Source organism: Silene latifolia, chromosome 6, assembly GCF_048544455.1.
Source record: "Silene latifolia isolate original U9 population chromosome 6, ASM4854445v1, whole genome shotgun sequence".
Taxonomy (NCBI): Eukaryota; Viridiplantae; Streptophyta; class Magnoliopsida; order Caryophyllales; family Caryophyllaceae; genus Silene; species Silene latifolia.
Window position 1 is genome coordinate 2,373,864 of NC_133531.1, and position 72,089 is coordinate 2,445,952.

The window sequence follows — 72,089 nt, forward strand, 5'->3', positions numbered from 1 at the left end:
CTTTATCTAACCCGAGGAACTTTCTATGTGATTTCCGGATAATTTTGTCCCGGGACCCCGGAATCCCGAAAAACCGTGTATTATACACTTCAATTTCAGCCGTTCGGAAGGTCGTACCGGACCCTGTTTCTTTTTCTCCCTCCTTTTCAATCACGCGTTCGAACTCATTTCAGGAATCAACCTGTTCGATTTCAGCCTTAAATAAGAAGCTTTAACACATTTTTCACGATAAACCGAGTTTCGGCGAATGCTGGTTTGTTGCACACCGGCACCCCCTAATGTCTTCCGCTGGTGCTCAAACTTTGCGTGGCCGCTTTATAGGATCCGAGGAACTTTCTATGTGATTTCCGGATAATTTTGTTCCGGGTCCCCGGAATCCTGAAAAACCGTGTATTATACACTTCAATTTCAGCCGTACGGAAGGTCGTACCGGACCCTGTTTCTTTTTCTCCCTGTTTTTCAATCACTCGTACGAGCTCATATGAGGAATCAACCTGTTCGATTTCAGCCTCAAATAACGAGCTTTAACACATTTTTCACGATAATACGAGTTTCGGCGAATGCTGGTTTGTGGCACACCGGGACCCTAAAATGTCTTCCGTTGGTGCTCAAACTTTGCGTGGCCGCTTTATCTGATCCGAGGAACTTTCTATGTGATTTCCGGATAATTTTGTTTCGGGACCCCGGAATCCCGAAAATCCGTGTATTATAAACTTCAATTTCAGCCGTTCGGAAGGTCGTACCGGACCCTATTTATTTTTCTCCCTGTTTTTCAATCACGCGTCCGAGCTCATTTCAGGAATCAACCTGTTCGATTTCAGCCTCAAATAACGAGCTTTAACACATTTTTCACGATAATTCGAGTTTCGGCGAATGCTGGTTTGTGGCACACCGGCACCCCCAAATGTCTTCCGTTGGTGCTCAAACTTTGCGTGGCCGCTTTATCTGACCCGAGAAACTTTCTATGTGATTTTCGGAGAATTTTGTTTTGAATCCCGAAAACCGTGTATTATACACTTCTATTTGCCCGTTCGGAAGGTCGTACGGACCACTGTTTCTTTTTCTCCCTGTTTTTCAATCACGCGTTCGAGCTCATTTCAGGAATCAACCTGTCCGATTTCAGCATCAAATAACGAGCTTTAAGACATTTTTCATGATAATCCGAGTTTCGGCGAATGCTGGTTTGTGGCACACCGGCACCCCCAAATGTCTTCCGTTGGTGCTCAAACTTTGCGTGGCCGCTTTATCTGACCCGAGAAACTTTCTATGTGATTTTCAGAGAATTTTGTTTTCGGAACCCGGAATCCCGAAAAACCGTGTATTATACACTTCTATTTCAGCCGTTCGGAAGGTCGTACAGACCCTGTTTCTTTTTCTCCCTGTTTTTCAATCACGCGTCCGAGCTCATTTCAAGAATCAACCTGTTCGATTTCAGCCTCAAATAACGAGCTTTAACACATTTTTCACGATAATCCGAGTTTCGGCAAATGCTGGTTTGTGGCATACCGGCACCCTAAAATGTCTTCCGTTGGTGCTCAAACCTTGCGTGGCCGCTTTATCTGATCCGAGGAACATTCTATCTGATATTCGGACAATTTTCTTTCGGGAGCCCGGAATCCCGAAAAACCGTGTATTATACACTTCAATTTCAGCCGTTCGGAAGGTCGTACCGGACCCTGTTTCTTTTTCACCCTGTTTTTCAATCACGCGTCCGAGCTCATTTCAGGAATCAACCTGTTCGATTTTAGCCTCAAATAACGAGCTTTAACACATTTTTCACGATAATCCGAGTTTCGGCGAATGCTGGTTTGTGGCAAACCGGCACCCCCAAATGTCTTCTATTGGTGCTCAAACTTTGCGTGGCCGCTTTATCTGACCTGAGGAACTTTCTATGTGATTTCCGGAAAATTTTGTTCCGGGACCCCGGAATCCCGAAAAACCGTGTATTATACTTCAATTTCGGCGTTCGGAAGGTCGCAGGACCCTGTTTCTTTTTCTCCCTGTTTTTCAATCACGCGTTCGAGCTCATTTCAGGAATCAACCTGTTCGATTTCAGCCTTAAATAACCAGCTTTAACACATTTTTCACGATAATCCGAGTTTCGGCGAATGCTGGATTGTGGCACACCGGTACCCCTAAATGTCTTCCGTTGGTACTCAAACTTTGCGTGGCCGCTTTATCTCAACCGGGGAACATTCTATGTGATATCCGGATAATTTTCTTTCGGGACCCCGGAATCCCGAAAAACTGTGTATTATACACTTCAATTTCAGCCGTTCGGAAGGTCGTACTGGACCCTGTTTCTTTTTCTCCCTGTTTTTCAATCACGCGTCCGAGCTCATTTCAGGAATCAACCTGTTCGATTTCAGCCTCAAATAACGAGCTTTAACACATTTTTCACGATAATCCGAGTTTCGTCGAATGCTGGTTTGTGGCACACCGGCACCCCCAAATGTCTTCCGTTGGTGCTCGAACTTTGCGTGGCCGCTTTATCTGACCCGAGAAACTTTATATGTGATTTCCGTGGAATTTGTTCCGGGACCCCGAAATCCTGAAAAACCGTCTATTATATACTTCAATTTCAACCGTTCGGAAGGTAAATCGGACCTGTTTCTTTTTTTCCAAGTTTTTCAATCACGCGTCCGAGCTCATTTCAGGAATCAACCTGTTCGATTTTAGCCTCAAATAACGAGGTTTAACACATTTTTCATGATAATCCGGGTTTCGGCGAATGCACGTTTGTGGCACACCGGCACCCCCAAATGTCTTCCGTTGGTACTGAAAATTTGCGTGGCCGCTTTATCTAACCCGAGGAACTTTCTATGTGATTTCCGGATAATTTTGTCCCGGGACCCCGGAATCCCGAAAAACCGTGTATTATACACTTCAATTTGCGCCGTTCGGAAGGTCGTAAATCGGACCCTGTTTCTTTTCTCCCTCCTTTTCAATCACGCGTTCGAACTCATTTCAGGAATCAACCTGTTCGATTTTGCCTTAAATAAGAAGCTTTAACACATTTTCACGATAAACCGAGTTTGGCGAATCTTTGGTTTGTTGCACACAAGCACCCCTAATGTCTTCATTTGGTGCTCAAACTTTGCGTGGCCGCTTTATAGGATCCGAGGAACTTTCTATGTGATTTCCGGATAATTTTGTTCCGGGTCCCGGAATCTGAAAAACCGTGTATTATACACTTCAATTTCGTCCGTACGGAAGGAAGGTCGTCTAGGACCTGTTTCTTTTTCTCCTGTTTTTCAATCACTCGTCCGAGCTCATATGAGGAATCAACCTGTTCGATTTCAGCCTCAAATAACGAGCTTTAACACATTTTTCACGATAATCGAGTTTGGCGAATCTTTGGTTTGTAGCACAGGGACCCTAAAATGTCTTCCGTTGGTGCTCAAACTTTGCGTGGCCGCTTTATACGACCCGAGGAACTTTCTATGTGATTTAGGATAATTTTGTTTTGGGACCGGAATCCGAAAATCCGTGTATTATAAACTTCAATTTCGGCCGTTCGGAAGGTAAACGGACCCTATTTATTTTTCTCCTGTTTTTCAATCACGCGTCGAGCTCATTTCAGGAATCAACCTGTTCGATTTCACCTCAAATAACGAGCTTTAACACATTTTTCACGATAATTCGAGTTTGGCGAATCTTTGGTTTGTGGCACACCGGCACCCCCAAATGTCTTCCGTTGGTGCTCAAACTTTGCGTGGCCGCTTTATCGACCCGAGGAACTTTCTATGTGATTTTGAGAGAATTTTGTTTTGAACCCGGAATCTCGAAAAACCGTGTATTATACACTTCTATTTCAGCCGTTCGGAAGGTCGTACCGGACCATGTTTCTTTTTCTCCTTGTTTTTCAATCACGCGTCCGAGCTCATTTCAGGAATCAACTTTGTCCGATTTGAGCATCAAATAACGAGCTTTAAGACATTTTTCATGATAATCCGAGTTTCGGCGAATGCTGGTTTGTGGCACACCGGCACCCCCAAATGTCTTCCGTTGGTGCTCAAACTTTGCGTGGCCGCTTTATCTGACCCGAGAAACTTTCTATGTGATTTTCGAGAGAATTTTGTTTTCGGACCGGAATCCAAAAACCGTGTATTATACACTTCAATTTGACCCTTCGGAAGGTCGTACGGACCTGTTTCTTTTTCTCCTGTTTTTCAATCACGCGTTAGAGCTCATTTCAGGAATCAACTTTGTCCGATTTCAGCATCAAATAACGAGCTTTAAGACATTTTTCATGATAATCCGAGTTTCGGCGAATTTTGGTTTGTGGCACACCGGCACCCCCAAATGTCTTCCGTTGGTGCTCAAACTTTGCGTGGCCGCTTATATCGACCGAGAAACTTTCTATGTGATTTCCGGAGAATCTTGTTCCGGGACCGGAATCCCGCAAAAAACCGTGTATTATACATTTCAATTTCGGTAGTTCGGAAGGTCGAATAGGACCCTGTTTGTTTTTCTCCTGTTTTTCAATCACGCGTCCGAGCTCATTTCAAGAATCAACCTGTTCGATTTCAGCCTCAAATAACGAGCTTTAACACATTTTTCACGATAATCCGAGTTTCGGCAAATGCTGGTTTGTGGCATACCGGCACCCTAAAATGTCTTCCGTTGGTGCTCAAACCTTGCGTGGCGCTTTATCCGATCCGAGGAACATTCTATCTGATATTCGGATAATTTTCTTTCGGGAGCCCGGAATCCCGAAAAACCGTGTATTATACACTTCAATTTCAGCCGTTCGGAAGGTCGTACCGGACCCTGTTTCTTTTTCACCCTGTTTTTCAATCACGCGTCCGAGCTCATTTCAGGAATCAACCTGTTCGATTTTAGCCTCAAATAACGAGCTTTAACACATTTTCACGATAATCCGAGTTTCGGCGAATCTTTGGTTTGTGGCAAACCGGCACCCCAAATGTCTTCTATTGGTGCTCAAACTTTGCGTGGCCGCTTTATCTGACCTGAGGAACTTTCTATGTGATTTAGGAAAATTTTGTTCGGGACCGGAATCCGAAAAACCGTGTATTATACTTCAATTTCGGCCGTTCGGAAGGTCGTCTAGGACCTGTTTCTTTTTCTCCTGTTTTTCAATCACGCGTTCGAGCTCATTTCAGGAATCAACCTGTTCGATTTCAGCCTTAAATAACCAGCTTTAACACATTTTTCACGATAATCCGAGTTTCGGCGAATGCTGGATTGTGGCACACCGGTACCCCTAAATGTCTTCCGTTGGTACTCAAACTTTGCGTGGCCGCTTTATCTCAACCGGGGAACATTCTATGTGATATCCGGATAATTTTCTTTCGGGACCCCGGAATCCCGAAAAACTGTGTATTATACACTTGATTTCGGCCGTTCGGAAGGGTCTTTGGACCGACTGTTTCTTTTTCTCCTGTTTTTCAATCACGCGTCCGAGCTCATTTCAGGAATCAACCTGTTCGATTTCGGTCTCAAATAACGATCTTTAACACATTTTTCACGATAATCCGAGTTTCGTCGAATCTTTGGTTTGTGGCACACCGGCACCCCAAATGTCTTCCGTTGGTGCTCGAACTTTGCGTGGCGCTTTATCGACCCGAGAAACTTTATATGTGATTTAGTGGAATTTGTTAGGGACCCGAAATCTGAAAAACCGTCTATTATATACTTCAATTTCGGCCGTTCGGAAGGTCGTCAGGACCCTGTTTCTTTTTTCCAAGTTTTTCAATCACGCGTCCGAGCTCATTTCAGGAATCAACTTGTTCGATTTTAGCCTCAAATAACGAGCTTTAACACATTTTTCATGATAATCCGAGTTTCGGCGAATGCACGTTTGTGGCACACCGGCACCCCCAAATGTCTTCCGTTGGTACTGAAAATTTGCGTGGCCGCTTTATCTAACCCGAGGAACTTTCTATGTGATTTTAGGATAATTTTGTCCGGGACCGGAATCCGAAAAAACCGTGTATTATACACTTCAATTTCAGCCGTTCGGAAGGTCGTACAGGACCCTGTTTCTTTTTTCTCCTCCTTTTCAATCACGCGTTCGAACTCATTTCAGAATCAACTGTTCGATTTGACCTTAAATAAGAAGCTTTAACACATTTTCACGATAAACCGAGTTTGGCGAATCTTTGGTTTGTTGCACACCAGCACCCCTAATGTCTTCGCTGGTGCTCAAACTTTGCGTGGCCGCTTTATAGGATCCGAGGAACTTTCTATGTGATTTCCGGATAATTTTGTTCGGGTCCCCGGAATCCCAAAACCGTGTATTATACACTTCAATTTGGTGCGTACGGAAGGTCGTCAGGACCACTGTTTCTTTTTCTCCTGTTTTTCAATCACTAAATGACGAGCTCATATGAGGAATCAACTGTTCGATTTCAGCCTCAAATAACGAGCTTTAACACATTTTCACGATAATACGAGTTTGGCGAATCTTTGGTTTGTGGCACAAGGGACCCTAAAATGTCTTCCGTTGGTGCTCAAACTTTGCGTGGCCGCTTTATCGATCCAGGAACTTTCTATGTGATTTAGGATAATTTTGTTTCGGGACCGGAATCCGAAAATCCGTGTATTATAAACTTCAATTTGCCGTTCGGAAGGTCGTCTAGGACCCTATTTATTTTTCTCCTGTTTTTCAATCACGCGTCCGAGCTCATTTCAGGAATCAACTGTTCGATTTCAGCCTAAATAACGAGCTTTAACACATTTTTCACGATAATCCGAGTTTCGGCGAATCTTGGTTTGTGGCACACCGGCACCCCAAATGTCTTCCGTTGGTGCTCAAACTTTGCGTGGCCGCTTTATCAGACCCGAGGAACTTTCTATGTGATTTTCGGAGAATTTTGTTTTGAACCGGAATCCCGAAAAACCGTGTATTATACACTTCTATTTCGGCCGTTCGGAAGGTCGTACTGCGGACCCTGTTTCTTTTTCTCCTGTTTTTCAATCACGCGTTCGAGCTCATTTCAGGAATCAACTGTCCGATTTGCATCAAATAACGAGCTTTAAGACATTTTTCATGATAATCGAGTTTAGCGAATCTTTGGTTTCAGGCACACCGGCACCCCCAAATGTCTTCCGTTGGTGCTCAAACTTTGCGTGGCCGCTTTATCTGACCCGAGAAACTTTCTATGTGATTTTCAGAGAATTTTGTTTTCGGACCCCGGAATCCCGAAAAACCGTGTATTATACACTTCAATTTCAGCCCTTCGGAAGGTCGTACCAGACCCTGTTTCTTTTTCTCCCTGTTTTTCAATCACGCGTTCGAGCTCATTTCAGGAATCAACCTGTCCGATTTCAGCATCAAATAACGAGTTTTAAGACATTTTTCATGATAATCCGAGTTTCGGCGAATACTGGTTTGTGGCACACCGGCACCCCCAAATGTCTTCCGTTGGTGCTCAAACTTTGCGTGGCCGCTTTATCTGACCCGAGAAACTTTCTATGTGATTTCCGGAGAATCTTGTTCCGGGACCCCGGAATCCCGAAAAACCGTGTATTATACATTTCAATTTCAGCCGTTCGGAAGGTCGAACCGGACCCTGTTTGTTTTTCTCCCTGTTTTTCAATCACGCGTCCGAGCTCATTTCAAGAATCAACCTGTTCGATTTCAGCCTCAAATAACGAGCTTTAACACATTTTTCACGATAATCCGAGTTTCGGCAAATGCTGGTTTGTGGCATACCGGCACCCTAAAATGTCTTCCGTTGGTGCTCAAACCTTGCGTGGCCGCTTTATCTGATCCGAGGAACATTCTATCTGATATTCGGATAATTTTCTTTCGGGAGCCCGGAATCCCGAAAAACCGTGTATTATACACTTCAATTTCAGCCGTTCGGAAGGTCGTACCGGACCCTGTTTCTTTTTCACCCTGTTTTTCAATCACGCGTCGAGCTCATTTCGGGAATCATCTGTTCGATTTCAACCTCAAATAACGAGCTTTAACACATTTTCACGATAATCCGAGTTTCGTCGAATCTTTGGTTTGTGGCACACCGCACCCCCAAATGTCTTCCGTTGGTGCTCAAACTTTGCGTGGCCGCTTTATCGACCCGAGAAACTTTATATGTGATTTCCGTGGAATTTGTTAGGGACCAAATCTGAAAAACCGTCTATTATATACTTCAATTTGTAGTTCGGAAGGTCGCACAGGACCCTGTTTCTTTTTTCCAAGTTTTTCAATCACGCGTCCGAGCTCATTTCAAGAATCAACCTGTTCGATTTTAGCCTCAAATAACGAGCTTTAACACATTTTTCATGATAATCAGGAGTTTCTTTACGAATGCACGTTTGTGGCACACCGGCACCCCCAAATGTCTTCCGTTGTGCGAAAATTTGCGTGGCCGCTTTATCTAACCCGAGGAACTTTCTATGTGATTTCCGGATAATTTTGTCCGGGACCCGGAATCCCGAAAAACCGTGTATTATACACTTCAATTTGGCCGTTCGGAAGGTCGTCACGGACCCTGTTTCTTTTTCTCCCTCCTTTTCAATCACGCGTTCGAACTCATTTCAGGAATCAACCTGTTCGATTTCAGCCTTAAATAAGAAGCTTTAACACATTTTTCACGATAAACCGGAGTTCGGCGAATCTTTGGTTTGTTGCACACCAAGCACCCTAATGTCTTCATTTGGTGCTCAAACTTTGCGTGGCCGCTTTATAGGATCGAGGAACTTTCTATGTGATTTCGGATAATTATGTTCGGGTCCCCGGAATCTGAAAAACCGTGTATTATACACTTCAATTTCGGTAAATGACGGAAGGTCGTCTAGGACCCTGTTTCTTTTTCTCCCTGTTTTTCAATCACTCGTCCGAGCTCATATGAGGAATCAACCTGTTCGATTTCAGCCTCAAATAACGAGCTTTAACACATTTTTCACGATAATACGAGTTTCGGCGAATGCTGGTTTGTGGCACACCGGGACCCTAAAATGTCTTCCGTTGGTGCTCAAACTTTGCGTGGCCGCTTTATCTGATTCGAGGAACTTTCTATGTGATTTAGGATAATTTTGTTTCGGGACCGGAATCCGAAAATCCGTGTATTATAAACTTCAATTTCGGCCCGTTCGGAAGGTAAATAGGACCTATTTATTTTTCTCCTGTTTTTCAATCACGCGTCCGAGCTCATTTCAGGAATCAACTGTTCGATTTCAGCCTAAATAACGAGCTTTAACACATTTTTCACGATAATCCGAGTTTCGGCGAATCTTGGTTTGTGGCACACCGCACCCCAAATGTCTTCCGTTGGTGCTCAAACTTTGCGTGGCCGCTTTATCGACCGAGAAACTTTCTATGTGATTTTTGAGAGAATTTTGTTTTGAACCGGAATCCGAAAAACCGTGTATTATACACTTCTATTTCAGCCGTTCGGAAGGTCGTACCAGACCCTGTTTCTTTTTCTCCCTGTTTTTCAATCACGCGTTCGAGCTCATTTCAGGAATCAACCTGTTCGATTTTAGCCTCAAATAACGAGCTTTAACACATTTTTCACGATAATCCGAGTTTCGGCGAATGCTGGTTTGTGGCAAACCGGCACCCCCAAATGTCTTCCGTTGGTGCTCAAACTTTGCGTGGCCGCTTTATCTGACCCGAGAAACTTTCTATGTGATTTTCGGAGAATTTTGTTCCGGGACCCCGGAATCCCGAAAAACCGTGTATTATACACTTCAATTTCAGCCGTTCGGAAGGTCGTACCGGATCCTAGTTCTTTTTTTTCCAAGTTTTTCAATCACGCGTCCGAGCTCATTTCAGGAATCAACCTATTCGATTTCAGCCTCAAATAATGAGTTTTAACACATTTTTCACGATAATCAGGAGTTTTAATGAATCTTTGGTTTCAGGCACACAGGCACCCCCAAATGTCTTCTATTGGTGCTCAAACTTTGCGTGGCGCTTTATCGACACGAGGAACTTTCTATGTGATTTCTGAAAATTTTGTCCGGACCGGAATCCCGAAAAACCGTGTATTATACACTTCAATTTCGGCCGTTCGGAAGGTAAATGCGGACCCTGCTTCTTTTTCTCCTGTTTTTCAATCACGCGTTCGAGCTCATTCGGGAATCAACCTTTGTTCGATTTCACCTTAAATAACTTGACTTTAACACATTTTTCACGATAATCAGGAGTTTTTCGAATCTTTGGTTGTAGGGCACACGGTACCCCTAAATGTCTTCCGTTGGTTCTCAAACTTTGCGTGGCCGCTTTATCTCGAACCAGGGAACATTCTATGTGATATCCGGATAATTTTCTTTCGGGACCGGAATCCGAAAAAGCGTGTATTATACACTTCAATTTCGGTAGTTCGGAAGGTCGGAGTGGACCCTGTTTCTTTTTCTCCTGTTTTTCAATCACGCGTCGAGCTCATTTGAGAATCAACCTTTGTTCGATTTGACCTCAAATAACGAGCTTTAACACATTTTCACGATAATCCGAGTTTGGCGAATCTTTGGTTTGTGGCACAGGGACCCCCAAATGTCTTCCGTTGGTGCTCAAACTTTGCGTGGCGCTTTATCTGACCCGAGAAACTTTCTATGTGATTTTCGGAGAATTTTCTTCCGGAATCCCGAAAAACCGTGTATTATACACTTCAATTTGACCCGTTCGGAAGGTCGCCGGACCCTGTTTCTTTTTCTCCCTGTTTTTCAATCACGCGTTCGAGCTCATTTCAGGAATCAACCTGTTCGATTTCAGCTCTAAATAACCAGCTTTAACACATTTTTCACGATAATCCGAGTTTCGGCGAATGCTGGTTTGTGGCACACCGGTACCCCCAAATGTCTTCCGTTGGTACTCATACTTTGCGTGACCGCTTTATCTGACCCGAGGAACATTCTATGTGATATCCGGATAATTTTCTTTCGGGACCCCGGAATCCCGAAAAACCGTGTATTATACACTTCAATTTCAGCCGTTCGGAAGGTCGTACCGGACCCTATTTCTTTTTCTCCCTGCTTTTCAATCACGCGTCCGAGCTCATTTCAGGAATCAACCTGTTCGATTTCAACCTCAAATAACGAGCTTTAACACATTTTTCACGATAATACGAGTTTCGGCGAATGCTGGTTTGTGGCACACCGGCACCCCCAAATGTCTTTCGTTGGTGCTCGAACTTTGCGTGGCCGCTTTATCTGATCCGAGGAACTTTCCATGTGATTTCCGGATAATTTTGTTCCGGGACCCCGGATCTTGAAAAACCGTCTATTATACATTTCAATTTCAACCATTCGGAAGGTCGTACCGGACCCTGTTTCGTTTTTTCCAAGTTTTTCAATCACGCGTACGAGCTCATTTCAGGAATCAACCTATTCTATTTCAGCCTCAAATAACGAGCTTTAACACATTTTTCACGATAATCCGAGTTTCTGCGAATGCTGGTTTGTGGCACACCGGCACCCCCAAATGTCTTCCGTTGGTGTTCGACCTTTGCGTGGCCGCTTTATCTGACCCGAGAAACTCTATATGTGATTTCCGGGGAATTTGTTCCGGGATCCGGAATCCCGAAAAACCGTGTATTATACACTTCAATTTCAGCCGTTCGGAAGGTCGTACCGGACCTTGTTTCCTTTTTTCCAAGTTTTTCAATCACGCGTCCGAGCTCATTTCAGGAATCAACCTGTTCGATTTCAGCCTCAAATAACGAGGTTAAACACATTTTTCACGATAATCCGAGTTTCGGCGAATACTGGTTTGTGGCACACCGGCACCCTTAAATGTCTTCCGTTGGTGCTCAAACTTTGCGTGGCCGCTTTATCTGACCTGAGGAACTTTCTATGTGATTTCCGGAGAATTTTGTTCCAGGACCCCGGAATCCCGAAAAACCGTGTATTATATACTTCAATTTCGGCCGTTCGGAAGGTAAATGCAGGACCACTGTTTCTTTTTTCCAAGTTTTTCAATCACGCGTCCGAGCTCATTTCAGGAATCAACTGTTCGATTTGACCTCAAATAAAGAGCTTTAACACATTTTTCACGATAATCAGGGTTTCTGCGAATCTTTGGTTTGGCACACCGGCACCCCCAAATATCTTCCGTTGGTGCTCGAACTTTGCGTGGCCGCTTTATCGACCGAGAAACTCTATATGTGATTCGGGGAATTTGTTCGGGACCGGAATCCGAAAAAACCGTGCATTATACACTTCAATTTCGGTAGTTCGGAAGGTCGTAAATGACAGGACCCTGTTTCTTTTTTCCAAGTTTTTCAATCACGCGTCCGAGCTCATTTCAGGAATCAACTTTGTTCGATTTCGACCTCAAATAACGAGGTTTAACACATTTTCACGATAACGAGTTTGGCGAATCTTGGTTTGTGGCACACCGGCACCCTTAAATGTCTTCCGTTGGTGCTCAAACTTTGCGTGGCCTCTTTATCTGACCTGAGGAACTTTCTATGTGATTTCCGGAGAATTTTGTTCCAGGACCCCGAAAAACCGTGTATTATACACTTCAATTTCAGCCGTTAGGAAGGTCGTCTAGGACCTGTTACTTTTTCTCCCTGTTTTTCAATCACGCGTCCGAGCTCATTTCGGGAATCAACTGTTCGATTTCACCTCAAATATCGAGCTTTAACACATTTTCACGATAATCCGAGTTTGGCGAATCTTTGGTTTGTGGCACACCGGCACCACCAAATGTCTTCGTTGATCTGAAACTTTGCGTGACCACTTTATCGATCAGGAACTTTTATGTGATTTCCGGAGAATTTTGTTCGGGGCCCGAATTCAGAAAAAACCGTGTATTATACACTTTAGTTTACCGTTCGGAAGTCGTCTGGGACCTGTTTCTTTTTCTCCCTGTTTTTCAATCACGCGTCCGAGCTCATTTTCGGAATCAACCTGTTCGATTTCAGCCTCAAATAACGAGCTTTAACACATTTTTCACGATAATCGAGTTTGTGAATCTTTGGTTTTGGTACACCGGCACCCCTAAATGTCTTCCGTTGATGCACGAGCTTTGCGTGGCCGCTTTATCTGCCCGAGAAACTTTATATGTGATTTTCGGAGAATTTTGTTCCGGGACCCCGAAATCCTGAAAAACCGTGTATTATTCAATTCAATTTGTAGTTCGGAAGGTAAATAGGACCTGTTTCTTTTTCTTCCTGTTTTTCAATCACGCGTCCGAGCTCATTTCAGGAATCAACCTGTTCGATTTCAGCCTCAAATAACGAGCTTTAACACATTTTTCACGATAATCCGAGTTTCAGCGAATGTTGGTTTGTGGCACACCGGCACCCCCAAATGTTTTCCGTTGGTGCTCGAACTTTGCGTGGCCGCTTTATCTGCCCGAGAAACTTTATATGTGATTTTCGGAGAATTTTGTTCCGGGACCCCGGAATCCCGAAAAACCGTGTATTATACACTTCAATTTCAGCCGTTCGGAAGGTAAATGCAGGACCTGTTTCTTTTTTCCAAGTTTTTCAATCACGCGTCCGAGCTCATTTCAGGAATCAACTGTTCGATTTGGCCTCAAATAACGAGCTTTAACACATTTTCACGATAATCCGAAGTTTGCGAATCTTTGGTTTTCAGGCACACCGGCACCCCCAAATATCTTCCGTTGGTGCTCGAACTTTGCGTGGCCGCTTTATCTGACCCGAGAAACTCTATATGTGATTTCCGGGGAATTTGTTCCGGGACCCCGGAATCCCGAAAAACCGTGTATTATACACTTCAATTTCAGCCGTTCGGAAGGTCGTACCGGACCCTGTTTCTTTTTTTACAAGTTTTTCAATCACGCGTCCGAGCTCATTTCAGGAATCAACCTGTTCGATTTCAGCCTCAAATAACGAGGTTTAACACATTTTTCACGATAATCTGAGTTTCGGCGAATACTGGTTTGTGGCACACCGGCACCCTTAAATGTCTTCCGTTGGTGCTCAAACTTTGTGTGGCCTCTTTATCTGACCTGAGGAACTTTCTATGTGATTTCCGAAGAATTTTGTTCCAGGACCCCGGAATCCCGAAAAACCGTGTATTATACACTTCAATTTCAGCCGTTCGGAAGGGTCTGGGACCTGTTTCTTTTTCTCCTGTTTTTCAATCACGCGTCCGAGCTCATTTCAGGAATCAACCTGTTCGATTTCAGCCTCAAATATCGAGCTTTAACACATTTTTCACGATAATCCGAGTTTCGGCGAATGCTGGTTTGTGGCACACCGGCACCACCAAATGTCTTCTGTTGATACTGAAACTTTGCGTGACCACTTTATCTGATCCGAGGAACTTTCTATGTGATTTCCGGAGAATTTTGTTCGGGGGGAATCCCGAAACCGCCGTGTATTATACACTTCAATTTCGGTAGTTCGGAAGTCGTCTAGGACCTGTTTCTTTTTCTCCTGTTTTTCAATCACGCGTCCGAGCTCATTTTCGGAATCAACTTTGTTCGATTTCGACCTCAAATAACGAGCTTTAACAAATTTTCACGATAATCGAGTTTCGGCGAATCTTTGGTTTGTGGCACACAGGCACCCCCAAATGTCTTTCGTTGGTGCTCGAACTTTGCGTGGCCGCTTTATCGACCGCGAAACTTTATATGTGATTTCGGGTAATTTGTTCGGGACCGAGTCTGGAAAAACCGTGTATTACACTTCAATTTGTAGTTCGGAAGGTAAATCTAGGACCTGTTTCTTTTTCTCCATGTTTTTTTTCAATCACGCGTCCGAGCTCATTTCAGGAATCAACTTTGTTCGATTTCGACCTCAAATAACGAGTTTTAACACATTTTTCACGATAATCAGGAGTTTCGGCGAATCTTTGGTTTGTGGCACACAAGCAACCCCAAATGTCTTCCGTTGGTGCTCGAACTTTGCGTGGCGCTTTACCCGCCCGAGAAACTTTATATGTGATTTTCGGAGAATTTTGTTAGGGACCGGAATCCGAAAAACCGTGTATTTATACACTTCAATTTCAGCCGTTCGGAAGGTAAATAGGACCGACTGTTTTTTTTTTTCCAAGTTTTTCAATCACGCGTCCGAGCTCATTTGGGAATCAACTGTTCGATTTCAGCCTCAAATAAAGAGCTTTAACACATTTTTCACGATAATCCGAGTTTCTGCGAATGCTGGTTTGTGGCACACCGGCACCCCCAAATATCTTCCGTTGGTGCTCGAACTTTGCGTGGCCGCTTTATCTGACCCGAGAAACTCTATATGTGATTTCCGGGGAATTTGTTCCGGGACCCCGGAATCCCGAAAAACCGTGCATTATACACTTCAATTTGGTAGTTCGGAAGGTCGACGGACCCTGTTTCTTTTTTTCCAAGTTTTTCAATCACGCGTCCGAGCTCATTTCAGGAATCAACTGTTCGATTTTGACCTCAAATAACGAGGTTTAACACATTTTTCACGATAATCTGAGTTTCGGCGAATACTGGTTTGTGGCACACCGGCACCCTTAAATGTCTTCCGTTGGTGCTCAAACTTTGCGTGGCCTCTTTATCTGACCTGAGGAACTTTCTATGTGATTTCCGGAGAATTTTGTTCCAGGACCCCGGAATCCCGAAAAACCGTGTATTATACACTTCAATTTCAGCCGTTCAGAAGGTCGTACCGGACCCTGTTACTTTTTCTCCCTGTTTTTCAATCACGCGTCCGAGCTCATTTCAGGAATCAACCTGTTCGATTTCAGCCTCAAATATCGAGCTTTAACACATTTTTCACGATAATCCGAGTTTCGGCGAATGCTGGTTTGTGGCACACCGGCACCACCAAATGTCTTCTGTTGATACTGAAACTTTGCGTGACCACTTTATCTGATCCGAGGAACTTTTTATGTGATTTCCGGAGAATTTTGTTCCGGGGCCCCGGAATTCCGAAAAACCGTGTATTATACACTTTAGTTTCAGCCGTTCGGAAGTCGTACCGGACCCTGTTTCTTTTTCTCCCTGTTTTTCAATCACGCGTCCGAGCTCATTTTCGGAATCAACCTGTTCGATTTCAACCTCAAATAACGAGCTTTAACACATTTTCACGATAATCCGAGTTTATGAATCTTTGGTTTTGTACACCAAGCACCCCTAAATGTCTTCCGTTGATGCACGAACTTTGCGTGGCCGCTTTATCTGCCCGAGAAACTTTATATGTGATTTTCGGAGAATTTTGTTCCGGGACCCCGAAATCCTGAAAAACCGTGTATTACAATTCAATTTTCGGTAGTTCGGAAGGTAAATGGGACCCTGTTTCTTTTTCTTCTGTTTTTCAATCACGCGTCCGAGCTCATTTCAGGAATCAACTTTGTTCGATTTCAGGATCAAATAACGAGTTTTAACACATTTTTCACGATAATCCGAGTTTAGTGAATGTTGGTTTGTGGCACACCAAGCACCCCAAATGTTTTCCGTTGGTGCTCGAACTTTGCGTGGCCGCTTTATCTGCCCGAGAAACTTTATATGTGATTTTCGGAGAATTTTGTTCGGGACCGGAATCCCGGAAAAACCGTGTATTATACACTTCAATTTCAGCCGTTCGGAAGGTAAATCTAGGACCCTGTTTCTTTTTTTCCAAGTTTTTCAATCACGCGTCCGAGCTCATTTCAGGAATCAACTTTGTTCGATTTCAGGAATCAAATAACGAGCTTTAACACATTTTTCACGATAATCCGAAGTTTCTGCGAATCTTTGGTTTGTACACCGGCACCCCCAAATATCTTCCGTTGGTGCTCGAACTTTGCGTGGCCGCTTTATCTGACCCGAGAAACTCTATATGTGATTTAGGGAATTTGTTCGGACCGGAATCCCTAAAAACCGTGTATTATACACTTCAATTTGAGCCGTTCGGAAGGTCGTGCCGGACCCTGTTTCTTTTTTTCCCTGTTTTTCAATCACGCGTCCGAGCTCATTTCAGAATCAACTTGTTCGATTTGACCTCAAATAACGAGGTTTAACACATTTTCACGATAATCGAGTTTGGCGAATCTTGGTTTGTGGCACACCGGCACCCTTAAATGTCTTCCGTTGGTGCTCAAACTTTGTGTGGCCTCTTTATCTGACCTGAGGAACTTTCTATGTGATTTCCGAAGAATTTTGTTCCAGGACCCCGGAATCCCGAAAAACCGTGTATTATACACTTCAATTTCAGCCGTTCAGAAGGTAAATCACAGGACCTGTTTCTTTTTCTCCTGTTTTTCAATCACGCGTCCGAGCTCATTTCAGGAATCAACCTGTTCGATTTCAGCCTCAAATATCGAGCTTTAACACATTTTTCACGATAATCGAGTTTGGCGAATCTTGGTTTGTGGCACACCGGCACCACCAAATGTCTTCTGTTGATACTGAAACTTTGCGTGACCACTTTATCTGATCCGAGGAACTTTCTATGTGATTTCCGGAGAATTTTGTTCCGGGGCCCCGGAATCCCGAAAAACCGTGTATTATACACTTCAATTTCAGCCGTTCGGAAGTCGTACCGGACCCTGTTTCTTTTTCTCCCTGTTTTTCAATCACGCGTCCGAGCTCATTTTCGGAATCAACCTGTTCGATTTCAGCCTCAAATAACGAGCTTTAACAAATTTTTCACGATAATCCGAGTTTCGGCGAATGCTGGTTTGTGGCACACAGGCACCCCCAAATGTCTTTCGTTGGTGCTCGAACTTTGCGTGGCCGCTTTATCTGACCCGCGAAACTTTATATGTGATTTCCAGGTAATTTGTTCCGGGACCCCGGAGTCCTGAAAAACCGTGTATTACACTTCAATTTCAGCCGTTCGGAAGGTCGTACCGGACCCTGTTTCTTTTTCTCCATGTTTTTCAATCACGCGTCCGAGCTCATTTCAGGAATCAACCTGTTCGATTTCAGCCTCAAATAACGAGTTTTAACACATTTTTCACGATAATCCGAGTTTCAGCGAATGCTGGTTTGTGGCACACCGGCAACCCCAAATGTCTTCCGTTGGTGCTCGAACTTTGCGTGGCCGCTTTACCTGCCCGAGAAACTTTATATGTGATTTTCGGAGAATTTTGTTCCGGGACCCCGGAATCCCGAAAAACCGTGTATTTATACACTTCAATTTCAGCCGTTCGGAAGGTCGTACCGGACCCTGTTTCTTTTTTTCCAAGTTTTTCAATCACGCGTCCGAGCTCATTTCAGGAATCAACCTGTTCGATTTCAGCCTCAAATAACGAGCTTTAACACATTTTTCACGATAATCCGAGTTTCTGCGAAAGCTGGTTTGTGGCACACCGGCACGCCCAAATGTCTTCCGTTGGTGCTCGAACTTTGCGTGGCCGCTTTATCTGACCCGCGAAACTTTATATGTGATTTCCGGGTAATTTGTTCCGGGACTCCGGAATCCCGAAAAACCGTGTATTATACACTTCAATTTCAGCCGTTCGGAAGGTCGTACCGGACCTTGTTTCTTTTTTTCCAAGTTTTTCAATCACGCGCCCGAGCTCATTTCGGGAATCAACTTTGTTCGATTTGCCTCAAATAACGAGCTTTAACGCATTTTCACGATAATCAGAGTTTGGCGAATCTTTGGTTTGTGGCACACCGGCACCCTTAAATGTCTTCCGTTGGTGCTAAAACTTTGCGTGGCCGCTTTATCGACTGAGGAACTTTCTATGTGATTTCCGAGGAGAATTTTGTTAGGGACCAGGAATCTTGCCGAAAAACCGTGTATTTATACACTTCAATTTCGGCCGTTCGGAAGGTCGTAACGGACCCTGTTTCTTTTTCTCCTTGTTTTTCAAACACGCGTTCGAGCTCATTTCAGAAATCAACCTGTTCGATTTCAGACTTAAATAACGAGCTTTAACACATTTTTCACAATACTCCGAGTTTCGGCGAATGCTGGTTTGTGGCACACCGGTACCCCCAAATGTCTTCCGTTGGTACTCAAACTTTGCGTGACCGCTTTATCTGATCCGAGGAACTTTCTATGTGATATCCGGAAAATTTTCTTTCGGAACCCCGGAATCCTGAAAAACCGTGTATTATATACACTTCAATTTGAGCCGTTCGGAAGGTCGTACCGGACCCTGTTTCTTTTTCTCCCTGTTTTTCAATCACGCGTCCGAGCTAATTTCAGGAATCAACTGTTCGATTTGACCTCAAATAACGAGCTTTAACACGTTTTCACGATAATCGAATTTCGGCGAATCTTTGGTTTGTGGCACACCGGCACCCCCAAATGTCTTCCGTTGGTGCTCAAACTTTGCGTGGCCGCTTTATCTGACCCTAGAAACTTTCTATGTGATTTTCGGAGAATTTTGTTCCAGGACCCCGGAATACCGAAAAACCGTGTATTATACACTTCAATTTCGGCCGTTGGGAAGGTAAATCGGACCTGTTTCTTTTCTCCTGTTTTTCAATCACGCGTTCGAGCTCATTTCGGGAATCAACCTTTGTTCGATTTGACCTCAAATAACGAGCTTTAACACAATTTTCACGATAATCGAGTTTCGGCGAATCTTTGGTTTTGGCACACAGCACCCCCAAATGTCTTCCGTTGGTGCTCAAACTTTGCGTGGCCGCTTTATCGACCCGAGGAACTTTCTATGTGATTTTCGGAGAATTTTGTTCGGGACCGGAATCCCGAAAAAGTGTATTATACACTTCAATTTCACCATTCGGAAGGTCGTCTAGGACCTGTTTCTTTTTCTCCCTGTTTTTCAATCACGCGTCCGAGCTAATTTCAGGAATCAACCTGTTCGATTTCAGCCTTAAATAACAAGCTTTAACACTTTTTCACGATAATCCGAGTTTCGGCGAATGCTGGTTTGTGGCACACCTTCACCCCCAAATGTCTTCCGTTGGTGCTCAAAATTTGCGTGGCCGCTTTATCTAATCCGAGTAACTTTCTATGTGATTTCGAATATTTTTGTTTCAGGACCCCGGAATCCCGAAAAACCGTGTATTATACACTTCAATTTCAGCCGTTCGGAAGGTAACTGGGACTGTTTCTTTTTCTCCTGTTTTTTCAATCACGCGTCGAGCTAATTTCAGGAATCAACTTTGTTCGATTTTGACCTCAAATAACGAGCTTTAACACGTTTTTCACGATAATCCGAATTTCGGCGAATGCTGGTTTGTGGCACACCGGCACCCCCAAATGTCTTCCGTTGGAGATCAAACTTTGCGTGGCCGCTTTATCTGATCCGAGGAACTTTCTATGTGATTTCCGGATAATTTTGTTTCGGGACCCCGAAATCCCGAAAAACCGTGTATTATACACTTCAATTTGAGCCGTTCGGAAGGTCGTACCGGACCCTGTTTCTTTTTCTCCCTGTTTTTCAATCACGTGTTCGAGCTCATTCCAGGAATCAACCTGTTCGATTTCAGCCTCAAATAACGAGCTTTAACACAATTTTCACGATAATCCGAGTTTGGCGAATCTTTGGTTTGTGGCAATGGCACCCCAAATGTCTTCCGTTGGTGCTCAAACTTTGCGTGGCCGCTTTATCTGACCCGATGAACTTTCTATGTGATTTTCGGAGCATTTTGTTCCGGGGTTCCGGAATCCCGAAAAACCGTGTATTATACACTTCAATTTCAGCCGTTTGGAAGGTCGTACCAGACCCTGTTTTTCAATCACGCGTTCGATCTCATTTCAGGAATCAACCTGTTCGATTTCAGCCTTAAATAACGAGCTTTAACACATTTTTCACGATAATCCGAGTTTCGGCGAATGCTGGTTTGTGGCACACGGGCACCCCCAAATATCTTCCGTTGGTGCTCAAACTTTGCGTGGCCGCTTTATCTGACCTGAGGAACTTTCTATGTGATTTCCGGAGAATTTTGTTCCAGGACCCCGGAATCCCGAAAAACCGTGTATTATACACTTCAATTTCAACCGTTCGGAAAGTCGTACCGGGCCCTGTTTCTTTTTCTCCCTGTTTTTTAATCAAGCGTCTTAGCTCATTTCTGAAATCAACCTGTTCGATTTCAGCCTCAAATAACGAGCTTTAACACATTTTTCACGATAATCCGAGTTTCGGCGAATGCTGGTTTGTTTTACACCGGCACCCCCAAATGTCTTCCGTTGGTGCTCAAACTTTGCGTGGCCACTTTATCTGACCCGAGGAACTTTCTATGTGATTTCCGGATAATTTTGTTTCGGGACCCCGAAATCCCGAAAAACCGTGTATTATACACTTCAATTTCAGCCGTTCGGAAGTCGTACCGGACTCTGTTTCTTTTTTTCTTGTTTTTCAATCACGCGTCCGAGCTCATTTTAGTAATCAACCTGTTCGATTTCAGCCTCAAATAACGAGCTTTAACACAATTTTCACGATAATCTGAGTTTCGGCAAATGCTGGTTTGTGGCATACCGGCACCCCCAAATGTCTTCCGTTGGTGCTCAAACTTTGCGTGGCCGCTTTATCTGACTCGAGGAACTTTCTATGTGATTTTCGGAGCATTTTGTTCGGGTTCAGAATCCCCAAAACCGTGTATTATACACTTCAATTTCGGCCCGTTCGGAAGGTCGTGCGGACCACTTTTTTTTTCTCTCCTGTTTTTCAATCACGCGTTGAGCTCATTTGAGGAATCAACCTGTTCGATTTGACCTTAAATAACGAGCTTTAACACATTTTCACGATAATCCGAGTTTGGCGAATCTTTGGTTTTGGCACACCGGCACCCCCAAATGTCTTCCGTTGGTGCTCAAACTTTGCGTGGCCGCTTTATCTGATCCGAGGAACTTTCTATGTGATTTACGGATAATTTTGTTTCGGGACCCCGAAATCCCGAAAAACCGTGTATTATACACTTCAATTTCAGCCGTTCGGAAGTCGTACCGGACTCTGTTTCTTTTTTTCTTGTTTTTCAATCACGCGTCCGAGCTCATTTTAGTAATCAACCTGTTCGATTTCAGCCTCAAATAACGAGCTTTAACACAAGTTTCACGATAATCCGAGTTTCGGCGACTCCTGGTTTGTGGCACACCGGCACCCCCAAATGTCTTCCGTTGGTGTTCAAATTTTGCGTGACCGCTTTATCTGACCCGAGGAACTTTCTATGTGATTTTCGGAGAATTTTGTTCCGGAATTCCGGAATCCCGAAAAACCGTGTATTATAATACACTTCAATTTCAGCCGTTCGGAAGGTTGTACCGGACCCTGTTTTTTTTCTTCCTGTTTTTCAATCACGCGTTCGAGCTCATTTCAGGAATCAACCTGTTCGATTTCAGCCTTAAATAACAAGCTTTAACACTTTTTCACGATAATCCGAGTTTCGGCGAATGCTGGTTTGTGGCACACCTTCACCCCCAAATGTCTTCCGTTGGTGCTCAAAATTTGCGTGGCCGCTTTATCTAATCCGAGTAACTTTCTATGTGATTTCGAATATTTTTGTTTCAGGACCCCGGAATCCCGAAAAACCGTGTATTATACACTTCAATTTCAGCCGTTCGGAAGGTCGTACCGGACCCTGTTTCTTTTTCTCCCTGTTTTTAAATCACGCTTCCGAGCTCATTTGGGAATCAACCTGTTCGATTTTTGACCTCAAATAACGAGCTTTAACACGTTTTTCACGATAATCCGAATTTTTGGCGAATCTTTGGTTTGTGGCACACCAAGCACCCCCAAATGTCTTCCGTTGGTGATCAAACTTTGCGTGGCCGCTTTATACGATCCAGGAACTTTCTATGTGATTTCCGGATAATTTTGTTTCGGGACCCTGAAATCCCGAAAAACCGTGTATTATACACTTCAATTTGAGTAGTTCGGAAGGTCGTACCGGACCCTGTTTCTTTTTCTCCTGTTTTTCAATCACGCGTTCGAGCTCATTCAGAATCAACCTGTTCGATTTGACCTCAAATAACGAGCTTTAACACAATTTTCACGATAATCCGAGTTTGGCGAATCTTTGGTTTGTGGCACACCGGCACCCCCAAATGTCTTCCGTTGGTGCTCAAACTTTGCGTGGCCGCTTTATCGACCCGAGGAACTTTCTATGTGATTTTCGGAGCATTTTGTTAGGGGTTCGAATCCGAAAAACCGTGTATTATACACTTCAATTTCAGCCGTTTGGAAGGTCGTACGGACTGTTTTTCAATCACGCGTTCGATCTCATTTCAGGAATCAACTTTGTTCGATTTGACCTCAAATAACGAGCTTTAACACATTTTCACGATAATCAGGAGTTTGGCGAATCTTTGGTTTGTGGCACAGGCACCCCAAATGTCTTCCGTTGGTGCTCAAACTTTGCGTGGCCGCTTTATCGACTGAGGAACTTTCTATGTGATTTAGGAGAATTTTGTTCGGGACCGGAATCCCGAAAAACCGTGTATTATACACTTCAATTTCAACCGTTCGGAAAGTAAATGCGGGCCCCTGTTTCTTTTTCTCCTTTTTTTTAATCAGCGCCCGAGCTCATTTCTGAAATCAACTGTTCGATTTCAGCCTCAAATAACGAGCTTTAACACATTTTCACGATCATCAGGAGTTTGGCGAATCTTTGGTTTGTTTTACACGGCACCCCCAAATGTCTTCCGTTGGAGCTCAAACTTTGCGTGGCCGCTTTATCGACCAGGAACTTTCTATGTGATTTCAGGAGAATTTTGTTCGGTACCCCAGAATCCAGAAAAATCGTGTATTATACACTTCAATTTGAGCCGTTCGGAGTAAATCTGGGACTCTGTTTCTTTTTATCCCTGTTTTTTTCAATCACGCGTCCGATCTCATTTCAGGAATCAACTTGTTCGATTTCAACCTCAAATAACGAGCTTTAACACAATTTTCACGATAATCGAGTTTCGGCAAATCTTTGGTTTGTGGCATACCGGCACCCCAAATGTCTTCCGTTGGTGCTCAAACTTTGCGTGGCGCTTTATCGACTCGAGGAACTTTCTATGTGATTTTCGGAGCATTTTGTTCCGGGGTTCCGGAATCCCGAAAAACCGTGTATTATACACTTCAATTTCGGCCGTTCGGAAGGTCGTACGGACCTGTTTTTTTTTCTCCTGTTTTTTCAATCACGCGTTCGAGCTCATTTGGAATCAACCTTTGTTCGATTTGGCCTTAAATAACGAGCTTTAACACATTTTCACGATAATCCGAGTTTGGCGAATCTTTGGTTTGTGGCACACCGGCACCCCCAAATGTCTTCCGTTGGTGCTCAAACTTTGCGTGGCCGCTTTATACGACCCGAGGAACTTTCTATGTGATTTACGGATAATTTTGTTTCGGGACCCCGAAATCCCGAAAAACCGTGTATTATACACTTCAATTTCAGCCTAGTTCGGGTAAAGTCGTGGAGGACTGTTTCTTTTTTTCTTGTTTTTCAATCACGCGTCCGAGCTCATTTTAGTAATCAACCTGTTCGATTTCAGCCTCAAATAACGAGCTTTAACACAAGTTTCACGATAATCCGAGTTTCGGCGACTCCTGGTTTGTGGCACACCTAAGCACCCCCAAATGTCTTCCGTTGGTGTTCAAATTTTGCGTGACCGCTTTATCTGACCCGAGGAACTTTCTATGTGATTTTCGGAGAATTTTGTTCGAATTCGGAATCCGAAAAACCGTGTATTATAATACACTTCAATTTCAGCCGTTCGGAAGGTTGTACAGGACCACTTTTTTTTTCTTCTGTTTTTCAATCACGCGTTCGAGCTCATTTTGGGAATCAACTTTGTTCGATTTCACCTTAAATAACAAGCTTTAACACTTTTTCACGATAATCGAGTTTGGCGAATCTTTGGTTTTGGCACACCTTCACCCCCAAATGTCTTCCGTTGGTGCTCAAAATTTGCGTGGCCGCTTTATCTAATCCGAGTAACTTTCTATGTGATTTCGAATATTTTTGTTTCAGGACCCCGGAATCCCGAAAAACCGTGTATTATACACTTCAATTTCAGCCGTTCGGAAGGTCGTACCGGACCCTGTTTCTTTTTCTCCCTGTTTTTGAATCACGCTTCCGAGCTCATTTCAGGAATCAACCTGTTCGATTTCAGCCTCAAATAACGAGCTTTAACACGTTTTTCACGATAATCCGAATTTCGGCGAATCGCTGGTTTGTGGCACACCGGCACCCCCAAATGTCTTCCGTTGGTGATCAAACTTTGCGTGGCCGCTTTATCGATCCAGGAACTTTCTATGTGATTTCAGGATAATTTTGTTTCGGGACCCCGAAATCCCGAAAAACCGTGTATTATACACTTCAATTTGAGCCGTTCGGAAGGTCGTACCGGACCCTGTTTCTTTTTCTCCCTGTTTTTCAATCACGTGTTCGAGCTCATTCCAGGAATCAACCTGTTCGATTTCAGCCTCAAATAACGAGCTTTAACACAATTTTCACGATAATCCGAGTTTCGGCGAATGCTGGTTTGTGGCACACCGGCACCCCCAAATGTCTTCCGTTGGTGCTCAAACTTTGCGTGGCCGCTTTATCTGACCCGATGAACTTTCTATGTGATTTTCGGAGCATTTTGTTCCGGGGTTCCGGAATCCCGAAAAACCGTGTATTATACACTTCAATTTCAGCCGTTTGGAAGGTCGTACCAGACCCTGTTTTTCAATCACGCGTTCGATCTCATTTCAGGAATCAACCTGTTCGATTTCAGCCTCAAATAACGAGCTTTAACACATTTTTCACGATAATCCGAGTTTCGGCGAATCTTTGGTTTGTGGCACACCAAGCACACCCCAAATGTCTTCCGTTGGTGCTCAAACTTTGCGTGGCCGCTTTCTCGACTTGATGATCTTTCTATGTGATTTTCGGAGAATTTTGTTTTGGGACCCCGGAATCCTGAAAAACCGTGTATTATACACTTCAATTTCGGCCGTTCGGAAGGTCGTCTAGGACCTGTTTCTTTTTCTCCTGTTTTTAAATCACGCTTCCGAGCTCATTTCGGGAATCAACTTTGTTCGATTTGACCTCAAATAACGAGCTTTAACACATTTTCACGATAATCCGAGTTTCGGTGAATCTTTGGTTTGTGGCACACCGGCACCCCCAAACGTCTTCCGTTGGTGCTCAAACTTTGCGTGGCCGCTTTATCTGACTTGATGATCTTTCTATGTGATTTTCGGAGAATTTTGTTTTGGGACCCCGGAATCCCGAAAAACCGTGTATTATACACTTCAATTTGGCCGTTCGGAAGGTAAATGCAGGACCCTGTTTCTTTTTCTCTCTGTTTTTGATCACCCGTCTGAGCTCTTTCCGATAATCAATCAACCTGTTCGATTTCAGCGTCAAATAACGAGCTTTAACACATTTTCACGATAATCGAGTTTGGCGAATCTTTGGTTTTGGCACACCAAGCACCCCCAAATTTCTTCCGTTGGTGCTCAAACTTTGCGTGACCGCTTTATCTGACTCGAGGAACTTTCTATGTGATTTCCGGATAATTTTGTTCCGGGAACCCGGAATCCCGAAAAACCGTGTATTATGCACTTCAATTTCAGCCGTTCGGAAGGTCGTACCGAACCCTGTTTCTTTTTCTCCCTGTTTTTCAATCACACGTCCGAGCTCATTTCAGGAATCAACTTTGTTCGATTTTGACCTCAAATAACGAGTTTTAACACATTTTCACGATAATCGTGTGTTTGGCGAATCTTGGTTTGTCAGGCACACCGGCACCCCCAAATGTCTTCCGTTGGTGCTCAAACTTTGCGTGGCCACTTTATCAGACCCGAGGAACTTTCTATGTGATTTAGGATAATTTTGTTAGGAACCGAATCCGAAAAACCGTGTATTATACACTTCAATTTCGGCCGTTCGGAAGGTCGTACGGACCACTGTTTCTTTTTCTCCCTGTTTTTAAATCACGCATCCGAGCTCATTTCAGGAATCAACCTGTTCGATTTCAGCCTCAAATAACGAGCTTTAACACAATTTTCACGATAATCTGAGTTTCGGCAAATGCTGGTTTGTGGCATACCGGCACCCCCAAATGTCTTCCGTTGGTGCTCAAACTTTGCGTGGCCGCTTTATCTGACTCGAGGAACTTTCTATGTGATTTTCGGAGCATTTTGTTCCGGGGTTCCGGAATCCCGAAAAACCGTGTATTATACACTTCAATTTCAGCCGTTCGGAAGGTCGTACCAGACCCTGTTTTTTTTCTCCCTGTTTTTCAATCACGCGTTCGAGCTCATTTCAGGAATCAACCTGTTCGATTTCAGCCTTAAATAACGAGCTTTAACACATTTTTCACGATAATCCGAGTTTCGGCGAATGCTGGTTTGTGGCACACCGGCACCCCCAAATGTCTTCCGTTGGTGCTCAAACTTTGCGTGGCCGCTTTATCTGATCCGAGGAACTTTCTATGTGATTTACGGATAATTTTGTTTCGGGACCCCGAAATCCCGAAAAACCGTGTATTATACACTTCAATTTCAGCCGTTCGGAAGTCGTACCGGACTCTGTTTCTTTTTTTCTTGTTTTTCAATCACGCGTCCGAGCTCATTTTAGTAATCAACCTGTTCGATTTCAGCCTCAAATAACGAGCTTTAACACAAGTTTCACGATAATCCGAGTTTCGGCGACTCCTGGTTTGTGGCACACCGGCACCCCCAAATGTCTTCCGTTGGTGTTCAAATTTTGCGTGACCGCTTTATCTGACCCGAGGAACTTTCTATGTGATTTTCGGAGAATTTTGTTCCGGAATTCCGGAATCCCGAAAAACCGTGTATTATAATACACTTCAATTTCAGCCGTTCGGAAGGTTGTACCGGACCCTGTTTTTTTTCTTCCTGTTTTTCAATCACGCGTTCGAGCTCATTTCAGGAATCAACCTGTTCGATTTCAGCCTTAAATAACAAGCTTTAACACTTTTTCACGATAATCCGAGTTTCGGCGAATGCTGGTTTGTGGCACACCTTCACCCCCAAATGTCTTCCGTTGGTGCTCAAAATTTGCGTGGCCGCTTTATCTAATCCGAGTAACTTTCTATGTGATTTCGAATATTTTTGTTTGGGACCCGGAATCCGAAAAACCGTGTATTATACACTTCAATTTCCGTTAGTTCGGAAGGTCGTACCGGACCCTGTTTCTTTTTCTCCCTGTTTTTAAATCACGCTTCCGAGCTCATTTCAGGAATCAACCTGTTCGATTTCAGCCTCAAATAACGAGCTTTAACACATTTTTCACGATAATCCGAGTTTCGGTGAATGCTGGTTTGTGGCACACCGGCACCCCCAAACGTCTTCCGTTGGTGCTCAAACTTTGCGTGGCCGCTTTATCTGACTTGATGATCTTTCTATGTGATTTTCGGAGAATTTTGTTTTGGGACCCCGGAATCCCGAAAAACCGTGTATTATACACTTCAATTTCAGCCGTTCGGAAGGTCGTACCGGACCCTGTTTCTTTTTCTCTCTGTTTTTCAGTCACCCGTCCGAGCTCTTTCCAGTAATCAACCTGTTCGATTTCAGCGTCAAATAACGAGCTTTAACACATTTTTCACGATAATCCGAGTTTCGGCGAATGCTGGTTTGTGGCACACCGGCACCCCCAAATTTCTTCCGTTGGTGCTCAAACTTTGCGTGACCGCTTTATCTGACTCGAGGAACTTTCTATGTGATTTCCGGATAATTTTGTTCCGGGAACCCGGAATCCCGAAAAACCGTGTATTATGCACTTCAATTTGGCCGTTCGGAAGGTCGTGCGAACCCCTGTTTCTTTTTCTCCTGTTTTTCAATCACACGTCCGAGCTCATTTCGGGAATCAACCTGTTCGATTTCAGCCTCAAATAACGAGTTTTAACACATTTTTCACGATAATCCGTGTTTCGGCGAATGCTGGTTTTGGCACACCGGCACCCCCAAATGTCTTCCGTTGGTGCTCAAACTTTGCGTGGCCACTTTATCTGACCCGAGGAACTTTCTATGTGATTTCCGGATAATTTTGTTCCGGAACCCCGGAATCCCGAAAAACCGTGTATTATACACTTCAATTTCAGCCGTTCGGAAGGTCGTACCAGACCCTGTTTCTTTTTCTCCCTGTTTTTAAATCACGCATCCGAGCTCATTTCAGGAATCAACCCGTTCGATTTGACCTCAAATAACGAGCTTTAACACATTTTCACGATAATCCGAGTTTCGACGAATGCTGGTTTGTGGCACACCGGCACCCCCAAATTTCTTCCGTTGGTTCTCAAACTTTGCGTGGCCGCTTTATCTGACCCGAGGAACTTTCTATGTGATTTCCGGAGAATTTTGTTCCGGGACTCCGGAATCCCGAAAGACCGTGTATTACACTTCAATTTCAGCCGTTCGGAAGGTCATACCGGATCCTGTTTCTATTTCTCCTTGTTTTTCAATCACGCGTCCGAGCTCATTTCAGGAATTAACCTGTTCGATTTCAGCCTCAAATAACGAGCTTTAACACAATTTTCACGATAATCCGAGTTTCGGCGAATGCTGGTTTGTGGCGCATCGGCACCCCAAGTGTCTTCCGTTGGTGCTCAAACTTTGCGTGGCCGGTTTATCTGACCCGAGGTTCTTTCTATGTGATTTTCGGAGAATTTTGTTCCGGGACCCCGGAATCCCGAAAAACCGTGTATTATACACTTCAATTTCAGCCGTTCGGAAGGTCGTACCGGACCCTGTTTCTTTTTCTCCCTGTTTTTCAATCACGCGTCCGAGCTCATTTCAGGAATCAACCTGTTCGATTTCAGCCTTAAATACGAGCTTTAACACGTTTTTCACGATAATCCGAGTTTCGGCGAATGATGGTTTGTGACACACCGGCACCCCCAAATGTCTTCTGTTGGTGCTCAAACTTTGCGTGGCCGCTTTATCTGATCCGAGGAACTTTCTATGTGATTTCCTGAGAATTTTGTTCAGGGACCCTGGAATCCCGAAAAACCGTGTATTATACACTTTAATTTCGGCCGTTCGGAAGGTCGTACCGGACCCTGTTTCTTTTTCTCCCTGTTTTTCAATCACGCGTCCGAGCTCATTTCAGAATCAACTTTGTTCGATTTGACCTCAAATAACGAGCTTTAACACATTTTTCACGATAATACGATTTTCGGCGAATCTTTGGTTTGTAGCACCAAGCACCCCCAAATGTCTTCCGTTGGTGCTCAAACTTTGCGTGGCCGCTTTATCTGACCCGATGAACTTTCTATGTGGTTTCCGGAGAATTTTGTTCCGGGAACCCGGAATCCCGAAAAACATATACGGTTTTGAGGATTTCAGGGTACCGGAATAAAAATGTCCATAAATCATACGGATTGTTCCTTGGGTCGGATAAAGCGGGCATGAAAAATTTTAGAAACAACAAAGGGCATGTAAGCTTGACTATGTGCGTTAAACTAGTCTCGGGTAGAAATCAAGTCCAAGTTAAAATGGATTAAAACGTGTTGTTTGGGGCTGAAATCGTATAGGGTAACTCTCGAAGCGACCCCTGACACGTGGTAGGATAATTGAGATAAAAAGAAACATGGCCCGTTATGATCACGAGAACATCTCAAATCGAAGTGTATAATATACGGTTTTCAGGATTTTAGGGTCTCGATACAAAAATGTCCGTAAATCACATGGACGGTTCCTCGGGTCGGATAAAGCGACCACACAAATTTTCAGAAGCAACAAAAGATATTTGAGGGTGCCAGTGTGCAATAAACCAATATCGAGTAGAAATCAAGTCCAAGTTAAAATTGATTAAAACATGTTGTTTGGAGCTGAAATCGTATAGGGTAACTCTTGAAGCGAGACCCCTGACACATGGTAGAATAACCGAGAGAAAAAGAAACATGAGCCGTTATACCACCCGAACGACTCAAACCGAAGTGTATAATACACGGTTTTCAGAATTTTAGGGTCCCGGTACAAAAATGTCCGAAAATCACAAGGACGGTTTCTCGGGTCAGATAAAGCGACCACACAAATTTTCAAAAGTAACAGATAACATTTGTGGGTGTCGGTGTGCGATAAACCTGTTTCGGGTAGAAATCAAGTACAAGTTAAAATAGATTAAAAAATGATTTTTGGGGCTGCAATAGTATAGGGTAACTCCTGACGCAACCCTTAATACGTGGTAGAAGAAACGAGAGAAAAAGATATATGACTCGATACGACTTCCGAAGCGGCTCAAATCGAAGTGTATAATACACGGTTTTCAGGATTTTAGGGTCCCGGAATTAAAATGTCGGTAAATCACATGGACGGTTCCTTGGGTCATATAAAGCGGCCACACAAATTTCCTGAAGTAAAAGACTATATTTGAGGGTGTCAAATTCCGATAAACTTATCTCGGGTAGAAATAAGTACACAAATTCTCATTATAGACGGACACTATCCGTCTATACGTATAGACGGATACCATTTTCCCTCACAAAATATCCATTTGCCATAAAGTGGGAAGCACATGGGGGGTGCCCCACCTTGTCCCCCCTATCCATTTTATTAGAGGTCTTAACCCGTTTGTTCGCCCCACCCGTCTATAACAAGACCTATTGAAATAATTATTAAAATGGATTTAAACTTGTTTTTTGGGGCTGAAATTGTATAGGGTATTTCACAAAGCGAAAAACACAAAATTGCAAAACCCCAAACCCTTTACAACTCAATCCTCATTCCACACTCCAGCTTCTTCACTCTATCCTGTCTCTCTTACACAACAAAAATGCACTTCTCTTAACTCCTTCAACATTCAAACAACACTACACATCAACCCAGAAAAAACCCAGTTCTAAAATGGCGAATTTAAATACAGCCATGGATGCAGCATTCTATGACCTTGAATTATCAAGCCCAGTTAACCTTGATGGATGTGCTAAAGCCATACCTGGTGACCCGTTTCCCATTGATGGAGCTCGGGCCGGGCGAGCGCTTAGAGTCCAACAACTTTCTTTTTTGAAAAATGGGTTTCCTTTGGGTATTATTCCTTGCTTTAATTCACCTTCTAACAAAAAGGAACTTGGTTCTTTTGCTCTTCAGTCTCTTCTTCTTCGGCCTTCAATTGGGGATTGGTTAGTTTTGAATTTCTCCCTTTTTTTTGGGTTTTTTTGGTAAAGGAATTATTTTTTGTGTTGTGGAATTTGTATGTGTTGAATTGATGATATAGTTTGATTATTCGGAAACAATCTCTTTGTGTTGTTAGCTCAGGGTAATGCTGTGTACATCCGACTCGACTCCTCTTGCCTAGCTATTTGTGGGAGCCCTTGAGGCATTGGGATTTCGGGTTAGAAAATGATATCATCTTTGTGTGTTGAATTGATGTTGTAATGTGGTTTTCGGAAACAGTCTCTTTGTATTGTTAGCTAAGGGTAATGGGTTAATGGGTAATGCTGCGTAGACCCGATTCTCCTTTCCTCGTCATTTGCAGGAGCCCTTGAGGAGTTGAGAATTTTGGATTATGTTGATGTTGACTTCTTGTTGGGGAATTGTGGGTTAGAATTTAGAAGTATGTTTCTTTATCTCTAATGTTAATGACTTGATGTGAGTAGGGTGGTCAATTTCTGGTGTTGGGTGGTGGAAATTTGAGTTAAAGGATGTTTCTTTCGTTCCGTGTTGAAATGGTTGTTGGTACTGAATTGTGTTGTTAGCATCACTAGTGCAGCTGAGATAGGTATTGTTTGAAAATGTTGGCTAATGCTTGTGACAACTCACATCCGATTTAAATAATGTTAAAAAGGAAAGGGGATTGTGAGACGTCACAAACTCTGACCATCAGTCTGTCACAAGCAAGACTATGTGAGAGCTGATGAATGACAATGAGACCCGTCCTAGTAGGATGAACAATGGTATATCATTCATGAACAATGTAGTTTAGAGAAGGCTAGGTTGTCGTTTTGATATGGCAACTACAAGTTATTAAAAAAATTTCTATATTTTCGCATTTTGAGATGTGCGTTCACCCATGGACGGTTATAAAGGATAATTCATGTCAGCCGACCCCAAATCATTTTGGGATTAAGGCTCTGATGTTGTTGTTGGAGTTGTTATGTGATACATGAATCGTACATTCATTAGCATTTCGTTTGATTGGTAAGTGTCTTCGATGTCCAGAGTTTCTTCCCGTTACACTGCCTTGGCCAACAAAATGCCTTCACTATTTACAGGTGGCTTGGGTTGATTGGGCAATTCCGTCCACAGAAACTGTTATCGAATATTAAAGCTGAGATTTCTGCGTGTGAAGAATGGGATCTTTCTGCAGTTAAAGATGTAGCTAAACATGTCCTGGACAAATCTCTCTATACATTGGGTTTATGTACCCAGATTCCAATCACAGAGGCTGCTTCTCTATTCGTTAGTTCAGAAGCCCATGGTGAACGAAAAGGACGCCGTAACAAACTCATGCTATTTCACAAGGCAAGTGTTTGATTTACTTTTCTTTATTTCATGCAAGTTAAAATTGTTGTCTTTGACTCTTTGGACGGTTCTAAAGGATGATTCATGTCAGCCGACCCCAAATCATTTTGGGATTAAGGCTCTGATATTGTTGTTGTTGTTGACTCTTTGGACGAAATGTGAACTTCGTAAACTGTCTTAGTTTCTCAATTGAGTGTATTTACTGTCTCAATTTCTGCAGCTCCCTTATCATGACCTTACAGTGGATGCAGCATGGCCTGAACTGTTTGTCGATTATAAAGGAAAATATTGGAATATTCCGGAGTCAATCTCTTTAGATTTATCTTCTCTTACTTCTGACTTGGGGTTTCGCTATCGTTTTGGGGTACACAAGAATGGAGGGAAACCTCAGGCTGTGGTTAATACAGTAGATAGTGAGGTACCTGCGGCTTTACTCCCTGGGTTATGCGCCAGAGGTGCTTTTTCATATGAGAAGAGCCAGGATTTATGGAGGGTAAAGGAGACAGATGACGATCTCTACATAGAGACTACGCAAGGCAAGTTTTGGCGGCCTGCTTATGATGTGCGCCTGAAAGAACCTCACGCTTCTATTTCAGCTATTATAGGTAGTCTCTCTTTATCAAATTCTTTCCATTCTTTGGATATTCATCGAAAATACTAAATAGTGACACGCTTTGCAACTTGAGTTGGTTACTTATAGGCAAAGCTTAGCGGGGGTTAAGAACTAAATCTCTGACCTACGTCTGCAAATAATTACTGCTCAACCGTTGAGTTAGTGCTAGTTTATAAATATACATGATCTTAAAAGGGCTGGCATCCTCAAATGATTTTAATTCTCTTACAATGTCGGTGATTGTTCGTCATGTTTGATTTTTTAAGCTTCGGAGTTATTGATATTCTCTTAGGTGGCACCTTCGGATCTTGGCTTTGGCGTGAAGATAACCCGTCAAGAGGAAATGGCAATAGTGGGTCCAACAGTTATAAGAAAGGAAATCCCTTGTTTGCTGATATGTTTGGTTCACTGTGCTATACTTTTCAGCATGGCAAGTTCCGAAAGATTTATGGGGATCTAACTAGAATAGATGCACGTCTTGATGTGTCCTCTCTCGCTGGTCTTGCAAAGAATATCTGTCAGGACAATCCGAAGTCACTTCCCAGACTCGGTCTTATCTTCCAACAGCAGGTAACCTCTCTAGGCTTTGATATATTTAGTCTAAGCTAGAAACCTCCATGGCGGAGCCAGGATTTTAAGTCAGCGAGGGCAAAAGAGTAATAGTATAAGGGGACCTCGAAAAAATTCGAAAATTTTAACTAAAAATTTTGAAAGTTCCAAACTTTCAGTCCACTTGGATCGAGTCGACTCATTTTGGGTAGTATTTGGCTTCGTTGGAAATGGAAACCGAGGCTCTAACCTCGTAGAACATTAATTTTACTATAATTTATTTAATACGAAGGCTAACTGAAATCAAATCACATGGCTGGTGATGGACCGAACTCTTTTAGATTAGCGGTGAGTAAGTTATTTATATAGCTGATCTTGAGTGCAGGTTGCAGGCCCAATAGTATTTCGAATAGACACCAAGTACGTTCTGGGGTCGCCCTGGGGACACGGAGTTCAAATGGAGGACTTTATGTGTAGCTTGAGCTATTCACTGCGGCTATTACAATCAGGCAAGGTAGTGGCATGGTATTCGCCAAAGAAGAAAGAAGGAATGATCGAGTTGAGGCTATTTGAATTTTAACCGCTGCTAGATTTTTTACAGTACTAGAAGATGATAGGCTCGTCGAAGAACTGTGATTTGTTTTACCAAATTTCCTGTAATTTGTTGGCATGCTAAATTAAGTTCCGTGTTTTTGATGAGTCGAATGCTCCCCCAATTGGGTCTGATTCACCACATTATTCTTTTGTGTCGATTCACACATTTTCTTCCATGGACGAATTTTTTTTCAAAATAAGCTAAAAATAGAGAGGTTGTCTTCTACACTATACACCATCTTCAAAATGAGTCATTCGGATTAGTTCACTAGAATTTCATTTCCTAAAATTTTCTTCCTTTTAGATTTACTTTTCATCCAGTTTAGTTTGCGTACGATCAACAATCACAGATCGGTAAATCAACCACTTTTAGGCGGCTTCCCTAGAATATACTCCCTCTTATTCACTAAGTTCTTCCACATTGCTTTTTTGGTAGAATTTAATGGTATGGTGATATGTGGATGTAAATAAAAGTAAGGGAGATAATGTGGAGTCATAAGTTATGATAACCACAAATAATATACTAATAAGAAAAGTGGAAGATCTTTGTGAATTTGAGATAATGTGGAGTCATAAGTTATGATAACCACAAATAATATACTAATAAGAAAAGTGGAAGATCTTTGTGAATTTGCCGTTTTAGGAATTGTGGAAGATCTTAGAGAATAGGAGGGTACTAAACAATAGTTGTCTGCAGACTGCAAATCTTAAATAGAACCCTCCAGTTTGGTATTTCAGCTTGTAATTCTTGTAGACTAATTTGAAGCCGTCTTCAGTATCCGATACTACGAGTCTCTGACTTGAACGCTAGCACAGATTAGGGGGCATAAGAAAAGGAGGAAATCATGAATTTAAAGATACTGTCATTGCTATGCTCAAACTCGTTTCATCAGAAAATTTGGTGAAATTCAATTGACAGTGCCTAACAATAAACCGGAATCTAATTGCGAAAACCAAGTGAAAGCGCATTCTGTAGCCACATTTACTCGACTACAGCCAAGAGGTCACTCTCCTTGCAAAACAGGTGCCGAGAATCTGTTCCTAGATCCACCTCATAGGCACTGATGTCTGAGAAAAGAACCTGCACAAGATATATATAAACCCCTTAGAAACATATGTAAGTTGCCAAGTTAATCGCTTAAATCCATGGGAATTTCTACGCCGTACCAGGGGGGCCTTCCCTAGTTCTACTATAAACCCTCGTTTTATATTTCAAAAGATACCTAGTACAACTATATCAATTACTCACTCTTTATATCCATTCCAAACTACCCATCCACTTTTAAAAGTGGACCTTGTTAAATATTAACCTCAATTATATTTAGTCAAAATTTAAAAGTGTGAATATAAAATTGACATATTTACATTTGTTATAAAAAGAGGGCTCGGAAATTTATAATTTTGAAACAAAAACAAACGAGGTCAAACTATCATCTTGTAGACCATAAAAGTCAAATGGGTAGGAGGAAGTAGTTCGTAAATAACTAGGGAAATTCTACGTTGTACTCCTGAGTTTTTTTCTTCTGCATTTCTTTTATAAAATTCACGGTGTACCCTGGAACTTCATACTTATTCTTCACCATGACCCTTCAGCTTTCCATTAACTTCCCTCCTCCCTGGACAACCATTATTGAACCTTCATTCTCGCCTATTAACTTTACGCCACTCTCTAAATGAGAAGCATCACAAATCACCTTTAACAAGCGCAAACTAATATTAAAACCTCATCCACGAGACATTAAATGATAATGGAGGTTTCATGAGTTGTTAATTCGGCAGGCTAATAGGTTGAGTAGTTTAATTGGCAAACGGCATGGTTAATGAATGATTTAATAGATAAGCAAATGAATCAAGTTAGCGGAGAGAAACAATATAGATATGATATAGAGTTATAGAAGTGTAGAATTTTATAAACGCGGGGGTGCAACTTAAAAACCCCAAAAATTCATGGATACAACATAGAATATCCTAAATAACGAAGTGCTGAAATCTGCCTCTTATTAAATGTGTTATCGAAGGCTTGTCGAACCATTAACAACTTCTGAGTCAGCATTTGGCGGGCGCCTCGGATGACCAACATGCGCGGCTTTTTTCAAATAATTAGCATCATAAAACTGTGGGTTAGGAACAAACTTAAGACAATGCAACGGTATGTTCATTTTCTCCCATCTATGAGCTACTATATCCTCCATTTTCACCCAATCCAGTACATGTTGTACATGTTGCGCATTATATCTCGCCTATCATATAATCCATCTTCTCATAACATCCATTTTGTGCCCTTTCCCATCAACGAATCTTATCATCACGCAAAGGGGTTTTATTATTTTTATTAAGTTGTCTACTTCACTCCGAAATCACTGTCATTTATGTTTGCCGCAACTCTCTTTAGCCCAAACTTTCCATCCCCTTTGAACATCAGTGATAGCAAGAGCACCTCTACACTTAGAAATTCTTGATTTCTTTCTAATAACAAAAAAGGTGAACCAAACCGAGTTTTGCAATCTTTAACAACTCCAAATCACAATGGGTGGGGAACATATGTTTGACCAATTTGATGATTTTTAAAGTATTTAACTATCTTCTTACCTTTATTATATGTTTCTCATCCACTTAAATAAGCTAGCAAAATCTTTAAATATCAAATTCACCGTTTGTACAACAAAAGGAGACCAAAAGATGTGTTTATGTACCTTTCTAATGTCTTTTCCTGCAGCATTGCATTATTAGTGACTACTAGAAGGACATTTGCGGGGCCGATTTCATCTCTTTGTTTGAGTCGATAATTGGTGATATTCTTCCCTGTTTTATCTTCTCCCAAAAAAACATATTCACTTCTCGCCGAACTGAGGCTCTATGTTCATGTATATGCAAGGAAGAATATCGCCAATAATCTACTCACATCATAGATGAAATCGACCCCTAAAATGTCGTAGAAAAGGTACATAAACACATCTTTTGGTCTCCTTGTGTTGTACATACGATGAATTTGATGTTTAAAGATTTCGCTACATCATTTGAGTGGATGACTGAAACATATAATAAAAGTAAGGAGATAGTTAAAAACTTCAAAAATTGTCAAATGCTAACATATGTTCCGCACCCATTCTAATTTGAAGTTGTTAAAGGTTGCAAAAACTTGGCTTGGTCCACAATTTTGTTGTTATAAAGACTTTCTAAGTGTAGATGGGTGATGAGGCTTTAGGGAGAGAGTTGCAATAATGATTGGTGATTTCTGGGATGAAGTAGACAACGTATATAAGAACATAACCCTTTACATGATGATAAGATTCAATAATGGGGAAGGGCGCACAAAATGATAGAGGTTTATAGAATATGTATTGCATGATTGGCAAGATAAAAGATATAATGCACAAACATAACCAAAAAAATGGAGGGTATATTAGTTAATAGATGAGAAAAAATGAACATCTCACTGCATTGACTTGGGTTTTCTCTAAACTCATAGTTTCATGATGTTAATTACTTGAAAAACGCCGCACGTGGTGGTTATCCGAGGCGCCCGACCAAAAAGTTGTCAATGGAGTCTTAAAGTCTTTGATAAAATTAGTTAAGATGAGGCTGACAGTTTTACGTCAATAATTATAAGCCTTCCACGCCAAAGAAGGGATTTTAGGATTACGTGAAGCAAGCCATGGTTGCTGCAGTGATTATGTATCTCATCTCTTGGTGAGACTTGGAGTTGCAGAATCTCCATAAGAGTTTCACAACCAATAAGGAGTTCAGTTGAGAGGGTGTGGAGCACATATATCCACAATACAAACAGAAACCGACTCAATGGAGCACGTGGGAACAAGCTTGTACTCATTCATTCAAATATGAGGGTTCTTGCTCACTTCCCTGGTAGCTACAAGCAAGGACCTTCCAATAATGGCATATCAAATATTATCAATCCAAAGAGAGATTATTTAGAAGATTTAATAATTAGGTTAGGGGAGTTAAGGTGTGGGTAAGATTGTTTCCTAAAATTCTAGGAAGAACACTATTTGCAACTCTTTTTGTTTTGTTTTGTTTTGTTGTAAATTTGGAATGTTCAACTTACAGGAACTTTTTCTTCTTTTTGCCATTGTTGTAGAATTTTGTTTAGTGTTCTTTACTAATTATTGTTTGAGGAAACCGAACAAAGTTCTTTTTCGAACCCAGTTCACTATAGGTAGCAAACTACATACTCGAATAACAAATTCGAACCAAACCGAACCTTGAACCATGCAACCTTGCTCAAGGCGCTTTTCTATCAAACTTATTGAATAGCACACTTCCTACGGTTGAACAGGTCACCGATTGTTATGATTCCTAAAAAAAAGGTTCCATAAGATGGTCGCCTATTAGTTTATGCACGTGCTTTATAAAATGTCTCTATTGGCTAATAGGTTGAAGAAGTTCCTTGGTAATGTGAGTGAGAGCTAAAGCGCCTTTACCTCCCAAAGGCTTATAATGAATAATATTCTGGTGGCGTATGAGGCATAAATATTCTAGAAGGAGTGGAGGGCACATGGCATTGAAATGAGACATTTGAAAATTATGATCAGGTTGTATGAAGCTAAAAGGGTTTTATTATTCATGGGTTGAGGAGTGGTAGATTAAGCGGGCAAGGGAACCCCCTCTCGCCCTATCTTTTCCGTATTTATGCAGAGGTCATGTCAAGTATCGTTCGAAGAACAGTTGCGACCGGTTTGACGACGACGGCATTTTTTTTTGCTAAAGCAAGAGAGAGGGAGGCGAGGCAAGTAGTTGACAAGATATAAAACTTGGGGTCAGCTTGTTAATCTTGATAAGACGAGGATGTCATTTAGTAAAGATACTACGACGGGAAGGAAGGTGTTGGTTGCTGCAGCCTGGGGCGCCTTGGGTGTTTGGGTAGTGGAGGAGTAGGATCTATTCCGTTGTCTCAAAGTTCTGGTGGGGGTACAAAAATGGGGGTCTGAAACTTGGAAGAAGAAAATTCCTTATGTAACTTGGGAGAAACGGTGTCATACGAAATGTAGAGAGAGCCTCGGATTGAAGGACTGACTTCAGCAAGTTTAGCAAGTTTAATAAGGCTGTTTTGGGAAAACAAGCATGGCGATCATGGAGATGGGTCTTGATGGCAAAGTAATTTTTGGGTCATTCATTTATGGAGATGGAGTTGAGTGCTACTGGTAACCCAAGCTATACATGGAGCCATGGAGGAGCATTAAGGATGCGAAGGAGATGCTAAGGCTGGTTATGCGGAAATGGATGGGTGACGGAACGAGTACAAAATATGGGGGGGCCTTGACCCTTGGATACAGGGAATTCGGTTATTACTTATTACGCCTAGGGGAGTGAAGGACAAGTACATACAAGTTGCGGATTTTTCACAGGAGGATACGACGGTCTAGAATCAACATGTGCTAGAGACGATTTTTCTTCTGTTTGAGCAAGAACAAATTTTGAACATTCATTTGAGCTCCCTTTGATCGACTAATGATTGGTGTTAGGATCTCGAATACGACGGTAATTGTTAGATTCGTCTGGAATACAATCGGACGGTTCGAAAGGATGATTCATGTCAGCCGACCCCAAATCATTTTGGGATTAAGGCTCGATGTTGTTGTTGTTGTCGGAATACAATCGGATTTTGAGCGTGAAAAGAGGTTTTGGAACCGTATCTGAAAGCCTCCCTCTCGCTTGGAAATAAAGTTTTTCTTCTGCCAATTGTGCAATGATGCTTTGGCTATGAGATGTAATATCGCTATTCGGTTAAAGCTAGAGAATGATGGCTATACACCTGTCCGTTTTGATTCAGCAACATAGATACTTGTCTTCCTATTCGAGATTGTGGGGGTGAGTAGGAGGGATAATGGAAGGGTTGGCGTTGGAGGTACCGGTGGAGACGGGTAACGAGCGGTGGCATGAGAGAGAGAGAGGGGGGGGGGTCATATTCGTGGTGGTAGGGGGGGGGGTGCGGAACCGGATGATGTGATGAGAAAGGTGTGAGTTGCAAAATGAGGGAGGTGGAGGAGTGTAAGGGAGAAGAGATGATAGGGAAGAAGCGAAGATGGGATGGACGGGGCCAAGGGAGGGAGGGGAATGAAATATTAATTTGGAAGCAGACGAGACGTGGTTGATGGTCTGTGGGAATTAGTGTGGTGTGTAGAGATGCATCTGGTGTAGTGGAGTGGTGGTAAGTTATAAGTGGGGTGACGGGGTTCAAGATTGAGGATCAAGGGAGCCGAAGTATGCCGAGGCAGAAGCCGTGCTTGCTGGTATAAGGAAACAAGGAGAGCTGGGTGGCTGTCGGAGAGCCATTATCGAAGGCGACTGTACTAGACTTGTCGAGACGGCAGCATGGAAGAAGCGATATTTTTTGTTGCGTATGAGCTTGCTCATGTTAGGCCATGGTCAAATAGTGGGCGTTTTTCATCGATTGTGCTTTCCCAAAACATTTAGGGATGTTGCGGCATCTCATTTAGGAGTAATGAATCAAGCCCCAATTATGGGGCGTTTGGTTCAACAAAGAGTAAGGGAATTCAATGAGGGAAGGGATAGGAAGGGAAAGGAAAGGAATACCCTTTTCTATCACTTCTTTGGTATGCCATGAAAGAGAATGAAAAAATAACCCCCAAATTTGAACTCACCCTTAAACCACCACCCAAACCACCTCCCCCACCCCACAACCGCCAGACCTGCTGTCACACGGATCACCTTACTGTCACCGTCGTCGCCAGCAGCCCCCTATCCGGCGCCAGTGACTCATCACGTGCCACCGCCACCCCATAAAATGCAATCCCCACCCTAAGATAACTCCCAAAACAACCTACAAACGCCACGTCCACCACCTCACGGCTCACCCACCACGCCCATCCTCGAAATCCCCACTCCCAGAAACACCATATCTAGGCGTTTTCGTCAGTGGGGAGAGGGGATAATGGGAATGAGAGGTGGTGGGTGAAATTGTGGAGGTGGGGTACTGGGGTGTAAGGTTGTTTTTGAGGTTGCCTTATGGTGGCAGCGACATTTTAAGGGGCGGAGGCAGCAAGGGGGGGCCACCGGTGGTGGAGCTGCCAGCGGCACTGAGATGAACGGTATGGCAGCAACTGCGGTAGTGAGGAAGGGATGGTGATGGTGGGTATTAGTGGTTAGGTTAGGGTGGTTGGGTAAATGAGGATAGGGAATGGAATACTCTAGGGGGTGGGGGAATGAGTGTGGAGGGATTCGGGGTAAAGAGAGGGTAAAGGGAATGAGAGTCCTTTATTCCCGTTCCTGAGATCCAATTACCAAACAGCCCCTTGGGGGTTTTATTAGATTATGTAAAAATTATGAGGAAATACGTTACAATTTGAAAAAACACAAGTACAACTTAGAGAATCCATTCAGTGTACCTTTTTCCCAGTCTCCACTTCCACAACCTCAGAACCCACAGAGAGAACCTGAAAAGATGAAATAGTGTTTCAAAAGTTTGACCAAAAAATCAAGCAATGCTGTCAAATTAGGAGAATTTCCGTACCTCTCCCATTAGGTACCTCTCGAACTTCACAGCTGACTTTGGCAAAAGTACTCCTCCAGCAGATTTCTAAGTTGATAAGAAAAAAAAAGGTGTCACGACATATTTCAGAGATTAAAACAACAAAAGGCATCAAATGCTCAGCATCAAATCAGACGTTTCATGGAAAGAGGCTGCTTAAATAAGATTAGCGGTATAAATGAGTACTTGAATGCCATGCAGTTACAATCAAACAATGAATATGACTTCAGAAGCTTATGTAATTTTTTAAGAAAGGGTTTGTTCAAGGTTCTTGGTTAAAATCTGCCCCAATGCAATGCGAACAATGGGAACATGAACAATCATGAAGTACCCCGAGCTTCTCTAACTAAAACCTAAAAAACACCATGAAACCGTGAATATCTAGCCACAGGTCAATCCATCAATGGCAGTTATGGCATGGATAAGAGGGCCAGGGCCTGCCCTGTACTTTTTTTATGCTTGATATACGCTTCAGTATATAAAGTTGTAAACTATTTACTTGACTCCCCCTTGTCTCAGTGGTTGGATGGTAAACATTTTGCGAAGTCGATAGATTTCAATGCTAGCACCCCTTAGTCGTTGCTCCATCATCAACCATTTAAGACAATGAATCCACATTGTAATATTTGAACTAAGAGCTCCAAATGTTTTAAATGAACAATATAAAGGGACCGAGACCGAGACCAAACACCAAACTATAGTGAAAGTTTCCAATCATAAATTTCACTTTCAGACATGGTACAGGGAGATAGGCTGTCACAGGCTAATCTCGATTCATACTGCTGATATTGCCTCAACATGTGGCAAAACTCGGACATGGTAATCATCAAATCCTTTTCAAAACAGTCCCATTTTAGCGGCATGACTTTGTTTAAATACCATGCTACGTGTAACTGGGGTTTAAGACATAAGCTCATAAAAAAAATTGTACGTTTCAGTTAAAATGTTAAATATTCTTCGTCTCGTGATTTATAACAATGTTGACAATCCTTCATTCTATTGACAATTCCGGCAAGAACTCAATAACACATTAAAACTTCCAACAGGTCAACTTCGGTTACATTATAGACATCTATCTACACAAAGTCTCATCGAACCTCCATCTCCCAGCAACTTAAATTTGCATAAACAACATATTTCCCCAACTATTACAACCAACAATAACTCAAGACACTATGCAATCCCACACTAGAGAGTAGCAACTAAGAATGCCATACTTCAATCATAAAACAACAGGTCTTCCTAAAACCGTCTTAAGTTAATACCTCTCACAATCATATGCTTTTTTGTCTTATATTTATATCATTTGTGAGTTCATCTTAACTTTGGACGGTCTTAACCAAGAATTATCATAAAAATCACATACTCATGTTAGACTTAGACATTGATTGACAAATCAAAACTATAAAATCTTTTCCCATGGGCACTATAATTAAAATTACTCACTCCGTCCTAACATTTGTTTACCTTCGATTAAAATACCCATCGCAAACAATTAAACAAAAAGGTAAACAAATGATTAGGAATATAATTTACCTCAGGAAGGTCCTCAAGACGAATTAAAACCCTATCAGCCTGAGGAACCACCTACAAAATTAAATATGCAAACTTCAATTAACATATTAAAGTAATTAAACCCCAATATTTATCAATTTATTACCCAAATAATGCAGAATTGGGGAATACGAGAATTTACCTTGGAGGGTTCCCATTTTACCGCAACAGCGTTGATTTTAAATGACTGCGGCGTTTTACCTGAAAATTACAACAAAAATGTAAGTAGGAATTTATCGAAAAACACAAATTATAGAATAAGACCGTCTCAAAAGGTAAGACGATGGGTTAAATATTGATTTATGACGGTACAAACAACGGTCTTACACGATAAAAATAAAATGAAAATTAGGAAAGTGAGAAATACCCAGTAAAGTAAAGTTAGAATTACGAGGAAATGAGGAGGTTGGTAGAGAAATGGATTTTGAAAGAGTGAAGAATGAAGTTGTGGAAGCCATGGATAAGCTTAGTTGGAGTTTTTGGGGGTAAAGGTTGTTGGGTTAAAGGTTGGATTGTTATTTCTTGAATGTTCTTGTGTTGAGAAAATTTGGAGTGTCCTTTTAAGTGGCGTCTAATATACCTCGGGACGTGCTTTCCCAAATACGAATTTTACTTCTTTTACATACGACTTTTACAAGATTATCTTTATCATTTTTTCATACCCTCACCCAATTATTTTGTCCAACTCCCTCATCTCCCATCACCACTTCTTTTCACCACCTCAGGCCACCACCTCCTGCCCCGCACTTCGCTCCAGCCGACCTTGCGCCGACCGACCACCCTTCGTCCCGCACTCTACCTTCATCCCCCACCTGTTCCTTGAGTGGCGGAGCCAGGATTTAAACTTAAGGGAGGCGAAAAAATTTAGGGGGGAACGACTAAATTCATAAGGCGCCCCTGAAAAAAAAGTTAATAGATACGGAATCTAATGAATTGCCTCTTGTTTCGGTAAGATGAACAAACCAAGTTCATATAGTTTAATCAATTGGTCTCCCTTGTGACGGGTTACCATTTGTGGCGGATATTTTGTGAGATAAAATGGTAACAAAATGGGTTAGTGGAGAAAGGGGACCACATGAATAGTGTTGCAGAGAGAGAAAAAGTGGGTACTTTGTGAGGTAAAATGGTATCCGTCACAAGCTTGTGACGGATATGTCATGTCTTCAATGAGAATTTGTGTAGTTTAATACTGATGTACCCAACTCTGGAAATATAAGCAAGATAAAGATGGTTTTGAAATGTTATGGTGATCATATGAACCGAATAAATTAGAAAAAACCAGTGACAATTAGAACTGAATTAAATTTGAACGCCTATAACCTTTTTTTATCCCTTGATTTTAACAACTTTTATTTTAAATCGCTTAATTTCATCAAACGTACATGATAGTGAAACAGTACCCAAACAAAATAACTGGAAATTGGGCCCATTTGTGTGAAGAACCGAATTGGCTAGGTCGATTCATGTGGTTGACATGAAATGTTCTGGTTACAATATGAATGGGCATTGTTGAACCCTGCGAAATTAATATAGGAGTTCAATTTGTAGTAATGCTCGAAAGCGGTTTTGTCTATCAGCAAAATTTGTGGAAGAATACCCCAATTTTATAGAGCTCTAAATAGTTAATAACTCAAAAAACTGAAGAAGGTTAGTTAACGACTGGGACAAAAAGAGCAACCGTCTCAAGTGAGATTAACTAATAATCTAAATGAAGATTCGGATTTTGAAGTTTTTTTTCATTTGTCCTTATTCTCTGAATTTGTCATCGCCTGTCAATGTAATTTGTATTAATCGTATCTCATCCAATTAGGAAATATACTAATTGATTATGTGAATATTGTAAACTAGGCAAACTATCTTTTGTAATTATCTTTCTTAACCTAGCTGCCATAATCCTTGTACCCTATAAATACTTGTATCATTCATTCATTTTAGGGACATTCTACATGGTACTCCTCTATTTTTTGACTTTCTACATGGTACCCCTACTCTTTTTAAAACATACATTATACATTTATACCCTCTAATTGTTGTCATTATCCCTAAGTGTACCCCTAAACTTTATTTTCCATCAATTAAACTCAGTTTTAAGCGTTAGGTAATGACTTGGACGCGTAACTAAACTTGTCATTTATTATCCCATGACATAAGGACTCTATTGGGCTCAATATCCATCTCGATCCTAATATTTATTGATATATATGGGCTAAAAAGTTTTTGACGGAAAATTTATTGATTCCTTGCCAAATTATCACGTCCAAAGATGGATATTGAGCCTAATATAGTCCTTATGTCATGGGATGATACATGTCAAGCTTGGTTACGCGTCCAAGTAATCATTTAACGCCTAAAACTGAGTTTAATTGACGAAAAATAAAGTTTAGGGGTACACTTAGTGATAATGACAACAATTAGGGGTACTATGTACGTTTTAATAAGTGTAGGGGTACCATATAGAAAGTCGGAAAATTGAGGGGTTCCATGTAGAATATCCCTTCATTTTATGTACAATTGATTCAATACAATAAACCTAGTCTTATGTGGTATCAAAAGGTTGTCGATCCAAACACTCTCTTTTGCCCCGCCGCAGCACCTCCTTCAAACGACAAACCCCTTCTTCTTCTTCTATCTCACCCCTCACCATGGCTGGTAACACCATCAACACTGACCTCGTGGTTCCCAATCCCCACGACACAACGAAACCCCTCACCTCTCTCAACCTCAACCATTGCGTTAAATTGAACGCGCTAAACTATACTGCTTGGCGTTTTCAATTGACGAATATTCTCTTCGGCTTCAGTCTTCTCGGTTTCGTTACTGGAACCGAGACACCACCATCACAAACCATCACCGATGATGCCAAAATTGAACAACCAAATCCGGCTTACTTGAGTTGGTGATAAGTGCATATTTTATACATTTTAACCCCTTATATTAGTTTGATTTTACATATCATTTAGCACTTATCAAAGTGTTTTTAAGCTAATATTGTGTTTCTAGTGCAATTGTGTGTTCAAGTGTATTTTGTAGGAAAATGAGCTAAATGAGCTAAAGTACTATAAAATGTGCCAACAATAGAAGCAGGCTAAGTACGAGAGCAAGATTGGACTAAGTGTTGGAAGTGCATGGATTTTGCATGAAGAAAGTGTTGGATCAAAATGAAAATGCAAGCAAAGTCAATATGTAAGTTAAGCCCAAATTCAAAGTCCAAATTATGGTGAAAAATATTGGATGCTAAGAAGAGCTTAGGATGCTTGGAAATTATTAAGATACCCTCCTTAATGCTCTTAATCGCACCATTAAACAAGGCATTAATCGTCAACATAGGATACCATTTGCAATTAAGGACGAGATTAAGAGAAAATATGATGGACACTACGACCCCGATCGAGGTTGCCAAATCTGATCGGGGTTGGCTCATCCTTGGTACATGCGTTACTCCTATTGTTTTCCTATAAATATGAGCCTATGCTCGACCATCGGGGACACCTCTAACAACTCTTACACATATTTTTCCATCTAAATTCTCTCTAAATTTTAGTAGTTAGTTTAGGTTAGCTTAATTTAGTTTAGTTTGTTTACATTTCCTTTAGCAATTACATTACAATTCCATTTCAAGTATAATTCCAAGTTACATTTCAAGTTTGTTCTATTGTTCTTCTATTTCCATTTTCATTTCCATTCGAGGTAATTCTTATTCTATTTTCATTATGTTGTTCATCATTTTATTTGTCATTAGTTTAGTTTACGCTTTCAACATGTTAGAATAGTTTCTTTTATCTAGGGAATGAAGGGAGTCATGCATAAAAAGTATTTGTAACATAATAAACTAGGATGGAATAATATTGTCTAATTGTTTCTATCACATTTTTGCACCTTAACGTTTAATCTTTGTTTAAAGGCCTTGTTCATCGATTAAGTTTGTTCATTCGTTCTAAAGTCGAGAGGCACAGAATTGAATTAGACTAAGCATGTGTAGTAGGACGACCTAGTCATGGACGAGAGTTTCTCTAGGACCCCGGTCTATGGTTGATACTAATGCCGTAGCATTTCATCAACTCATGTGTCTAATTTAAGCATTTAAATAATTTGCATGTGTGATCCGACTTCCCCAGACTCCTTTTATCATTTAGTTTATTATTTTCTAATCATCAAACCAAACCAATCAATCAAACGTAACCGACCTCGATAGAATTCAACCCATAACAACTAATTAACAACTCTCGTCTCTTTGTGGTTCGACCCCTACGTACTACATTCATTTGTTTTGCTAGGGTATAAATATTATCTTTGCATAGGTGTGCGATAGCCTATCAGTTGGCTCAAACAAGACGGTCTCATACTTGGAGCCCTTATGGGCACTCTCACTGCCGCCTTACAACCGCTAATAGTAAGGGCTAAAACCGCAAAAGAGGCATGGGATATCCTTGCTAACACCTATGCCAACCCATCACGAGCACACATAATGCAACTCAAAGAACGATTCGATTCCATCGTGAAAACCACAAATCAAACCACCTTCGATTACATGAACTTCATCAAGGTTTGTGTTGACCAACTCGCCCTTATGGGCAAAATTTCAGACCCAGAGGATGTTATAGCCCAGGTCTTAAAGGGCCTCGACTACGCATCCTACAAACCCGTCATAACCACCGTTCGTGCTAGAGATACGCCTATCACCTTTGAGGCACTTCATGAGAAGTTAATGCAACATAAACTTCTCATGAAGCACGACACCCCCACCACTCAAAACCTCTTTGCACCATCAGCAAACCCTGCCTATCGCCACCACAATAACCATCGTGGCTCTTCTCGCCAACCACCAACCACCTCCTACCAGCAATCACCTCACCCGAATGCTTCCATCAACACGGCTGCCCCTCGCCCGTTTAAAGGTCGATGCCAATGGTGTCGGGAAACAGGTCATGTGTTTGCTAACTGTCCTTTATTCAGAAAACTCTTCCCGACAATCGTGTTTCCTGAACCAACCTATCGCCAACACCACACACCACCCCAAGCTCACCTCGCCAACTATGGCAACCCTCCACCAAACCCCAATTTCTTGCTCGATAGTGGCGTATCACACCACCTCACCCAAGACTTGGATACCCTTGCTTTTCATTCTCCATATGACGGCTTTGACGATCTAATCATGGATACTAAAGTCATTATTAGCAATATTTTAAGTGTAGGATTCCATAAGACAATGTATTCTAAAATATTCAAATATATGGACATCCATATAATAATATTTTATAACAAATATTTAATTTTATTATGTCACCTGCTATTCACCTATTATTCCTCTTTGAGGATTTACCAAGAAATTGCAAATAGAGGGAATCGAACCCAGATCTCTTTAGAATTTGAACATTACATTTACCGATGTGCCATGTTTCATTGTTGATATTATAGCCTATGTTAAATACGTACTATAGATTTCCAGAATCTCATGGTGGGCACGTGCCCACTAAATCCGCTCATGCTAATGACGACGACAACCGTAGCAAGAAACAAGGTGATGTGAAATTAGAGGGGAATGAGTTTGTGAAATAGAGAGAAGTTAAAGAGGGAAAATGAGAGAAAAAATGTGAAGGAAAATATGAGGGATAAAATTAAGATGAGTAAAATGTGTACTGCGAAAATTATGACCCTAACTAAATTGTATAGGGAATTTCCATTAAGTAGCTTATGCTAAGGAAAAATGTACATTGTACATAGTTATGGGCCTTGTTTGGTAAACAACATGTTGAGTAAAATTAGTAGATTCCGGCCTAATTAGTAGGTTGATCAATCAATCAATTATTTTTATGTGTTTAGTAAACGGCATATTCTGATAGCATATTGGTCGGAATCTACTATTTTTGAATATGCTGCTATTAGCCGCATATTGCAAAAATATTGCATTAGCATATTAAGTTTATTCATGAAATCATTCTAAATATCCTATAATCTGCTAAATACCAAACACCCTTTCTTAATCTGCTAATTTAATTTAATAGTCAAACCTGCTACTAAAATCTGCTAACCGTATTCTGCTAACGTTATCCGCTATTATGAATCTGCTTCTGCTGTTTGCCAAACAGGACCATGATCTCATTCAATTATCCGTTCCTCATGGTAATGTGCAATTTAAAGAAGGTAAGATCATCTATCTAATTTTTGTGTTTCGCTAATTTAATATCTTGACACATCATATCTCCAACAAAATTGGTAAATATATATACCAAAGTGATTAATTCATTAATTGTCACATTAATAGAAACAATGTGACATAGGATGAACCACAAAATAGGATACGAGTTTTGTAAAAGTACTTAGAAATTGAGATTCACTCAAATGGGAGACGTTAAAAAGTTTTAAATGTTATAGGCAAAATAGCGCTACAAATTATCGGGGTGGAGCACAGTGAATGCATTGTTTTGAGCCCAATTTCTCTCTAATTTTTAAAAAGAAATGGATAGTCAAGTTTCTATCAATAATCTGGATCTTATTTTGACAATATCTAATGATTCTAAATTTACGCATAAAAATAAAGGAAAATGAGTGGAAAGAAAAATTATTATTTAAAGAAATTGTGAGAGAAAATGGAGAGAATCCATTTTCCCATTGTTTTGGATATAAAAATGAAAAGACGATAGTAAGATACACTTTTTGTTAGTATAATCCCCCTCGTAACTCTTAATCAATAGTTTATACTTACTTTATTTTTTCTCACGGAATAAAGTAAGTGGATTAATCATCTGCAACGGAGGGAGTACGTAATAGATAAAACGATGACCAAAGTTTAAGCGGGGGTACTTTTTGTTAATAGACAAGATGAATATAGAGTTAAAATAAGAGAAAATTATTGATTACAGTTTTATAAAAATCACTTTTTGAAAATTACAGCCTTATATAATATTTTTTTTTTTAAAATGACAACCCGGACCTGTCAAAATCCGACCCAATCCGACCCGTTTTTTAGGGTTACAAACCGGTCTTTTCGACCCGCGACCCGTTTGACCCGAACCCGAAATGACCCGTTATTTTAGGGTCGAGACCCGACCCGAACGAGTCAACACGTTGGGTCAAAGGTAAATCAAGAATTTTATTAAAATATTAATATTTATATATTATATTTGAAAAAGTTAAAAAAATATTTTTTTTATTACTTAAATTACAAAAACAACTAAAAAGTTAATTTTATATAACTTTTATAATATTTAATAATAAAATAATTATTAGAAAAACTTTATTTTAATAATTATGTCAATATAATTAATGTAAACGTTGAATATCATTAAAATATTAATTTTAAATATGATTTACAGTTTAGAAAAAAAAATCGTTTAAAAAAGACGTTAGAAATTATTTCTTGACCCGTATTCTAGTTGGATGTTATACTATTATCCCTCGAGTTGGTAATCGACTAATCGGGCGGCTGACAAAAAAATAATGATAAAATGAAATAACACTATTATAATGAAATAACACTATTATAATTAAATTGGAATAAGATTTTCTTACGATTGTTTGATTAGGCACGAATAGTGTAAATAGAGTTAACATTGATTAATAATTTGACTATTGATGATATCATATAATGGAATACGAAAGTGAAATAATTTTATTCATTTATTCTTGGTTATTTTCACCAAACAATTTAAATTGTTACTATCAAGAAAATGATCACATATAATACATTTATCAACAATATATGGCTTATAAATGTTTTAAAAAAGAAATTAATACTTGTAAATGATTTTCGTATTTTGACTCTAAATTGTACGCATTATCAACAGAGAGTAAACCGTATGGAGTAGTGGACTCCAAGAGTAAACCGTATGGAGTAGTGGAGTTGTGAAAGGTGAGCTGGCTAATTTCTAAAGAATAAAATAGCAGTTGGAATTGATGATTTGGACATAATTCGATCGACTTATTATAAAAAAAAACATATAGTAATACCGTAAGAATATATTTGTATGAAGTTTTGAAAAAAAAATTGTGTCGATCGGAGGTACGGTACCCTTTACACCTAAGTCATTATAATATTTTATTTAGTGGATTGGTTTTGAGAGTAAGGAGTACCGTACTCTCAGAAGACACGAGAATTTTTCCTATATATTTTTCACTTATTTTTTTGCCAAATAAAACAAGACAATCTTTTAATTATGGTTAAATAGTGTCATTTGATAATTGCATGGTATTGTATATACATTGATAAAGATATAACCTATATCATTTCTCATATACTATGACGGTCATATACTCATATTTGCAATACGTCGTTAATAAATAAAAAAAAATGTCTCATTTACTCAAGTGAAACGATATTTAACCCGTTATTTTATTGTTAAGACGATGGCGAGGTCTCCGTCTCCCCGTTTTTAACAAAAACTTCATACATAAAGTTTGGACTTGCTGATCACGGCACTTAATTCAACATTGTAAATAAATTCAAATTTTTTCACTTTTTATTCTAGCTGTTCATCTAGAAAATACTATTAAAAGACATCCTAAAAAATGTCAACTAGACAAAGTCACGTAGGATGGGGAAAAGTCACATAGACATTCACATTGCCACCTTGGTTAAAATTGACACACGCCTACCAAACCATTCTTCACACAGACATTTATACTATATAGTTAAAATGCTACTTATGCCATTTAATTTTATTCCACATGTCATTTTTAGATTGGTTAATATTAATTATTTTAATTTATATTACTTGATTGATGACAATTGGCAACATAACATTAACTTATAAAATTAACATTTTAATTCAATGTTTTGTAAAAAAACATGTTAATGAATTGATTAAAGTTTTTCATAGGCTTTTTTTTTAGTTTATTTTCATATGATGAAATATTGGTTGAAAATATTTATTTAAGATTGTTATACAAACCCTTTTAATTAAAACTAAAATAATTCTGAAGTTTAATAATATTCTTAAAAGTAAAGGTATGACATTTTATTTCAACCACTATTTAAGATCAATAATAATAATAGTAATTTTCATTAGCATTTTTCCTAGTTGTTTTACCTCTTGAGCTTCTCACTAATGAATTATTTTATTTAATAATACTCATAACTCGAAAATAAATGAAAAGGCAAATTAAAAGATGGGAAGCAATAGTTTATAATGGCTATTAAACCTACAATAGTTTTCATTCACTAATCCTCCATTTAATAACTATTACTCATGAACTTCCAAATTACAAACTATATTTCATGGTTGAATTAAAAAATTCCAAAAAAAAAATCTGTAACTTACCAAAATGCACATCAAAATTTCTTAATTTACAATTAAAATTCTCATATTACAATAAAAAGAAATGGTAGTGAATCGATTAACATTTTTCATAGTAATATACAGTCATAAAAGTTATACATTTATTTATTTATTTCAAATTACACAAACTTGAAAAAAAAACAAATGAGTAGCTTAATAATATTCTTAAACGTAAAATTACGGCATTTTATATTCAACCATTATTTAAGTTCAACCCACGATAATTTCCACATAAGTCCAATGATTTTTTTAAAGGTATCGTCGAATTTTATCACAAGTCTCTTCTAATATCCTACTCTACCCTAACTGTTACTCCATTTAACTCTCATACTAATTTCGCAATAATTCCTACCACCATAAAGATTGTAAAAAGCAACCCACTATATACAACCCTTTGAATGCTTTTGTATTTTTCCTAATAAATATTTATGTCATTTAAAATTTGTGAACACTAATTTTAGTGTACATAATTTGACTTCCAAATTAGCATTATTTAGCCTCTCCTATTTAAGAACGTCTCACTTGTTTTCCTCCAAAACAATCATTTGTGGGTGGTAAAAATTTGTAGTATTTTCTTTAACTTGAATTTGGAATGATGAAATACTAATTTGTGTATTATTATTTTTTTATTGTACTTTTGTTTTGTAGGTGATACGAAAGGAAGACCTTGTGGTGAAGTCGTTTGGTTAGCGGTTAACTCTTGATGCCATGCATACTCCACAAGTAAATTTACTTTTTATACAACTAACAATTTCAATATTTCATTTTGGTTTTAAAGTTTTCTAATTCGTACATAATCAAATTCTAAAATTTATGAATCATTATTAGTTGATGATCAAAATTAAAGAATAAGCATAGGGGTGTAAATGAGCCGAGCTGAGCTCGAGCTTGGGTGGGCTCGGGCTCGGCTCAAATTTTTTAGCTCGAGTTCGGGCTCGGCTCGAAGCTCGGGCTCGGCTCGAAGCTCGGGCTCGGCTCGAAGCTCTCCTAGCCTAAAAAATTGAGGCTCGAGCTCGGCTCGGAAAAAGCTCGAATTCGAATCGGGCTCGTTTTGTCATTATATATTTTCACTTTCTCACATTTTAAATCTAATAAATATAAATATTTTTGAAAAACAACTAAATTATAAAATACTAAAAAATATTATATCATAATATACTTATATAAATGCTTAAATAACATATAATTTGAAATAAACATAATACTACCGCATAAAATATTATACAAAAAAAATTTATAAACGAGCCAAAACGAGCTTCCGAGCCGAGCCTTGCTGAGCTCGGGCTCGGCTCGTATTTAGCCTAGCTCGGCTCGAGCTCGTTTTGACCGAGCAAGAGCCGAGCTTTGTCCGAGGGCTCAACGAGCCGGCTCATATCATTGACAGCCCTATAAGCATATGATCAATGATGAAATAAATTCCGATTTCATTTAATATTCACCAAAGAAAATTAACTATCTAAATTTTTAGTTTTCCTAGAGATAATCCGTGATTTTCACGGGTTACAAAATTAGTTTTAACTAAAAAAGATAATAAAAAAAGTAAAAAAAAAAAAACATGAAAGGACAAAGTAGCAATTAGGGCTGTCAATGATATGAGCCGGCTCGTTGAGCCCTCGGAATCGGCTCGGTCAAAGCTCGGCTCTTGCTCGGTCAAAACGAGCTCAAGCTCGAGCTCGAGCCGAGCTAGGCTAAATACGAGCCGAGTCCGAGCTCAGCAAGGCTCGGCTCGGAAGCTCGTTTTGGCTCGTTTATAAAAATTTTTTGTATAATCTTTTATGCGGTAGTATTATGTTTATTTCAAATTATATGTTATTTAAGCATTTATATAAGTATATTATGATATAATATTTTTTAGTATTTTATAATTTAGTTGTTTTTCAAAAATATTTATATTTATTAGATTTAATATGTGAGAAAGTGAAAATATATAATGACAAAACGAGCCCGATTCGAATTCGAGCTTTTCCCGAGCCGAGCTCGAGCCTCAATTTTTTAGGCTCGGAGAGCTTCGAGCCGAGCCCGAGCTCGAGCTAAAAAATTTGAGCCGAGCTCGAGCTCAGCTCGGTTCGTTTACACCCCTAGTAACAATTAATATACTAATTATCCACATTATGTAAATCATCATCTTCCACACATTACTTCACTTCATAACCATAATATCTCTACTTAATGCCAAAATTTTCATATTCTAAAATTATGAGATCAATTCAATAAAATCTATATCTATATAATAACATAAAAAGGCTTCTTGAGCCCCTATTTAAACGACACGTCAGCTCATATACACATTGCCACCTGTCCTCATCCATCCTACGCAACAGCCTAACTCCTTTACCTTATCTATAGATTAAAGTAAGAATAAAAAGAAAAGAAAAAAAAAGCCTCATCATCTTCAACCTCTCTGTATACCTCCGCTCGAAAACGAAAACCCCAGATCAATAACTCAAATTGATTGCCCATATTTACCGCTATTGTTTAATAACTCAATTTAATTGCCCATATTCACCATTATTGTTGCCCCGTCTATATCTACTACACCACCAATTGCCCTCTTTGTATGCCACAACAAAGAAACGGAAAAACCCGAATTAACTATGACAATTGATTGCGCCATTATTCCACATTATTACACCTCCATTATAAATAACACTTTATTGTTGATGGCGCAACTTAAGTAGAATACTACACCGAATTCGACCCGCCTGATTGCTTCGAGAAACGCACCTGGGACAGCTGTTCAAACTGGTAACAAATACGTCACCCGACGGAGCTGGTGGCGGTACGGTAGGAGCACAAAGTTTTGCTTACTATTGCATTGTTTGGTATGACAACTACCTTATTCTTCCATCCTTCCGTGTGTATGTCAATTCGTACTCCGTATGCCATCAGACATGATACGGCTTATAAAAACTCAAATTTTAAACAGCCTGCTAATAAGGATCTTCGCTGCTGTAAATGTGCAGTTTTCTAGCTGCTTATCTCGCATGATTTTTGAGCGTGCTTTGGTGAATTTCTATAGTCTTTAAGGTTAGCTATTTGAATCGAGTTCAGATATTAATTACTCCAACTGGAAGTACCAAAAAAAACTATCTTCGCTCGATTCCGCTTCTCATATGGGAAACAACGACATTTGTGACTTTTGAATACCAACCTTTCTTTTCTTATAACATTATGACCCTAAATTTGAACATACTGATGATATTAACCAATTTTAGATCAGTACTAATAAGCGAAATCATATGACAGTGAATCAATGATGGACCTGTTGTTATTTAATAATAAGTCCGAAAATTACTACACACAAAATCATACATCCAGTTAGTATCAACAAAAGTAAACGCAAAGTTTATTGATATCGAGTGTGATTTTATCATCATTGTAGCATTTGACGATTGTCATGTACATTACAAAAATGTCTGACATTGCTTAATGGATTTTTAAGTGCGCTTTGGTTAATTTCTGCAGTCTTTAAGGTCAACTATTTGACTCGAGTTGAGATATTGTGAAAAAATTGGTCATGCTGGGAGGGGAAATTGTGAGCTCTTTGTAGCTTCCGTATGGTGTTAGAAATATGATTTTGGTGAATTCTGATGTTTATTAGGTCAAATACTTGATTTTGTTGACATATTGTGTGAAATTGTTGTCATTGTAGTTCATAGGAGGTATTTTGTTATATCTGTAGCTTTGAATGGATTATTTTGGTAATACTGCTTAAAATTTGAAAGTTGTACAATGTTTATACTACAATTGTTTCGGTCTTTTAACAAAAAAAAAACTGAAAATTGCAGGCCTAGAAGAGGTGAAAAAGACATCAAGATGGAGGGAAATATCGCCAACAAGCGCACAAAAGCACATGAGACATCACCATAAAACGCAATGAGGACGCCAAAAAAACACATCAAAAACCACCAACTACAATAAAGGGTACAAATCAAAACGGTTCTTTTAATACATTTTAGCAATATTAACAAAATATATTAGTAGACGTAACCTCTGCTAAGAATTATATATTGACAATATTGTTGTTGACGTCCTTCTACTCCTTTATAATATTATTGAATTATTTTTCATGTTTGAATACAATACTCCGAATCTTTATTTTGTTTCTTCTTATTAATGTCTTGGTTCACTTGCATGCTAGACAAACTTGACGACACGACACAACCTACTCAAAAACAACCCGACACTACAAAAAAAAAAAAAAAATAACACTACTGAACACAACCCCACAATTACAAATGCCACCAACCGGAGAAAACCCGTGAGTTTCACGGGCACCCGAACTAGTTTTGCCTAAAAAGATGATCAATTGATAAGAAATCTAACACATTCCTATAAAAAAAATGACATAAAAAGTTGTCTATTTTCACCTATATATTTTATTTTGGTTTGATTTTTCAAAAAAAAATCATATTTTTGCTTTGTGGTGAGTTGGAGTCAAATTAATGGACAAGAAATTAAGAGATAAAAGGGAACTAGAATAAAAAAGAGAACAACATGACACGTATTTGTATTGTATAATTCGTTATTGTCGTTATCGAATGTTGTTAAAGACACTTGAGATCGTCGATAATCAATATAATCATCCATTATGTCGAATGGAGGTCCAACTTTGTTGAATAAAACCCTAACTTGATCAAATTGTATAATTTTTTATTTTAGTCTCACATTTTAAATAGCAATGTAATGTTTTGTGATATTTTTAATATATTCGTAATTGTTAATGTATATTTAATTTATTGAGAATTTGAGATTGATATTAACAACATATTACAAATGTATCAACCAAAGCAAATTTAGTGTAAATATAGTATTCCTTATGTTTTTATCAAGTGACTTAAAAATAAATTTATACTTTCTTTTTATAAATAGTATACCTTTTAATCTTAATGTAAAAATGTTGCATGAGTATTGATGATGCTTTGTCTATTACACATTTCTCATTTAAATTGTTTTTACTTGATTAAACGTTAACAACGGATAATAGAAAATGAGGGAAAATAATAATTTACTTTATAAAATATCATTGTTATTTCCAAATGTACAGGAAAAAATAAAAATAAGTATATACCTATGATTAACAGTTTAACACTTCTTATTATCATTTTGATAGAATTGAACTAAGAAAAATATAATTCAGTTATCGAACAAAAAACAAAATTTATATAATTCTGTAACAAAACCTAAAATAAAAATAAAAGAATGATAGGTTACAATAACACACACAAAAAACTAAACATAATTATATGAATATCATGCCATTACAAAAGTAATAAAAAATAATTTACGTGATTTTCACGAGAAATTAAACTAGTATATATACTAAAAAAAGCATGACAAAGCATCACATTACCTTTGACAAAATTTTTGCAAACCACGTCGTTGTGCATTTATTTTATTTTATTTTAGCAAAAAAAGATAAATTGTTGTAAGAGTTTGTAGGATTAAACACAATCATTAAATTTGGCTTTTCATTTTCAAAGTAAATAAAACAATCGTTAAATATCAAAATAAATACTAAATAAATTTTGAAATTTTATTGTTAGAATAAATTTTACGGATAAACTAATCGTGTTATTCTTTCAACGTTTATAATCCACACCATATTCTTTCAATACAATGTTGACCGATTAATCTACCTTGAATTATACTCCCTCATATTCACTATGGTGTTCCACATTGCTTTTCGAGTAGTTTTTAAGAGAATTGAGATTTGTGGTGGAAAATGTAGGAAATGGAAATCAAGAGAGAAAATGTAGGGTCATAAGTCCTTAGAATGACGAATTATAGACTAATAAAGAAAATAAAAGATCTTAGTAAATTGGTCGTTGTAGAAAATATGGAAGATATTAGAAGATAGGAGGGAATAGTATGCAAATAAAAATATAAAAAAATTTATTTTGAAAAATTATTTTAGGTTGAATTTATTACGTAACTCAACTGTTTTTAATAAAAGAACAATAAAATAAAACAAATGACTGGAATGGAGGAGTTTAATAAAAAGAAAAAAAAAGACTTCAAAAAAAAAAATCAAAAACAACAACAACAATAATAACAATAATCGTGGCAAAACATTAATAAACGTAGCAATATTAGTGGCATTATACAAATATACGTATTGACTAATCGAATTTTTTTTTTTCTTACAAGGCCTTTTTGTCCATAGTATTTAGTACGATCGCAAACATGAGCTTGCATAACACATTAACAATCTAACGTCCCAACATAGCTAGATCCGTGAATTTCACGGGTAATAAAACTAGTTACTCATGTGAAAAACGCTGTCAAAATGTACTTCCATAACAAATTTTGGACTGATTTGCTATTCCCTCTTTTACCCCTAGTAAAATTTGATTCCATTCAACTCATTTATAGTCTATATATACTGACTCAACACTTCTTTCCGACATTTTTATTCTATTACCTTCTCACATAATTTTATTCCCAAAAAAAAAAGTTACATTCAATATTTTTCTTAAAATGTCCGATAGCGACTCAAGTCCTACCTCGAGCCAGTCCTCCGAGATAGACCCTTCCAACCAACAGACACCTGCCCCCATTACCGGACCCTCCTTCTACTTCCATTTCCTACTCGGGCTCGTCGAGTACTACAATGCAAGGCATGGAGGACTACGAGTTTTTACTTGAATTTAACTTGGGGGACTACTTATTTTGCAACAAGGAGACGGGAGAATTTTTTCGAGTCTTATCGCCGGTCACGGATTCCCAATTCGAAGAAGGTATGATCTTGATCTCTTATTTAATAATTTCGATCAAATTTTCGTTTAATTTATCTGTATTTATCCATTTGTTTATGTTTGTTTCACCTTCATAAAAAAAATTAGAAAGTAAATAAATGGTTTGGACGATGACGAATCGACTATATTTTGTTTTGCATTGTGCTTTGAAATTTGATGTGTTACATTTATTACACATAAACATGATTCAGAATCTGTTAATGGCGAAAAAAATTAATTAATCTGTATTAAGGGTATGTATGATACGGTTTTATCCATTTATTTAAAAATTTAGAAAGTAAATAAATGGTTTGGACGATGACGGATCGAGTATATTTTGTTTTGCATTGTGCTTTGAAATTTGATGTGTTATATTTATTACACATAAACATGATTCAGAATCTGTTAATGGTGAAAAAAATTAATTAATCTGTATTAAGGGTATGTATGATACGGTTTTATCCATTTATTTAAAAATTTAGAAAGTAAATAAATGGTTTGGATAATGACGGATCGAGTATATTTTGTTTTGCATTGTGCTTTGAAATTTGATGTGTTACATTTATTACACATAAACATGATTCAAAATCTGTTAATGGCGAAAAAAATTAATTAATCTGTATTAAGGGTATGTATGATACGGTTTTATCCATTTATTTAAAAATTTAGAAAGTAAATAAATGGTTTGGACCATGACAGATCGAGTATATTTTGTTTTGCATTGTGCTTTGAAATTTGATGTGTTACATTTATTACACATAAACATGATTCAGAATCTGTTAATGGCGAAAAAAATTAATTAATCTGTATTAAGGGTATGTATGATACGGTTTATCCATTTATTTAAAAATTTAGAAAGTAAATAAATGGTTTGGACCATGACGGATCGAGTAATTTAGAAGCTTTTAATGGCGAAAAAATTGTTAGTTTTATTTACTTAATGGTGCGGTTTGTGTAATTATAGGACTGTGTAGCTATTACGCTACAAGTGATGTGTTCCATACTCTTAGACCATCCCCAAGCAAGGTCAATTAGTAGGTCATGACCTTGCTTGGGTCAAGTTAATTACAAAATAAGAGGAAAATTAGGATGACCCAAGGTAAAGAAGGTCAATTTGTGACCTAAGGTAGAGTAAATTGACCCAGCAATTGACCTTCCATGTGTCACAATTTTATTAGTTACAACATTTAAAAAAAAAAAAAAAAAAAAACTAAAAAACTAAATAAAGTGGAAGTAAGAGAGAGGTTTTGGTGGGGGTAGTGAATATGGTAAATGATTGGAAATGTTGGAAAGTGGAAAAATGATTGGGTTGGTGACCTAGGTCGTGACCTTCTGCTTGGGAAGGTGAAAGTGGGTTATAGAATCCCTTGATTATGATCAGGATGAAATAATAAAACATAAAGACTCTTGATGAAGATGTGAAGGGATGAAGATGAAGATGTGAAGAATGGAGAATGATGTTACGAGTATAGATGAATGTAGAAGAAGGAAATGGAATATAAATCTTGTATTTTGATTAATTGAATCAGAGAACTTTATTACAAAGATATTCAAGTAATTACAATGATCATGTTTGTTGAGTATTTATAACAAACTTCCAACCGTCTAACCGTCCTACTTCCTAACCATAGTTTAGTTAATTAACTTAACTAACTAAAGTTAGTTTGGAGTTAGTTAGACTTAATCCTAACTAACTCTATATACTCCAATATTCCCCCCCCCCCCCCCCCCCAAGCTGGATTATCCTGAAAAATTAATCCAAGCTTAGAGGACAAAAAATAGTGCTGACTCGACCCTAGTGGTTTAGTCATTAGATCAGCTAATTGAACATTTGTCTTAACATACTTGGTAATCAAAAACCCTTGATTCTGCTTTTCTCGAACAAAATGACAGTCGATACTAAAGTGCTTAGTCCTTTCATGAAAGACTGGGTTTTCAGAGATATGTATCGCAGCCTTATTATCACAATATAAACTGATTGGTCTTGGAACAGAAACATCAAAGCCTTTTAGCAAAGATTGCAGCCAAACTATCTCAGAAGTGGTATACGACAAGGTCCTGTACTCAGATTCGGCTGAGCTTTTGCTGACTGTCGCCTGTTTCCTGGTTTTCCAAGAAATTAAGGACTGTCCCAACATAATACAATATCCACTTAAGGATCTGCACGAATAAGCGCACTTACCCCAGTCAGCATCACCCACCTCCTTTTATTTTAAAATTTCAGATCTACAAAAGTTTTAACAAAAAAAATGAAGAAGAAGGTCAGCGACGGTGGGGTTTATTGGCGGGTCATGGCGGATGAGTCGAGATCTGAGTGGAGAGGTGCCGATGCTGGGTGTGGCGGTTGGGGGTGACGCTGAAGGTGTCGTGCGTGGGGGCTGCTGGGGTGGTGGTAGTCAGGGTTGGTGCTCGGGTGGTGGTAGCGTATTTGGGGTGGTTTGTTGTCGAGGGTTTTATAGTGGGGTTGTGGGTCGTTTTTTTTTTTTTTTTTTTTTCAGATTTAGTTTTTCGTTTTTTTTTTTCCAGATTTCCTTTCTTTTAAATATCATCTTCTATATATTTCGTATTTCAAATATCGTATTGTTTTTTTTTTCAAATCCTGTCTTATTTAAATTCATTATGTTATCTCTTTTTTTCAAATCTCGTTTTTATGTATATTTAAAAAAAATTGCATTCTCTCTTTTTTTTGTTAAAAAATAGTCGTAGTTATTGTTTGTTTTTTCAGATTTGGTATTTAAAAGGTTACTTATTAAAGTTACAATTTTTTCCATTAAAATTACACTTTTCTCCATTAAAATTATACATTTTCTCCATTAAAATTACACTTTTATCCATTAGAATTACACTTTTCTCCATTAAAATCACACTTTTATTCATTAAAATTACACTTTTATCCATTAAAGTTCTACTATTAAAGTTACACTTTTCTCCATTAAAATTACACTTTTTTCTATTAGAATTACATTTTTCTCTGTTAAAATTACATTTTTTTCGTGTTAAAATTACACTTTTTTCCGTTAAAATTACACTTTTTTCTGTTAGAATTACACTTCTTCTGCTAAAATTACACTTTTTTCCGTTAAAATTACACTTTTTTCTGTTAGAATTACACTTTTTCTGCTAAAATTACACTTTTTATCCATGGAATTACACTTTTTTTTTGCTAGAATTACACTTTTTTCTGTTAAAATTATACTTTTTTCTGCTAGAATAACTCTTTTTTTCTGCTAAAATTACACTGTTTCTGCTAGAATTACACTTACTTCTATTGGAGTAATGTTACACTCTCAATGGACTTGGTCATATTTTCATTGGACTTATGGACTGATGTTACACTCTCAATGGACTAAAATTACATTCTCAGTGGACTGAAATTATACTTTTCTTGACTAAAATTACATTTTCTTGGACTAAAATTACATTCTCTTAGACTAAAATAACAATTTCATTGGACTGAAATTACACTTACATGGACTAAAATAACACTTTTTGTTGTTAAAATAACACTCGTAAAATGCTAAAATTACAATAACTTGTGATAAAATTACAAAAATTCAAAATATTATTCGTCAAAATCACTCGGAAAAGATTGAAGTTAAACTTGTAAAACGCAAAATTCTCGTAAATATTCCTTAAAATTACACTTTTTGCTGTTAGAATTACACTCGTAAAATCCTAAAATGTCGAAAACTTGTCTCAAAAAAAATATATGAAAAACCGAACCAGGAAAAATGCTAACAAAATTTTCACAAACTTTGAAGTATAAGACAAAAGGTGGTGTTAATTGTGTATGATAATGAATTAGTGAATGTATTACTAAAACTAGATAGAGAAGTAAATTAATTAGTGTTAAGTGTGTTTCTTGCTTTCAATCTCAACCTTCCACCATGTATGATCCAAGGATTGTGGAAAGGACTTATGGACTCAAAGTATATGAAGGGACTCATTTGAACTTTACACTATATATATATATATATATATATATATATATATATATATATATATATATATATATATATATATATATATATATATATATATATATATATATATATATATAGAGAAGGGTTCTTATAAGGCCCTTGCATCTTATGAGTCCCTAAGTCCTTATAAGGACCTTAGGATGGAAGGGATGGAGGGATGAGATTACATCTTGATGGAGGGCCACAAATATCCCTCACTAATCTCCTCACTAATCTCGTATAACTCTTTCTTAATTTGTATAACTCCTTCCTCATTCTAATTCTCCCAACTCACTCACTCACTCATTATTCATTCTCCCACATTCTCTCATCCCTCTTTCTCTCTCATTTTCCTCTCATTCTCTCATCAAAACAAAAAAAAAACCCAAAGAAAAACAAACTAAAAAAAACCAAAAAAAAACCAAAATTATCGTGACTTCTTCAATTCATTTTACTACTACTCGTAGTTGATTCACACATGATAAATTGATATGGATTAATTTATTGTGGGTCTATTCCTTCTTGAATAAATCTAAGATAGAAGTTTGGCTCAACTCCTAATACGTCTCAATATCAATGATTGTCACAAATCCTCCATCAAAAACCAAAAAATAAACACAAGTCCTCCACAAAAACCAAAAATAACAACAAATCCTACACAAATCCTCCACCACCGTCCTCCTTCTCGGTGACCACCACCACCGTCCTCCATTCGAACCGCCACCGCCACACTGACGACGCACCAACACCGCGATAACAACCGTCCTCCCTCCTTTTTTTGTGTATTTCAGATCTGGGTATGGTAGGTTGTTGGTCGATTGTTGTTGGTTGTTGCGGCCGATGGTGTTGTTTATGGCGGCCGATGGTGTTGTTTTTGGAGTGTGTTTATTTGTGTTGGTTTTGTTGCTTTATTTTTTTTTATTTTTATTAATTTCAGATTTCGTAAATATTATTTTTTTGTTTTTGATTTTTTTTTGTTTTTTCAGTATTTTTTTTAGTATTTGTGTGATTTGGTTTTATTATTGTTATTTGTTTTTTTGTTATTGTTATTGTTATTTGATTTTTTTATTATAGTTATTTGGTTTTTGTCATTGTTATTTGGTTTTTTTATTGTAGATCTAGTTTTGGGCAGTTTTAGGGTTTTTCTTCTTTTTAATTTTCAGATCTATATAGGAAATTAATTTTTTTTTTAAGTTTCATATTTTGGGTTAAAGTTATACAATAATCAAAATAGAGTTATACTATTAATGTCTAAAGTTATACATTGTATAAATTGAAGTTACACAAATTTGTTATTTGATTTTTTGGACTAAAGTTATACATCTTGTCTATTAAAGTTATACACTGCGTGCACTAGAGTTATACACACGATATTTAAATTTGGTTTTGTTATTTGGTTTTTTTTTTTAGATTTTAGATTTGGTTTTTTGTGATTGTTATTTGGTTTTTTGTTTTGTTATTGTTATTCAAGTTTTTTTATTTGTTTGATTTTATTTGTGTTATGTTTTGATTTTATTTTTTTTATTGTTTGGTTTTTTTACTATTTACGACTAAAGTTATACATTTTATGACTAAAGTTATACATTTTATGACTAGAGTTATACATTAAATGCCTAGAGTGATACATTATATGCATAGAGTTATACATATTATTTTTTTTGTTTTTTTGTTGTTATTTTTTTTTTGACTAGAGTTATACATCAAATGCCTAGAGTTATACATTGTATGTCTAGAGTTATACAGATTGTGACTAGAGTTTTACATCTTTTGACTAGAATTATAAATTTGTGACTAGAGTTATACTTTAAATGCCTAGAGTGATACATTATATGCATAGAGTTCTACATTATATCCCTAGAGTTATACATTATATGCTAAAAGTCATGGTTTTTTTCTGTAATTATCCAATGTTTGGACTAAAGTTATACAACTTTGGACTAAAATTATACAATTTTGGACTAAAGTTTTACAAATATGGACTAAAGTTATACATATGAAGGACTAGAGTTATACAAAAATGGACTAAAGTTATACAATTATGGACTAAAGTTATACAATTTTGGACTAAAGTTATACATTTGGACAAAAGTTATAAGTTTGTTGGATTAAAGTTGGATTTTGGACTAAAGTTATACATATGAAGGACTAAAGTTATACAAATAAGGACTAAAGTTGGTTTTTGTTATTATTTTTTTTTTTTTTTTTTTCATATTTTTCATATTTATTGTTTGATTTTTTTACTATTTACGACTAAAGTTATACATTTTATGACTAAAGTTATACATTTTATGACTAAAGTTATACATTTTATGACCAAAGTTATACAAAAAAAACTAAAGTTATACAAAAATTGGACTAAAGTTATACAAAAAATTGACTAGAGTTATACAAACTGTGACTAGAGTTATACAGTGTGACTAGAGTTATACGTTGAATCACTAGAGTTATACAAACTGTGACTAGAGTTATACATTGTATGACTAGAGTTATACAAACTGTGACTAGAGTTATACATTGTATGACTATAGTTATACAAACTGTGACTAGAGTTATACATTGTATGACTAGAGTTATACGTATGTTTTGATTTTATTTTTTTTATTGTTTGGTTTTTTACTATTTACGACTAAAGTTATACATTTTATGACTAAAGTTATACATTTTATGACTGAAGTTATACTCTTATGTAATAAAGTTATACAAAACGAGATTTAAAACACGAAATCTTAAAAAAAAAAGTATAACAAGAAGAGATTTAAGAAAATGACTAAAAAATGATAACTAAAGTTATACAAGAATGGACCAAAGTTGTTCAAAAATGAACTAAAGTTATACAAGAATGGACCAAAGTTATACAAAAATGGACTAGAGTTCTACATCAAAGGCCTAGAGTTATTTTTTTTTTTGACTAGAGTTATACATCAAAGGCCTAGAGTTATACATTGTATGTCAGAGTTATCTGATTGTGACTAGAGTTTTACATCTTTTGACTAGAATTATAAATATTCTGACTAGAGTTATACATTAAATGCCTAGAGTTATACATTATATGCGTAGAGTTATACATCATATGCATAGAGTTATACATTATATGACTAAAGTTATACAATTTTAGTCCATATTTGTATAACTTTAGTCCATATTTGTATAACTTTAGTCATATAATGTATAACTCTATGCATATGATGTATAACTCTAGGCATATAATGTATAACTCTAGGGATTTAATGTATAACTCTAGGCCTTTGATGTATAACTCTAGTCAAAAAAAAAAAATAACTCTAGGCCTTTGATGTATAACTCTAGTCCATTTTTGTATAACTTTGGTCCATTCTTGTATAACTTTGGTTCATTTTTGTATAACTTTGGTTCATTTTTGTATAACTCTGTTCATTTTTGTATAACTTTAGTCCAATTTTTTGTGTAACTTTAGTCCAATTTTTGTATAACTTTAGTCTTTTTTTGTATAACTTTGGTCATAAAATGTATAACTTTAGTCGTAAATAGTAAAAAAATCAAACAATAAATATGAAAAATATGAAAAAAAAAAATAATAACAAAAACCAAAAAAACTCATAATAACAAAAACAAAAAACCAAATAACAATAATAAAACCAAAAAACCAACAACCCAACAACCCAACCAAACCCGAAATCTAAAATAAACCAAATAACAAGTTTTAAAACCCGAAATCTTAAAAAAAAGTATAACAAGAAGAGATTTGAGAAAATGAATAAAAAAGGAGAAGTAACAAAATAAAAGAAAATAAAAGACAACAACAAAAAATGAATTGAAAAAACAACTCAAAACATGAAAATAAAGACCAAACGAAAAAAAAAAAAAAAAAAAAAAAAAAAAACCAAAAAAAAAAAAAAAAAAAAAAAAAAAGACGGGGGCCGTGCGGTGGCGGCGGTAGCGGCGGTGGTGGGCGGTGAGTTGGTGTCGGGTGGGATAGTGGTGGGTGGTGGTGAATGAGGAAGAGAAGAATGAATGATTTATTTGGGTTTTTTGATTTAATTGGATTTTTTGGGTTTTTTGATTTAATTGGATTTTTTGGGTTTTATTTATTTATTTGGGTTTTGGGTTTTTTATTTATTTGGATTTTTTGGGTTTTTATTTTTTGGGGTTTTAGAGAGAAGATGAGTTGTGTGATATATGAGAGAAATGGATGAGAGGAAAAGAAGTTATAGTGAATTAGTGATTAATTAGAAGGATTAGTGAATGAGGAGAGAATGAGTGATATTAGTACATAAACACACTTTTGGAGGTTGATCTTGGCCATCCATCTTCCTCCATCCAATGGCTCACAATAGGACTTATGGACTTATTTTATCTATGGACCTTAGTTGATCCTTCCTCTATATATATATATATATATATATATATATATAGAGAGAGAGAGAGAGAGAGAGAGAGAGAGAATTAGGATCAAATGAGTCCAGCTTCCTTAGGTGAGTCCATAAGTCCTAATTCTGGCCATTAGATTATAATAAAATTAAGGGCTAAGATTAAATCTCAAAATAAAGGCTCCATATAAAAACAACCAAACTCTAAATATTTTTCATTTCTCTGCCTCACAAACACACTTCCCACTTCCCTCACCCCCATTCTCTCTCTAAATCCCTTTATCTCCTCTTCCTCCTACCACCCCGACATCACTACTACTGCACCCAACCCGCCGCCACCGCCACCGCCACCGCCACCGCCACCGCCTCTCCTCCCGACTCCCTCTGCCTTTTCTCCTCCCCCGCCTCTCTTCTGCCTCCCTCGGTCACCACCCCGACACTACCACATCCATCTGCCTCCCTCCCCCCGTCGTCTCTCCCCGTGCTTCCCTCGTATCCGCCAGCTACCGCCCCTCCTTCACCTTTCTCCTTTCTCTTTTTTCTTACTTTTTTCTTTTTGTCAGATCTGATGGTTGGTTGCTTTGCGGTGGTGCTTGGTGCTTTTGGTGGTGTTGTCGTCGTCTTGTCTTTTTTTTTTTTTTTTTTTTTCAGTCAGATCTGATAGACCTGTGGTGGTGGTTGCAAGGGGGTTATTTGTGGGAACGGTGTCCTCTTTTGCCTCCCTCGGCACCACCCGCAGTTCTTTTATTTTTTTTAAATTAATATTTCAGATCTGAAGTTTTCCAATCTCGTCTTGGGGTGGTGTGGGGTGGGGCTGTCGTGGTGGTGCTCGGTACCTTTGCCGCCTCTCTGCCTTCTCCTTTTTTTTTTTATTTTTTTTTCCAGATCTGAGTAAGGAGTGGTGGGTGTTGTCCGGTGTTGGTGTGCGACGGTGGCAGTGTTGCTGTGGTGGTCTGGGTGGACGTTGGTGGTGGGTCAGGTGGTGGTCGTGTTGGACGATGGTGGTGTGGGGGGTTTGCTATGCATTAAAGTTTTTGACTCGCGAGCATTACCGTTAAAGTTTCACTCTCGACCATTAAAGTTTCACTCGTATACCACTAAAGTTTCATTCGTAACTTCGAGAAATAACAAATTTTTACATCATTATATAAAAATACACACTTTTATATTGAAAATGGCCTGAAAACCATTAAAGTTTCACTAATCACCATTAAAGTTTCACACGTTTAACATTAAAGTTTCATTCATAAATCACTGAAAATTAAATAAATATTAATTAAAGTTTCGCTCGTCAAATGGCCTAAAAAAATTAAAGTTTCATTCGTCACCATTAAAGTTCCACTCGTTAAACATTAAAGTTTCATTCATAAATCAGTGAAATTAAATAAATTTTAGTCACAATTACATCATTACATAAATTCAATTTTTATTTATTAAAATGGCCTAAAAAAATTAAAGTTTTACTTTTAAGCTTTAAAGTTGAACTCGTATACTATTAAAGTTACATTCAAAAATCAGTTAAATTAAATTAATATTAATCACAATCACATCATTTCATAAATTCAAATTTTTATATTAAAAATGGCCTAAAAAAATTAAAGTTTTAATTTTAAGCATTAAAATTTCACTCGTAAAACATTAAAGTTATATTTAAAAATACATAAATTTAATTTTTTATTTACAAAATAATTTTAAAAAATTAAAGTTTCAATCATAAAGAATTAAATTTGCTCTCACATATTAAAGTTTCACTTTTAAAACATTAAAGTTTCATTTCAAAAATTGATTAGAAGTCTCAAATCTCAACCATCAATCTAAAAGATCTAATGGCTTAGATTAGGACTTAGGGACTCAATTATTTAGGTGGACTCATTTGAACTTGCCTCTCTCTCTCTCTCTCTCTCTCTCTCTCTCTCTCTCTCTCTATATATATATATATATATATATATATATATATATATATATATATATATATATATATATATATATATATATATATATATATATATATATATATATATATATATATATATATATATATATATATATATATAGAGGAAGGATCAACTAAGGTCCATAGATAAAATAAGTCCATAAGTCCTATTGTGAGCCATTGGATGGAGGGAGATGGATGGCCAAGATCAACCTCAAAAAGTGTGTTTATGTACTAATATCACTCATTCTCTCCTCATTCACTAATCCTTCTAATTAATCACTAATTCACTATAACTTCTTTTCCTCTCATCCACTTCTCTCATATATCACACAACTCATCTTCTCTCTAAAACCCCAAAAAATAAAAACCCAAAAATCCAAATAAATAAAAAACCCAAAACCCAAATAAATTAATAAAACCCAAAAATTCCAATTAAATCAAAAAACCCAAAAATCCAATTAAATCAAAAAACCCAAATAAATCATTCATTCTTCTCTTCCTCATTCACCACCACCCACCACTATCCCACCCGACACCAACTCACCGCCCACCACCGCCGCCACCACACCGCCGCCACCGCACCGCCGCCACCGCACGACTTTTTTTTTTTTTTTTTTTTTTTTTTTTTTTCGTTTTTTTTTTTTTTTTTTTTTTTTTCGTTTGGTCTTTATTTTCATGTTTTGAGTTGTTTTTTCAATTCATTTTTTGTTGTTGTCTTTTATTTTCTTTTATTTTGTTACTTCTCCTTTTTTATTCATTTTCTCAAATCTCTTCTTGTTATACTTTTTTTTAAGATTTCGGGTTTTAAATCTTGTTATTTGGTTTATTTTAGATTTCGGGTTTGGTTGGGTTGTTGATTTTTTGGTTTTATTATTGTTATTTGGTTTTTTGTTTTTGTTATTATGAGTTTTTTTGGTTTTTGTTATTATTTTTACAAGAATGGACCAAAGTTATACAAAAAATGGACTAAAGTTATACAAAAATGCCTAGAGTTATACATTATATGCCTAGAGTTATACATTATATGCCTAGAGTTATACATCATATGCATAGAGTTATACATCATATGCATAGAGTTATACATTATATGACTAAAGTTATACAATTTTGGACAAAAGTTTTACAAATATGGACTAAAGTTATACATATGAAGGACTAGAGTTATACAAAAATGGACTAAAGTTATACAATTATGGACTAAAGTTATACAACTATCGACTAAAGTTGTACAAAAATATACCAAAGTTGTACAAAAATATACCAAAGTTGTACAAAAATGAACTTTGTACAAAAATATACGAAATTGATACAAAAAAAGACTAAAGTTATACAAAAATTGGACTAAAGTTATTCAAAAAATTGGACCAAAGTTATACAAAAATGAACCAAAGTTATACAAAAATGGACCAAAGTTATACAAATATGGATTAAAGTTATACAAATATGGACTAACTTTAGTCCATTTTTGTATAACTTTGGTTCATTTTTGTATAACTTTGGTTCATTTTTGTATAACTTTAGTCCAATTTTTTGTATAACTTTAGTCCAGTTTTTGTATAACTTTAGTCTTTTTTTGTATAACTTTGGTCTATTTTTGTATAACTTTGGTTCATGTTTGTATAACTTTAGTCCATTTTTGTATAACTCTAGTCCATTTTTGTATAACTCTAGTCCTTCATATGTATAACTTTAGTCCATATTTGTAAAACTTTAGTCCAAAATTGTATAACTCTAGGCATTTAATGTATAACTCTAGTCACAGTTTGTATAACTCTAGTCATACAATGTATAACTCTAGTCCATACAATGTATAACTCTAGTCACAGTTTGTAT

The 72,089-nt window shown here is 38.4% G+C and overlaps 2 protein-coding genes across 2 annotated transcripts; one reads left to right on the top strand and one right to left on the bottom strand.

The window, feature by feature from the left end:
• The first annotated feature begins 31,381 nt into the window (after positions 1-31,381).
• LOC141585948 (protein TRIGALACTOSYLDIACYLGLYCEROL 4, chloroplastic-like) lies at positions 31,382-35,044 on the top strand. The gene is made up of 5 exons (XM_074407028.1): positions 31,382-31,841; positions 32,934-33,183; positions 33,404-33,788; positions 34,089-34,366; positions 34,731-35,044. The coding sequence occupies exons 1-5, from the start codon at positions 31,567-31,569 to the stop codon at positions 34,923-34,925; spliced, it is 1,383 nt and encodes a 460-aa protein (XP_074263129.1). The 5' UTR covers positions 31,382-31,566; the 3' UTR covers positions 34,926-35,044.
• A 741-nt stretch (positions 35,045-35,785) lies between these two features.
• On the bottom strand, positions 35,786-44,548 carry LOC141585949 (10 kDa chaperonin 1, chloroplastic-like). The gene is made up of 6 exons (XM_074407029.1): positions 44,368-44,548; positions 44,143-44,201; positions 43,983-44,033; positions 42,429-42,494; positions 42,304-42,351; positions 35,786-36,020 (listed from the first exon to the last, which is right to left on the bottom strand). The coding sequence occupies exons 1-6, from the start codon at positions 44,456-44,458 to the stop codon at positions 35,922-35,924; spliced, it is 414 nt and encodes a 137-aa protein (XP_074263130.1). The 5' UTR covers positions 44,459-44,548; the 3' UTR covers positions 35,786-35,921.
• Between the last annotated feature and the right edge of the window lie 27,541 nt (positions 44,549-72,089).

Coding starts and splice junctions, on each gene's coding strand:
- LOC141585949 (XM_074407029.1), bottom strand. CDS start 44,458: ATGGCTTCCACAACTTCATTCTTCACTCTTTCAAAATCCATTTCTCTA. Junction 44,202..44,367: donor TTCTAACTTTACTTTACTGG/GTATTTCTCACT, acceptor TGTAATTTTCAG/GTAAAACGCCGCAGTCATTT. Junction 36,021..42,303: donor AAGTGGAGACTGGGAAAAAG/GTACACTGAATG, acceptor TATCTTGTGCAG/GTTCTTTTCTCAGACATCAG.
- LOC141585948 (XM_074407028.1), top strand. CDS start 31,567: ATGGCGAATTTAAATACAGCCATGGATGCAGCATTCTATGACCTTGAA. Junction 33,184..33,403: donor AACTCATGCTATTTCACAAG/GCAAGTGTTTGA, acceptor CAATTTCTGCAG/CTCCCTTATCATGACCTTAC. Junction 34,367..34,730: donor GTCTTATCTTCCAACAGCAG/GTAACCTCTCTA, acceptor TCTTGAGTGCAG/GTTGCAGGCCCAATAGTATT.